This window comes from Physcomitrium patens, chromosome 10 (genome assembly GCF_059467195.1).
Source record: "Physcomitrium patens ecotype Gransden chromosome 10, ASM5946719v1, whole genome shotgun sequence".
NCBI classification, from domain to species: Eukaryota; Viridiplantae; Streptophyta; class Bryopsida; order Funariales; family Funariaceae; genus Physcomitrium; species Physcomitrium patens.
In genome coordinates this window covers 17,754,820-17,826,908 of record NC_143419.1, presented here as the reverse complement: position 1 = coordinate 17,826,908, position 72,089 = coordinate 17,754,820, and the positions used below count along the sequence as shown (strand labels likewise).

At 31.8% G+C, this 72,089-nt stretch overlaps 4 protein-coding genes and 2 long non-coding RNA genes across 15 annotated transcripts in view; 3 read left to right on the top strand and 3 right to left on the bottom strand.

Moving 5' to 3' along the window:
- LOC112287461 (triphosphate tunnel metalloenzyme 3) overlaps window positions 1–100 on the bottom strand; it is a 1,554-nt gene extending 1,454 nt beyond the window's left edge. The window contains exon 1 of one of the 3 annotated variants that reach the window (XM_024530465.3): window positions 1–100. This exon is cut by the window's left edge and continues 43 nt beyond it. The gene's annotated coding sequence lies outside the window, so the exon portion shown is untranslated. The other 2 variants (XM_024530467.3, XM_024530466.3) reach the window with 2 other exon arrangements.
- Window positions 101–10,304: 10,204 nt separating this feature from the next.
- Window positions 10,305–11,991, top strand: LOC112287450 (uncharacterized). Its single transcript, XR_002971273.3, has 2 exons — window positions 10,305–10,682; window positions 10,817–11,991. It is a non-coding gene; the product is annotated as an uncharacterized LOC112287450 (long non-coding RNA).
- Window positions 11,992–29,892: 17,901 nt separating this feature from the next.
- Window positions 29,893–34,205, top strand: LOC112287925 (ABC transporter G family member 11). Of its 7 annotated transcripts, none has more exons than XM_024531569.3 (11): window positions 29,893–30,428; window positions 30,741–30,821; window positions 30,968–31,050; window positions 31,151–31,440; window positions 31,556–31,727; window positions 31,882–32,001; window positions 32,129–32,269; window positions 32,412–32,615; window positions 32,745–33,107; window positions 33,324–33,431; window positions 33,567–34,205. In XM_024531569.3, exons 1-11 carry the CDS (start codon window positions 30,272–30,274, stop codon window positions 33,876–33,878), a joined length of 2,031 nt encoding a protein of 676 aa, XP_024387337.1. In that variant the 5' UTR covers window positions 29,893–30,271; the 3' UTR covers window positions 33,879–34,205. The 7 variants fall into 7 exon arrangements, with proteins under 7 accessions (XP_024387337.1, XP_024387338.1, XP_024387336.1 ...); XM_024531570.2 differs by having other exon boundaries at window positions 29,898–30,428; window positions 32,415–32,615; XM_024531568.2 differs by having other exon boundaries at window positions 29,898–30,428; window positions 31,133–31,440; window positions 32,415–32,615.
- A 1,666-nt stretch (window positions 34,206–35,871) lies between these two features.
- On the bottom strand, window positions 35,872–36,249 carry LOC149988319 (uncharacterized). Its single transcript, XR_016505273.1, has 2 exons — window positions 36,137–36,249; window positions 35,872–35,948 (listed from the first exon to the last, which is right to left on the bottom strand). It is a non-coding gene; the product is annotated as an uncharacterized LOC149988319 (long non-coding RNA).
- Window positions 36,250–36,495: 246 nt separating this feature from the next.
- LOC112287927 (xylan glycosyltransferase MUCI21) lies at window positions 36,496–38,830 on the top strand. Its single transcript, XM_024531576.2, has 2 exons — window positions 36,496–36,899; window positions 37,372–38,830. The coding sequence occupies exons 1-2, from the start codon at window positions 36,737–36,739 to the stop codon at window positions 38,634–38,636; spliced, it is 1,428 nt and encodes a 475-aa protein (XP_024387344.1). The 5' UTR covers window positions 36,496–36,736; the 3' UTR covers window positions 38,637–38,830.
- Window positions 38,831–40,086: 1,256 nt separating this feature from the next.
- On the bottom strand, window positions 40,087–45,277 carry LOC112287926 (uncharacterized). 2 transcript variants are annotated; one of them, XM_090253940.1, is made up of 12 exons: window positions 44,664–45,277; window positions 43,947–44,005; window positions 42,511–43,581; window positions 42,267–42,336; window positions 42,067–42,140; window positions 41,843–41,928; window positions 41,455–41,538; window positions 41,217–41,301; window positions 40,992–41,071; window positions 40,687–40,788; window positions 40,341–40,399; window positions 40,087–40,220 (listed from the first exon to the last, which is right to left on the bottom strand). In XM_090253940.1, the coding sequence occupies exons 3-12, from the start codon at window positions 43,577–43,579 to the stop codon at window positions 40,109–40,111; spliced, it is 1,821 nt and encodes a 606-aa protein (XP_090110066.1). In that variant the 5' UTR covers window positions 43,580–43,581; window positions 43,947–44,005; window positions 44,664–45,277; the 3' UTR covers window positions 40,087–40,108. The 2 variants fall into 2 exon arrangements, with proteins under 2 accessions (XP_090110066.1, XP_024387340.1); XM_024531572.3 differs by lacking the exon at window positions 44,664–45,277 and adding an exon at window positions 44,194–44,474.
- Between the last annotated feature and the right edge of the window lie 26,812 nt (window positions 45,278–72,089).

Genomic DNA, 72,089 nt, shown 5'->3' with positions numbered 1-72,089 from the left:
GAGCATCATCGCATGACCTCGAGAGAGAGAGGTTGAGAGACAGAAATCGCCTCGATGCATTGGCACCACCAAGGGCGTGGCAGTTCAGGGAAGGAGAAGGGAAGTGAGGGGGAGGGAATGGAAGGAAAAACAATGACTATAGATATTTTTTAAAAATTAAAATTAAAAAAATAATTCTAATATATTCTGTAATGATATTTTAGAATCTTAGCCCTAATACCTGTATTATATGGCCATTTAAATTATGTATGTTTTTTTTTCATTAAATTCTTTAAAATATTTCTTTATATTTCAGTTAATTTTTCAAAAATAATTTTAAAATAATTCAGCAGCACAAAATTTTGCAAGTTTGAGAAGGATGTAATAGTCTTTTAAAGTACAATATATATATATATATATATATATTTAGATTTTAAAACATTAATGATATATATGTAGATATGTTTTAATATAAATGTTGCTAATGCCACCATAGTTTTTGCTATTACCACTACATCTTGCTATCCACTTGACATATTTCTTCAATCATTTTTATTTAAATCAAATAATTAAAAAAGTATTGATAAAATAAAACTTGATTTTTTGGTTGAAGGAAAATTTGAGGTGGCATAAGCCAATATATATAAGTTTTATATTTTTTTAACTATCAAGATTTTTGGACTAATATAAAATTGGAAAAATCTTATTTTTATTGCTCTATAATTTCTATACTATGCCAAATACAAAAATTAGGTATACTTGCTAATACATAAGTTTATAAAATAAATTCTTTCAAACTTTTTATGTATTCATATTAGTATTTGTTTTAAATAATAATAATATTATTACTATCATTATTTATAAAAATAATAATAAATTACATAACAAAAATTGGATTCAACATTGTATAATTTTGTTTTGTTAAAGAACTCTTAGAAAACTTATAAAAATACTATTCGAATTTTTTATTTTTATACAAGTAAATAATTTACAATTTAATGTAAAAATTCTATTAGAATTAAAATTATTAAAAATCCTAAATCCTAAATCCTGAAACCTAAAACTTAAGTTTAATAAAATAATCAAATATTAAACTTTAAAACATTTTAAGAAAATGATTCAAAAGTAGAAGGAAGATGAAATATATATGATAAAATTTGAAATAAAAATTTTAAAAAATACTACATAGATTATTATAGAAATAGAATTATAAATCTACAACAAAGAATATACTTGTTTGAGTATAAAAAAATATCATTTTAATTAAAAAATATTATATATATAATTTATGGTTTTAAATATAATATTAATTGTTAATTTTTGGTAATAAAAAATGATATTTTTATTTAATTTATTCTTTAAATTATTTAATATAATAAATTATTATCTCAAAACATACATATTCATATATATATATATATATATATATATATACTTATGGAGTTGTTAAAGCTATATTCTAATTTTATTAAAGCCACACTCCTCTTGTAAGTTCATGATTAGTTTTGTCTATTTTCTTTTTCCATCCCTATTTCTATTCCTTTGTTCTCAACTTTCTCCTTTTTCAATGTTCCTATGTTTCTTGTTAGTACCTTAGAAGTTTCTTTTGTAAAGAGCAATGCCTTTGGCAACATTGATGATGGGATTGCCATTCACAAAGTTGATCTCTTATTCAATGGCATATATAGCATTGAAGATGACTTCCACTTAGAGGCCTAATTAGGACGGAGATGTTTGCATAACATATTTGTCCTACTTAGGCTTGCAAAGGAGATTAGTCTTATTGAATTTGGTAGTAGCATTCATGAACTCTTATAACTTTGAATTTTTACTAATTGTTATAGATGACAAATTTTTCACTATTCTTGATATTGACCTAGATCTATGTATACTTAACATGTAGATGGAAGATATTGTAATATCACCTATAAATATTTTTTTGTGGCTTGTAGTAAAGAAAATATTTCTTTAAAGAGCTTAGAGATCTCTTTTGACCTTAAGATTACATCATATCATTTGAAACCTCCCACTGGAAAGTCTCAATTTGTTGCAATAAATTTTTCATTAATTATTATTCTAATAGAACTTCAAATGAAAAAATGCCAAATCCATGTTCTTCTAGATTCTTTAGTGATACCAAATGATTTAGTACCAAATCATCTCTTTGATGCAACTCTAAATACAAAAGAATTCATATATAATATCTACTTTATGATGGCTGCAACTTCCATTTATTTGAGATGGTGCTTGAGCTTAAGAGTGAAGGGATTAATAAATTTCAGCTTGTCCTACATCACCATACAAAAGAGCGCAGATATAACTTCTATAAGGAGCACCATGATATTGGTATTATAGCATACAATAGAAGCATTGGCAGAACCAACTACAATTTTATTTATGAAGGCAAGCCCTTCTTTCAAATTAGTTTAAATGGCTTTTAACACATGCAATGCATAAAGCCTCTCATGTGGAGACTTTCTAATAATCTTTGGTGACCACTCTAGAATTTGAGCAATAGATATGCTATACAGACATCTTTCTATTGATTGGGCCTTTAAGTGGAGATCATCCACATTGCCATTCATGCCATTGAGCAAGAGATAAATTTTGTGAATAGAAACTCCATCATCAATGTTGTTAGGGGCATCACTCTCGATAAAAGAAATCTCTAAGCCATTAACAAGGAATATATAATTGTATTATCAATGGAAATATTTGTTTAGCTATGCAAATCCAAAATGACCAAATTGCATAATATTATTGGATTAGTCATGTTGACTATGCCAATAGAGGTTGATATCTAATTAAATATGTAATAATGATTTAATTATTTTAAAGAAGTAATACTTAGATATTGGAAAAAAAAAAAAAAAAAAAAAAAAAAAAAAATGTGCCAAGTATAATTAATAATTAAAAAAATGAGACTTAAAAATTTTTATTCAAATTATAGTAGTGCATTAATTAGATATTGTCTAAAGAGCAAATTAATATTGTATTCGAGGTAGAAAAAAAACCATACATGTGTACTTATATACTTATTTTAAAAAAATTAAAGATAAATAGATCTTATTTTATTTAGATTAATAAAACATAAATTTAAATTATTTTAGTTACAAATGCATTACACTGAGTCAACTTAGAATTTTTTTTGTATAAAGATTGTGCTAATGCAATTTAATATTGAAAAAAATTACTTCTACATTATATGCATGTAATTTATCATATAATCGTATTAAAATATTAAATTAAAATTTTAAGAGTAAACTAGACAAATAAAATTAAAGCAATTAAATATCTTGGTTTATTTTGTACTAATGGAATAATTAATAATTAAGAAGTACTTTTATGAAGTAAATAACATCAAACTATGTCAATTAAGAACAAAAGATTTTTTCTTTTGAAAATTATTTAATAGTTTAATATTTACATTAAAAATAATATTAAAATTTGAAGAATATAATTAAAATTCCTAAAAAATAAAAATTAACTTGGCAATAAATTATGGGTAAAAATTAATTTTTTCATTTTAATAATTTTAATAATTAATAATATAATCCTGATTAACATTGGCAACAATGTTTTTAATTACATTACTAAATTTTAATAAGTAGTATCAATTATTATAATAATAAATAAAGGAGTGATGTTGTGATATAATAAAAATATTTATTGAAAGAAAAAAAAATATTACACTTTAGAAAATCTTATTTTAAAATATAGTAACAAATTATCTTCAAAATATAGATAAAATTTATGAAGTAATAAGTGGTAATATTACCTTTTTGTAACAATATATTTTATTTAATTTTTAGATTATAAATAAGAAAAAATAAGTTATAATAGAAAAAATATTATCATAGGTATTTTTAAATAGAATTAAATAATAACTCTTAGCATAAATTATCTAAAAAATTACATATTAATACCAAGAAAAGATTGCTTGTTAATCAAGATAAAAACCAGATTCTAAGGCACAAAACCATGCACTTGCATCAATTCCAAAGATTCTTTTGTTAATTGGAGAAAAAGGTTCTAAAGTAAACTTGATAAAGGTTGTTTAATGATTAGTTTTAAGTAATTTGGATTAATATTTACTTTGCAAGAGGTTTTCAATATCAAAGTTTTAAATATTTTGTATTTTAAAAATTAAAAAGAAATTTACATTTGTAAGATTTTTGAGACTATTATAGCATATCAATATATAGAGTTGTAAATCTATTTATTGTAAATTCATTTTGTAAATTTGAATTTGATTGAGTAGTTAGATCAAAAAATATTGAAATTCAATTAAATTATAATCTTAAAATTTGAATTTCAAAGGTCAATGTAGATTTCTTTTATCTTTAAAATTGTGCATGTTAGATTAAAAAAATTACTTTTGGAAAAGTACTGAATTTAGTTTTTAATTATTTAAAAAAATAATAATAAAGAGCTATTGCTACTTATAGATTGGCATTAATCTTGAAAAAAGAAGATGGCCAATACATTTTTTTTATTTCAATATATAAGTTTAACTTTTAAAAAAGTTATATATTTATTATTGACTTATAGTTTGGAATATGTACAAATTTGTAAGCAAGATCTAAGGTTTAGCTAATAATTATTTAAGTTTTAAGCCTATAATAGAAATTAATTAGGATTTATCTAAGATTTTGTTAGAATAACTTTAAGACTTGATTATGATTTTTAGATTTTATATAATATTTTATTATGATTCTTAAGATTGTTTTAGAATTTTATTATATTTTATTAGAATTTATGTAATTTTTTATTAGAATTTGTTTAAAATTTGTTTAGAATTTATTTAGAATTTATTTAAGGTTTCTTTAAAAAAAATATTTTGAATTTTAATTAGATTTTAAAAGAATTATTGTGGTTCAAATGTGCTTTATTTAAGATTTTGTTAAGGTTGTTAGGGTACTTAATTGTTACAAAATACAAGTTTACCTTTCATTGCCAAATGTCCAATGTATTTTTAAGTAAGACAATAAGTAATACTATATAAGCAATAAATAATACATTATATATTTTGCTCAATTTCAAGTATTTTGATTTCAATATTTTGTTGATATGGGTATAGCTGTGCCATTTTCTCTCAATCTAAATAAGATTACAATCAAGATCTAAATAAGAGTAGAAGTTCAAAAAGATCACTACTAAGGTTAATAATTACTATTTGTTTTATTTTATTTTTAAAGATTTGTAGTACTTGATAGAAGACTCAAATAAACATAATGACTTTATAAAGTGTTTCAAGTAGGATAAAAAAAATGCAATAAAGCTACAAGCAAGATATCAAAATTGTTATTGGCAAAAACTTATAAATTAATTTGAATAAAAAAAACATAAAGTTTTTGTCTTGTACAACTTATACAATCAATAAAGATATCTAAATTAAACTGAAGATAATCTAAATGAGTCCCTTCTATTAAGATTTATAAGAAGTTATTTTGATTTGTCACTTTATGTGGAATGAAGACCAATGGTTATACATTAAAAAAATGTGTGGCAAGTAATAAAAGAATTATGCTATGACACTATAATTGCATGATTTTTTGCTAAAAAGCCAAATAATAATATAATATCTTTTCAAAAATAAAGTATAAAAGATTTAGCAAATTGATCTATAATTTATTAAAAAAATGATGGCTATAACTTTTTAGTATTTCAAAACATATATTGTTGAAGTTATGGAATTTTTTGATTTAAGTACCATAGAAACCTTCCATCAACCTTTATACTTTTTTAAATTAGGACTAAAATTTTGATCGAAAAGAAATTTAAATTTCAAATGAAAAGAAGTTTTTGAATTATTTTTAAGTATTGACTTAGATTGCATTTAACAACCTCTTATACAAACTTTGTTATGGTCATATTATAGATTGCTACTATACTTGGTGAAGTTCTTGATTTTGGATTTAAAAACAAAAAAACTTTGAAGTGATACAATTTGATTTCATTGTTGTTACTTAGAAGCTCATTTTGGAGCATACATCAAAATCTTTTATAAATATCACATGATGTGGTATTGGATGCCATATCTCATTAAATGTATATAATAAGCTATTTAAAAAAATTATAAATATAGATTTAAAAATTATATGGATTAAAAGTAATTGATAGGTTGAAAATTTAACCAATAAATTGGCCATGTGTTATACATGTAGGGAACTTATCATGCAATTATGACACATGTCTAAAAAAATAGATATGTATTAAGAGTTTTATAGAACTTTGTCACATAGCTCGTGACTAGATAATATATATGGAGGCAAAAATTAATTCTTTTTCATTCATATCAATATTTTTTTTGTTTTTTTTTTATTTTTAAGTTTTTTTTTTGACAATAGCCATTTTAATTTTAACATTATACCATCTTTAGTGATTATTTATTCTTTTCTAATGACATAAGAGTGTATTAATTCTTTTAATTCTTTTGCACAAAATTACTATATCTTGTTGCCAACATAAAATTCAGGTTGCTTCTTGTAATAAGCATCAAAGTTGGTCTTTTGTTGTTCTTAGGCTTTTTTTAATTGTGCCTTCATTATTGTATGTAGCTCAGATAAATAATTTTCTAAATTTTCTACTATAGGATTATTAATATTTGAAAAGTCAAAAGCATCAAGTTGTCGATGATAATCATAATTAATAAAAAAAAAGTGTTTATTGCATAGAAAAATATATCATATTCAAAAGAAGACCAAACTATCTCAAAAATCAAAGATCCTTCTAATCTACAACAATATAATGTCTCATCACAAAATTGGACAAAATAGATTAGAATAAAACTAAACGGAACTAAACAAAATAGGACATGAAAGAAAAAACCGAGCAAATGGAAACAGAACAAGACAAAATTAAACAAAAAGATGCAAAACTAAATTTTATTAAGAAAAAGGGTCCAAAGCCATACCTAACCAGATGCCTCAAAAAGCCTTGGTTAGTCCTATTCATATCTTGTTCTATTACTGTGGACTTTCTAGGATATTCCTAAGTGGTGGATTCCACCTATATAACTACCTTAAAGTCCTTTTCTAGAAGGTTTTATGGTAGGCTCTACCTAAATAATCGCCCTAACTTTTGTTTAGAATATTCTTTAGTGGATCCTACCTAGTCCACTAATGTAATTTCAAATCTAGAAACTTCCATGATTTTAACTATTTATATAACTATTTTATCCATATTCTATTATAATATTATTATAAGTAAAATCTACCAATGAAACAAGAGTTGTCTAATTATCTTGGTAGTTGATAATATGCTTCAAATATTCCTCCAAAATTCAATTTATGTACTTCATCTGTCCATCTATTTGAGGATAAAAGGCTTAGCTATCTTGCTTCTCTAAAATCTTGATACAAATTAAGTCTCCTATCTGATATAATATCTTTTAAGCAATCCATGATATCAATAAATTTTTTCAAAGAAAAGCTTAGTTATTTTTTTACTTATGATAGATTTTATACATGATATAAAATGTGCCATTTTAATAAATAAATCTACTATTACAAATATAGAATCATACAAACTTGAAACTAGAAGATCCATGATAAAATCCCAAAAAAATAGAAAATTATAGTTATTTTGGAATAAATAATGGTTGAAGAAGTCTATAAGGTTAATAATGAGAAGTTTTTGATATTAAACAAATGTCATGTTGTGGTTTGGCTATCATGTAAAAATAATGGGTTTATATATTTAATATATAATTTACTTAGCAATATGGTAAGAGCCATGTAAGTCGATTTTTGTTGGTTATAGGATGTGGATAGATTATTACCTCAAAAAGAGGCTGTTTAAAAGGGTTTATATTAGAATTTATATAACTTTATTTTCTTTTGATAGTGACTTTTGAAGTTGATCTTATTAGTAGTAACTTTTAAATATTTAGAATCACCTTTGTTAGATATTGGTGACCCTTGAAGTCTTATTTTGTTTCTTTTATATGGTATTTAGAACATATATTGTGTAAATCTTATAAAAAAGAATTGAAAAGGGATTTTTGGTAGCAAAAAAGGTAGTTAGGACACCCATATGAATGAATGGAGATGGATGATATAAATCTCTATTCCTATTGGTCAAAAATCATGATCAATGGACTTCAAGGAAGCTATCTAAGGCTATATAAGGAATTAGGGTTACACTTTCGGGCGATTCAAATATCAAAGGCTAGGATCAACAGGTTCAAGTTTTTAATTATGGTTTTGGTAAAAAATTTGAGTCATTTGGAGTTTTTATGAAGGAGATTTAGGTGCTCAAAGTCAAGGTGTTGAGTTTGTACATGCTGTCACTCTTTTGGATATAACACACACATATAGAAAGGAATAGAGGATCGACAACTGGGGTTGGAGAGAACACTTTCTTGACTACACTTTACATATACTGTTTGATGAATTCTAAGCTGGAACAAAGGAAATATTGGAAGTTGAAGTCAGCACTTGGAATCTAGGGAGTAGTAAGTGACTCAAATTGCTAGTGGTTGTGTTTTGAGCTATATCTTGTGCAATTTGACAAGATTTTGGCTAAAAATTTCTATGAATGTGAGTTTTCATGTTATTAAACTTTGTATGCAAGTTTTGTGGCATTTGAGTTTTGGATTAGTGAGGTATGGTGAAATCAGTATACAAATGTTTATAAAGATGATATGTACCAAACCTTCTACTGAACAGACAATATCTGGAGTTCCATAATGAATTTACAGTTAATTTTTTGTGTAGTAGAAGCTAAGAGTATTATCTTACTCCTTAGAAATTTTGAACTCAATCCAATGGTTGGATTGAAAAAAATTAAGTGTTGAAGTTCTATAATTTTAAAGGGGTTAGTATTACTGGTTATTAACAATTGTTACTACTATCCGTTATTGTTACTATTATTGGTTATTGTTACCAAAGCCAATTACTATTATTATTTTTGATTATTGCTTCTATTTTTGATTACTATATTTATTGTATATATGGGATTTTGATAATTTTTGACTGTTGTAAATAAAATTCAAGTTAGGTGATTTTAACTATAGTTACCAACTAAAAGATAGTTTGGAAAACTCAAGAAGTTGAAGGTGTAGTTAAAAATATAAAGACTTTTCTTGGATTATATAGGCAAAATTTATATACAAAAGCTTATGATATATAAAAGCTTTTTTTGGTTAATTTATGTAAATTTCTTTTCTTAGTTGTTTGTTTTGATCCTCTATTGAAGATAAATTGGTTGTTGATTAAGAAGCCATTAAATCAAAAATAAGCTCTCTACAGCCAGATATCCAGTGTACTCCTGGATAGAAAAATACATACTACAACATGATTATTATACAAGGCCTTTAACTATCTTCTACATTTGAGGCCACAAAAATCTCTGGAGATTAGTTTCAAAGTTTTGTTGTCTCCAAAATGTTTGGTTGCTAGAAAGTTGTCACAAGCTTGAAGAACATATAATCGAGCTCCACCTTCTGGAATATATAATCACTCCTTGAAATTGAGTAGATTATTTTTGAACTTTGTGAGTTACATAATTGACATACTTTTGTATTTAGTACAAAAAAATATACTTAAGGTGTTTACACTCACCAATCTAGTGAGTTAGTGTAAGAGTTTTGAGATAAATAGTAAAATAATAAAATATTAGTTGTAAGAAGAGGCTCTAGGATAATTTTTGAGAAGAATTTTCAAAACAAATATTTTTTCCTTAAACTAGCTAATACAAATTATGATATTTATATAGTAGTTTTATAATTATGAATTATTTAATTAGACTAGAAACTAAGAAGGATCATTGACCCAAGTCAATCCATAAGAATAAAGAAAAAAAAGGGAGGAGAGAAAGTAAATTATAGACAAAAGAAAACGGAAAAAATAAAAATAAAAATAATGAAGAGAAAGAAAAATGGAAATACCTTGCCGAAATTCCCCGAATAAGGGTGAGATCCCTGATCTTCGGGAAGAGGCTGCCGGGATCCAACGAAGTGTATCCCGGCCTCATTGTTCCCTTTTTTCTCTGATTTTTCGCTGGCGGCAAATGCTCTGAAATCTGGGTGTCTGCTGCGGCTAGGATGTGTGGTGCTTGGCTTCTTGTTGCGGTGGTGTCGCAAGCACTTTTGAAGCACTACTTCGGCAAAGGACCGTTCAGGGACACCTTGGTTTGCAGTCTTGACAAATCGTGTTGCGGTTCCTAACGGTAGTACCGTGTACGACGGTTGGTGCTGTGTGGTGGTTTTTCTTCCTCTTCTAGCATTGCGATTGGACGTTTGCGGAGCCGGCGCTGTCCTCTTCGGCTCGAGTTGTTGTCCACCAGTGGTTACTCGGTGACCTCTCTCTTCAATTGTAAGCGTCTTGCGAGTTCTTTCTTTCTTTTGTTCCTGCACAGTAGCGATGCTGCGTCGCTGGAATCAACGACTAGCTTGTTCTTTTTCATGTTCTGGTGTGATCAATCGACGGCTCGGTAGGCTGAGGGCGTGGTTGTAGTGCCGAGAAGTGCATTTTTTCTAGGTCGTGGATTTGTGCTGGTGTAGGAGCAACATTGCGGCGTTATAGTACAGAGGGTTACAGCATAAGGTGTTCTTCAATTGATTCTAGTGCAATCAGTTACTACAAAGGTTCTAATTGCTGCAGCGCTGTCCTTGTAGTAGATGGGGTGATCTCAAGTCGCCTTATTGGGTCGACGCTACTGCATAAGCACCTTCTTCCTTGATATTGGCTCTGGGGAAGGTATTGAACCTTGGACGTAGTTTTTCACTGCGACTAGTACTGCTTTGTGGTGCAGGGTTGGGTGTCGGATTTTGTGGTATACCAAGCCATTGTACAATATTAATTTGGTTGTTTGACTTCTACACAATTGGCAGGAGCAAAGAATCAGTTGCACTAGCTGGACTAGTGTTCTTCAAAGAAATCGTCGTTGTGCAAGCAAGCCTAAGTGGCAGTTGGAAGTCAATCACGACGATCATGAGTTGGAGAGTTGTAAGTGCAACAAAGGATCACGACGGGATTGAAGCATTAGCGATTCTCGACCATCACAGCAACATAGATCACATGCAAGATTGCACCAAAGAGGATACATAGAGGGGGCTTGCGTAGATTTTGCAAGTAGATTGGAGCGTATTTTGCATGCCTAGTTGATCATTTAGTTAAGGAGTTGCAGTTAGATCATAGGAAGCAGATTGCGTTATGGAATTCGTAGGAACTCATCAAAGTCACTAAGAAGGTCAAATTGTCTAGAGGCACATGGTCGAAGCTGCTCAAGGAGGGTGGCATTTTGGTAAAGATATCTCGCGGTGGAACAGAATCGGTGAGAATTTAGGAAGGTTGAGGAAGGCGGTGCAGTGTTAAGTACGAACCAACTCAGCCCTAGGCATAGCTTATGGTGCCGGGCCGACCGTTCACGAGGACTTCACCACACTGTGGAGAGCCTTTTATTGCGGTTGTGTAAGGCGCAAAATTCAAGTTGAAGGTTGTGGCGAAGGAGCACCCAGAACTAAAGGGGGAAAAAAAAGAAAAGAAAAGAAAAGAAAAACCCCTTCTACATTGTCTTGTTCAGTGGAAGAGCACAAGCGGCGGTTCTGGTAGCGGATTCAAATTGACACGGCAGTAGAAATTTGTGTCGAGCTAGCGTGGCTAGTTCCGATCCAATCGACACTTCAATTGGATAGAGGCCTTGTTGTGGAAGGAGAAGAGGCGGAGGACTCCCGCAAGCGATAGGAGGTATTTTGGTGTTGGATTGATCTTCGCTAGCGGCCATTGTTCTTCTTCAGGGGCTTCGAATTCTACAATCAATCGGTAATCAGTATTATTTTGGAAGGACAGTAAGTGAACAGCCAGCGGACCCTCCAACCCCTTTGTGCAACTTCGGCATCCTGATCTGAAGCTAATCATTAGAGCTGCTGTAGACTATCTTCAGATTACTAGCAACTTAGTGGTTGAGATCCAACATTCAATCCGGTTTTGGAAAGTAGGCAAGACATTGAATTTACATCATTGAGTTTGGGTTAAAAATAAATAACTTTATGTGAGTTTAAATCAATTGGATTAAATTAGGGTTTGAATGGATGAATTAGGGTTCTAAATAGATGAACTTTTATGGATATAAGTTGATTATGTTTGGATGATGTTTAATGCTAGATAAAAATTAAAATTATATATATATATATATATATAAATATATATATAAATATAAATATATATATAAATATAAATATATATATATATAAATATATATATATATATAAATTAAAAACTCATAGACTTAAATTAAATCATATAAAAAATTATCTTCAAAATGTGAATTTTTATTGAGTTATTTGAATGCCTTGTATTGGTTTTTTTTTTGGTGGTGTGTGAAAGTGGCTTTATACTAGTTAAGAAAATTAAGAATTTAAGGCAAAGTAGAAGACACCTTCAGTAATTAAATTGGAAGTTAATTAATAAGTTGTAAATTAAAATAGACTTTCAACTAATGGGGATTAGTTTTAGTTCACAAATTTGAATTTAAAAGAAACATTAGAGTTAGAAGAATTATTCTTAATATCTTGACCAAGAAGATTATAGAATATACTTGATTAGAAAACATGTTTTCTATATCTAAAAGAACAATTTTATGTGTAATATCTCTAGAAGAGAACAAACAACCATCTATAACTTCTACACGTACATGTTTGGTTTTTTGAAACTAAAGATATTTCTTATTTTTTGACAAAGTCTTTATTTATAAAATGTGTTAAGGTTCCAAAATCTAATAAGGCTAAGACTTAGTGGCTTTTTGACCCTAAACAAACTTCTATTGTGAAACAAGGTGACGGATGTAAGGAGAGAATAAGACCTTTATTAGATATTATGTAAGATTTTCAGCTGCATGGTTCTTATTGTAGTTAAAAAAACTTGTTTTTTGACACATTGTCCTCTTTAACAACCATGCTCTTTATTTTATAATTGAGTTACTTCTTTAGACAATATTAAGCAATATGCTTGGATTCTCTACAATATAGACAGAAATCTTTTTCAAAATGATAAGTTTTTTCTTACTCAATAAAAAACTTAAAAGATACTGTGTTAATTTGCATATGCTTGGCCTCAACGAGTAAGCTTCCAAAAACATAAAAGATATTTCCATAGCTCAACTTGTACCTCTCTAATGAAATCTTTATTCTTAGCATCTTTTAAAGAATCAATTATCACATGTAATGGCTTCAGCAATAAATTCTTCTAATGAATGTACTCTCAGCATTATCAACAATAAATCTTTCATATTATCTTTCAATCCATATCAAAATTGATTGATAAGAGCTTTGTCATTTCAATCGACATTACAAGTAAGATTTTAGAATTGAAGAACATATGTAGTGGTTAAATGTGATTCTTATTATAGAAATACAAGCTTGGTCTCTACTATCTTTTCTTTGATTTTTTAAAAAAATATAATTATAAACACTTTTAAGAATGAATTCAAATCATAGAATAGTTATGAATCTTTTTCTATCAAAGGTGCAAACCAAGAAACAACACTTCTAGAGAAAATTGCTTTAATAAATTTAACTTGAGTAAATCCATTTGATTATTGAAAAGGCAGCAATTTTACATTGAGCTTTAATTTCTTGTAAAAACCTCAAAACCTTGATCTTGTTCCATCAAACTTCTTTGGCATACATATTCTTGTCTCCCTTATATTTGTAGTAACAAGACCCTTACATTCAATTGTGAATTTAATCTATTTGCATTTCTTAATTGCACAATTTTTTAATGTAGATTTTGAACTTCATTATTGACTTCTTTCATAAGCATAGGAATAGTATTTCTATGATTCACATTAGAAATACATGAGATTTCTACCATAAAAATATTGATAGGGTCGTGAAGATTTGTAATAGTTGCAAATCTATTTTCACTTCTATCGAGAATAGCATCCATAATTTTTTCTTATGTAGACAAATCAAACAAATTTATAAAATTAAATTAGATGAAGATTATCTACAACCTTTGATATCAAATGAAAATTTCAACAAAGAGAAATAATCCATACTTTTTAAGGAAAAAAATCAAAGTTTAAAAATTACAAGTTAGTTTAAAAGTAAGTAGTCAACAACCTTCAAAAATACAATAATAGAAGTGAAGTAATCTACTTACTACTAGAACAAAATAAAAACAATGAGTTAGGATTTTTGTCAAACTGTCAAGGACATGAATCTCAAAAAAAAGGATTCTCAATACAATCTTGTGTTATTCAAAGATTGTAATATATTGAACTAGAATGGCTATTGTTATAGACAAGAAGATTAAAAAGTCTTGAAACAAGACTAAGGACTAAAAAGGTGTTACCATAAGTGAAGAAGGCTTTATTCTTGCTTCTATATATACTCTCTAACTAGGATTTTCATTGTCGAATTACATATATTCTTGCTTAAGAGTGTATTAGATACCTAATTGTAAAAGGTAAGTAGAAATACAAAAATAATCCTACTAAGTCTAACAAAATCTTAAAAAAACTTAAAATAATCCTTAATAACTATAATCAAACTTTAATCAATTTAAAAGAAGTTACAAAAAAATACAAAGAGGACATAAATTAATCTAAAAAAATAATGATAAAAAAAATTAAATAAATATAAAAATAAATCTTCAAAAAAATATATAAATAGAAATAATTAAATAAATAATAAAGATTTTTTTAAATATTAAAAATAGAAATCTTGAGTAAATCATAAATAAATCTTAATCAAATCCTAATTTAATCTTAATAAAAATTCTAATAAATTTTAACCAAATTCTAAATCAATCCTAATTAAAACCTTAATTAAATCTTAATAAATTTAAATTAAGTCCTAGAAAAAATCCTAATTAAAATCCTAATGAATCTTAACCAAATTCTAGATCAAATATTAATAAAATTCTAATAAAATCCTAAATTCTAAATTAATTCTAATCAAATCTTAATCAAATCTTTAAAAAATCTTGATCAAATCTTAATCATATTCTAATCAAATTTTAGTTAAATTTTAATAAATCCTAATTAAATTCTAATCAAATTTCAATAAAATCCTAAATCTTAATCAAATCTTAGACAAAATTTAAATCCTAATTAAATTTTAGGTCCTAAACCAATTCTAATCAATTTTTAATCAAATCCTAAATTTTAAATAATCTCATAAGAAATCCTATACCTGATTAAAAATTCAATAACTAATGATGGAACCATTGATATTGACTCAAAATTTGCATACCCTGCAAAAACTAAGCTAACAACAAGCACAACAAATTTGAAGAAGATTGCACATATCAAAGAGACAATAATCCCAAAACTCTGCTCAGGGGTTGACTGACGTCCTTTTCTAACCTTGATGTTGATATTCATAAGCTACAATCTCTTAATTTTACCCTTTATTTTATTCTATTTTTTTGTAATTATTATAAATCAAGTTAGCTACCTTTGAACAAAATTATATTTTAATCTAATTGATAGATTGACAGATATCTTAGAAATCCTCATCAGTGCTTTAAATCCTAATTTCCAACACTACAATCGACAAAAATCCACATATGCTTTAATTTAATTGTACAATTGACCTTTTGATTTCTCACACAAATTTACAATAAATATAACAATAATCTTTCTAGTTTTTACCTATAAATGTGCTAAAAAATCCAAAAAATTCTAAAATTTATAAACTTTTTATTTTTCAAAATTCAAATCTACAAAGTACATTATTAACTTTGAAAATTCCTTAAAATCTCAAAATTAATCCAAATGACATGAAAAAAAACTTTTAAAAATCTCTCTTAAAGTTTTATTTTGAGATTTTATTCTAAGATTGTCAAAATAACCTTGGAATCACTATAAATGTATAGTTTTGTACCTTGGGATTTAATTTAAATTTAAGTTAACAAATAGTCCTCTCCAAATATCAATTTTTGATAATTTGTGGTATTTTTTGCTTAAAAAATTTTTGACTCTCTTTTAATATTGTCTATTTTATTTATCCTTGTTTTTTTATATCTTTCTATGAGATTCTTCTTTAATAGCATTTATATTTTTATTTTTTACCATATAGTTGTCTTACAACATGATTACATGGCAATGTTTTACAGGACCTCCAACACGTGTTGACTTTACAAGACACATGTCTTAACTTGCAAGGTAAGTTCTTTATATGTGCAACACATTGTTAGTTTGTTTTACAAGTTATCAACCTAAATAATACATAGCTAATTTGTTGATCAAGTTTCTAACCTATCAATCAACTATAAATATGTATAAAGTCAATGTTGCTTTGATAAAGCTTTTGAAAAGCTCCCTAGAAGATATAATAAAATTAATCTATTTTTACCTATTCATATGTATAATTATTAGAATAAATATTGATATATATATATATATATATATATATATATATATGGTATTTGAAATCATTCTTGAAAGTATTTATGACCATATTTTAAAAAGGTATAGAAAAAAAGTAATAGAAATAAAATTTATATCTTTTCAATAAAAGTCATAGTCATTTAACATATATATTTTTAATTTAAAACTTGGCTTATGACATGGATTAGAATGATAAAGGTTTTATCAATAAATTTTGATAGGGATTAAAAGATAATGTTAAAATTTATTATTTAAAATACCAAAAGTAAATTTATTAGAACAATTTATTGTTTAAGTCATTGTATGCAATAATTGTTTTTTTGTAACAATGAAATTTTAAGATAAATAAAACAACGATTTGATTAGAAAGGAACAAATCAAGTTATGATAAGAATTCTTAAATTTCATAAATTTATTCATTAAAGTCAAAATCTATGAAAATTGATAGGATATTTTTTAAATTTTTTATTGATTAGAAAAAGACTTATTATTGTAAAAAAGGATTGTGATTATATAATAGAAAATCTAAATATACTATTCAATATTGAAACCACAAAATAAAGAGCATGATTATCAACAAAGATAATGTGTTGGAAAATAAGTTTTTTAGCTACAATAGGAATTTTTGTTACAATATAAAATTTTTGGCTTGAAATACATTAAGCACCTAGCTATAGAAGATAAATAAGAAATTGCAACAATAAGGTCATAGTAAGTCTAATAGAATTCTAAATAAACTTCAATTAAATCTTAAAATCTTTAATCAAACTTTAATAAACTCAAAAAGAAATTTTAAAGATATTAAAAATTAAATATAAAAAAATCAAAAATTAATATTATAAAGATTTTTATTTTAAAATATATATATATATATATATATATATATATATTTTAAAATAAAAATCTTTTAATTTTCTAAAACAATAAATCACAAGTAAATCCTAAATAATCCTAACTAAATCTTAATGTAGTCCTAAAAACTCCTAAAAATAATTTTAGGATAAATAAAACTTTCTAATCAAATCTTTGTTTTATTTATCTTAAAACCTGGCTATTTTTAGATTCGAATAGTTATTAATTGAACCATTGATTTCAATTAAATTTTAATTAGTATTTTAATCTTTAAGTAAATAACAAGTGCACAAAGTTTGAAAAAATATTAAATGTACCAATTGAAAAAATAAGCTACTAAAACTCTTTGATGCCAACTATCTTCCTTTTTCAACATGGATGTTGATCTTTTAGCAATAATTTCTTATCATTAAATTGTATAATTTCTCTTTAATTCTATAAATGTATAGATACTAAAGCCTAATATTTTATTATAATTTTTTTTTTGATCAAATTAAAAAAATTCTCAAGATTGTAGACAACCACACTGTCCTTAAAATTCAAATATTTGAGACTTTTATGTAATAAAATTCTTATACTTATTAATATAACTTTTTAATAGATCTCAATTTTTTATAATATATTCAAAACAAGTCTAATAAAAAATATATAAAATTTCATCTATAAATTTTCTATAATATTCATAAATTCTTCAAATATATAAGTCTTTTTATTTTTTTTTCAAAATCAAAAATCATTGAATATATCTCTTTGTTTGAATAATTCTCAAAAATTCAATTTGCATCCAAATTACATAAAACAAATGCTAAAACAGCCCTCCTTTACTCTTTTTTAAAGATACATATATTTTTTTATAATATACTTTTTTATTTTTTATTTATAAAAATATAAAGTTAGTAGAAGCCATTTTTTTATTGAAAGGAAGCACTTTCATTAAACATTTTTACTACCTCACTACTTTTTATCTATGTTTTGCTACTATAACTTTTTACTTGTCTCTTCAATTATAAAACTCTTATTTTTATTTTTTATCATATAAATATATTATATCAAAGTATTATATAATTAAAATCTTATGTAACATTAATAAAGATTCTATTATATTTTAAGATTTCTTACCTTACTTTATAATAGACATTTGTTCAAGATAAAAAAGTTATAAATTTTTATTCTAAGATCTAAAAGCTTCAATTTAATCTATAGAAGAAGATTTTGTTAAAAAATAGGATATAATTTTAATTAAAAAAATTAAGCCTATGCATGTAAAAGTCATAGATGGCTATTCCTTGTCTTTTAAATATGTTACCTATGAAATTGTTTCTACAGATATAGAAATAAATAGTCATTAAATATTTCTATATTTATTTATTTATTTCTATAGACACATTAAAAAAAAATAAAGATAATTTTTCATAAAATTATTCTTATAATTCCTCAATTAATCTTTAAAAAAGAGCTCAACCACCATTTGAGCGAATATATAGTTTATTACAAAATAAGTTGGATACATTCAAAGAATACATTGACAAAACTTATCTATATACTTCATGTCATTTGAAATCTCTAATATGAGCTTCTATCTTATTTATGAAGAAAAAAGATAAATTACTACAAATTTTTGGTTTATCAAAGACTCAGTAAGATCACTATAAAAAATTAGTATTTATTATCTATGATATCAAGACTTTTTGATTATTTGAATAGAGGAAAGATCTATATAAAATAAATCTTCAATGATTGTACAATTTGGTATATATCAAAGGAGGAGATAAATGAAAGATTACATATTAAGCCAAGTATATGTGTTTAGAATACAATGTGATGCCTTTTATATTTACAAATACACTAGCTATTTTACAGCATGTCGTGAATGATGTTTTTTAAGAATTTTTAGATGATTTTTTTATTTATAATTTTAAAAATATTTTATTGTAAATAATATACATTTAGATTTAAAAAATAATAGACATGAATAATAAAAAATGTCTTCAATTTTTTAAAAAAATTTAATTAATATTTGATCTCTATCAAGAATGTTTTTTAAGTTGCAATTCTACTTACATGTTATCATATAATGTATTATCTAGCTTAATAATGCAAAAAGTACTTGATTGTGAAAAAATAATTAGAAATTATAATAAATAGAGGCTCTAATAATTCTAATATAATCTTAAATAATTCCAATAAAATCTCAAAAATCATAATCAAATCTTAAAGAATTCATAAAAAATCTTCAAAAAATATTATATGAAAATATTACATTCAAAAAATCTTAAAATCATAAAGAAATCATAAAGAAGTTTTTTAAAATTTTAAATAAATAATAAAAAATAAATCCTAAAGAAAAAATAAATGAATTTTAAAAAATATAAAAAACTTTAAAAATATATTAAATAAGTTATTTTAAATAATTTTAATAGAAACCTTAGTTAAATTTTAATAAAATCCTATCTTAATTTTTACTAAATCTAAACCAAATCTTATCCAAATTCTAACCATATTTTAATGAAACTTCAAACTAATTCTATTAAAATCCTAAATAAATATTCATAAAATTCCAAATAAATCCTAATAAAATCCTAAGTAAAACCTTAATTAAATCTTAATTAAGTCTCTATATTATTCTTAAAAATTCAATAACTATTAATCAAATATTTAATCTTAACAAAAACTTTGCAACATTTCAATCTTTAAGCAAAAAAACACAAAAAGTTTAAAAAAAAAATTAAACTTATTAATTGAAAAAAGATCTCTTAGTTGTCTTGAGTTCCAACCGTCCTCCTTCTTCAACCTTGATATTGATCTTCTAGCAGCAATAATTCCTTATTAATCTATTAAAAATTCTTAAAAATTAAATTTACTATTCTTTTATAAAATTCTGCTTCATTAAACAAATTGGTTGTTTGTGACCATAATAATTCTCACAAACTCTAAAAATTAAATATTTAAGATCCTAATCAATCAAATTCCAATTTATTTCATCTTATTATTTGATTGATTTTAAATTTTCAAAAGACATATAAGATTGGAAATTTTATAAACCTAATTTATTTTTTTGTCTATCTCTTAAAATATTTATAAATTTTTTAATTTTTTTGACTTATTTTTATTTTCTAAAATCTAAAATTATTGAAAATATCTCTAACTTTGAAAAGCATTACATACTTCAAATTGATTAAAATCACTAGAAACATTTTTAACTTTAAAAAGCCCCAAATACTCCAAATTAGTTCAAATTACTTGAAATCAATGCTAAAAAAATTTCCAAAAGTCTCTTCTTTAGCTTTGCTTTTTAATTAAAATAATAATCCTTAGATTATTTTAATTGCATGGTTTTGTGCCTTGAGATTTTATTTTAATTCTAATTGACAATCAAACTTTTTTAGATACTAATTCTTATTTTTTAAGATAATTTTAGTTTTAAATAATTCTTGATATTTTTTTTAAAATATCTGTATTAATAATTTTTCTAAACTACTTTTTTTCTATCTATAGTTATATAAAGTAAATAGAAGATTTTTTTTATAAAAGACTTTATTATCACTTTAATTTTTTATTACCTTATATCTCTTATTTATTTTTTTCTATTATTTTTTTCTATTATTTTTTTTAATTATGCTTTTCTGCAATAGATTTTTTTTATTTTTTATCATATAATTGTGTTACACTATAAGACTACTTTTGACTAGTAAAGACAAACATGAGTAGAATAAGGTAGTAGAAGCATCATTTGAAGCTTTAAAGACAAATATTACTTGTAAATTAATCTTGTATTGCATCAAATTCTAGAAGGTGTTTTTTTATGCAAGCAAATGCATCAAACTTTGTTTTGAGTGTAATGTTGTCACTTATGAAAGTAGATAATAATTTCATTCTGTAGCTTTTTATTCAAATAATATTTTAGTAAAAAAGATCACCTACAATATCCACAACAAAGAAATTCTTGCAATTATAGATTAATTTCAAGAATAACACTATTATAAAAAAGGCGTTTTAAGTCTAGTAATTTATCATATAGATCATAAGAATTTCAAGTAAATCATGTCAACACATATTTTTAATTGTTGTTAAGCCTATTGGAGCTTATTTTTATTAAGGTTTATATTTAATATCACTTATTGGCTAGAAAGATAACAATATTTGGAAAATATTTTTATATTGTGCCAAAAGAAAGATTATAGTTTTTAATTGATATAAAACAATTCTTTTGAAATCCAAGAAGTTTTATCTTTAAGTAATTAAATCAATATTAATTATTAATTCAATATTTTTTGAGGAAGTTCAATCAAGTATGTTCTTAGGTTAATTTTTTTATGATAGTAAAAATAATTTAATTAAATTTTATTATACTTCTAAGTTTGGATTCAAAAAGAATCTTTTTTATATTCATAGATGCTTATATATTTTAGAAGATAAAATACAACTATGTATTCTTTAAGTTTGATACAATTTTCTAATTGCAAGACAGTTTGGATACAACAAGACCTTGGAATTAATATTAAGAGATTTCTAGTGGTCTCAAATGTAAAACATGATAGAAGATTTTGTATAATCATGTGATATTTGTTCAAGATTAAAATCTCCTGATCATTGATTTTACAAACTCCTTCAATTATTACTTATACTAAAACATCTATGATATTTTATTTCTAAATATTTTATGAAGAATCTTATAATTTTAAATTTTTATCATTCTATATTATTAAAAATTTATCATTTCATCTAGATGGCACATTTTATACTATGTACAAAAACTATCAAAAATGAAGAAAGATCTAAATTTTTTCTTTAAAATATTTATTGCAATCATAGATTATTAAAAAATATTATATTTAATAAAGAAATTTAATTTATATCAAGGTTTTAGAGAACCTTTTTTAAAATATTAAAAGTAGACATCAGATTATAAATCTTCAAAGACATAGACAAATAAAATTAATGAATCAAGTTTTGGATCAATATTTGAGATGTACTATCAATTACAATCAAGATGATTGAACTCTTTTGCGATTTGCAGAGTTTGTTAATGATAACATAATACATTTATCTTTTCAATAAACACTTATTTATATTAATCATAATAATCATCTATAACTTGATATTATTGACTTTTCAAAAATTTATAATTTTATTGAATGAGATTTGATAAATCATTTATTAAAGCTACATGCAATAATTAAGGTACAATTAAAGAAAATTAAAAAATAATTCAAGATCAATGTAGATGCCTATTATAAGCAACAACCTCAATTGCACATTGGCAAAAAAGTATGACTACTTTATTGTGATATCAAAACTATTTGCCTTTATTGGATTATTATAAATTAGATTATTATAAATTATGACGATTTTTATCTATAAATAAATCAATTTAATTAATTAATTCATTCATTCATTCATTACATAAATTAATTATATCTATAAAAGTTTATAAAGATTCATCAATTATTATATGTGTCTCTTTTTGAACCATAGATGATAGTAAATATATCAAAAAGTAATAAAATTATATTTCTTTTTATAGATATGGATAACAATCAAGAATTTGAGATGAAAGAGGTCTTAGATTCAAGATGGCACCAAAATAAGTTGGAATATCTTATACATTAAGATGGATATGATATTAATGAATGTACATGGGAGACATCTATGAATCTTGTATATGTAGCAATAAAGATCAATACTTTTTATTAAATACATCCATTAAGATGAAGAATTAAATAATTCTTTATTACAAAGAAAATAAAGTTGAACAAAGATTTTATTTTACTCTTTTATCTTTGTTTGTAATTTTTGTATATTTATCATTTTAAGAAGATAAAAAATCAACAACCAATAGATTTAACTTTCAAACTATCATTTTTTGAATTATCAAATAATTTAATGAAATTTTCACATCTTTTAAGATAAAAAAATAGAAATGAAGACTTTCAAAATGCATTTTGTATCACAATATTAAAAGAGGTTTCAAAATTTTAATACTATTATTGGCAATAGGAACCATCTTTGATGGTGTTTCAAATATATTATTATAAAAAGGATTTAAAGGCCTTAATAATAATCAAATAATAGGATAGTCTTTTGGCCACATTATAAAATATTAATAATAGCTAAAAAGACCTATCAATTACCTTCAAAAGAAATAAAGATCAAAATATATAATAAATATAATTTATTATATCTTGAATTTTTTTAATATGTGATGTTTCTTCCTTCTAGAATTTATTTTGAGAAGGTAATATCATGGATTTAATCAATACTATCAATTATCTAAATAAATAAAAAATTAATAGAAGTAAGTAAATCTGGTAGTTTCTTATTGAAAAGCTTCTTAGAAGCTTATTAGATGCGGATTTGACTTCTTATGTATTAATAGGTGATTGATAGGTTGAAAATTTGGCTAGTAAGTTGTCTATATATATATATATATATATATATATATATGTTGGCCACTTGTATATATTGGTCATATATTGCACATATAAAAAACTTGTTTAGCAAGTTATAAACATGTATTGCAAAGTTGGACATGTAATAGTCCTATAGAACATTCGCACATAGCTCCTAATTACATATTATATATGGCAGCAAGAGTGAGGACTTCTCCACCCTTATCAATGTCTTTTTTATTCTTAATTTTATTTTTAAAATCTCTAATTTTCTTACATTTAATAATAGTCATTATAGTTTTAATAATTTATTATATTTGAGTAATTTTCTAATCTTTTTTAGTAATTCTAAATTCAATGTATTCTTAATTTTATCATTTCAAAATTATTCAATGTCTTGGATTGTCTTGAAAAATCCAAATAAATTTTCCAAAAATTTTGAATTCGTTTCTATCTTATTTTGTCAAAAAAATAATTTTCTCAAAACTATTAATTAATGGTTTTTTGTTTCTAGTAGGCTAGTAATTTAATTCAATGAAATCTTTATATATAAATAAAATAAATGCTTAAAATTTTGACTACAAATTAGCAAGACTTGGCCAAAAGTCATCAACTATTTCAAATCTATTATTATAAATTATTTTCTGGAATTTAAAATAAATTTTTGTAATAAAATGAACATTTTTTAATAACTGATTTTTATTATCAAGAATAGCAAAAAAAATTATAAATGGAAAATAAAAGTGATATATATATATATATATATAGAATAAATGTTCTAATTATTTTGAATTACTTAGTGATAATAATAAAATATCTGACCTTAAAATATATAATAAAAGATCTTAGATATAATTTTCTAATACATATCCAAAAACTTAAGGAAATATACTTAAGGCTTGATTATAATTTTTTAATACAAAAATTGGATTGATTTAGAAATTTTAAATAAAATATTCTTGCAAAATTATATCTTTTATATAGAAGACTAAAATTTTAATATAACTTAAAAAGTAATTTAATATACCAAAGCTAAATTATTTTTTAAAAAATAATTTTAAAAAATAAAGACTTTATCATTTTAAGCATACACTCTCTAAGCTACATAATTCTACTTCTCTTAATATATAGGTATTTGGTCTTGAAGAAATAAAAGGTTTTGTGGAAGTGGTTAGAGTGGTCATCAAAGCAAAATTCATAGATGAAACGATGAAGATACCAGACTATTCTTTGATACAATCAAAGAAAAAATATATGACTTTTAAACATATTATTGGAAATTATGTATTAACATCATGGGAAATACTATTAAGTTTGGTAGATTATTCATTCAAAAACAACAAGGACATGAGAACTTAGTTACTTCCAAATAATAAGATATTTTCAATAACCAATAAAAATTCAAATGGAAGAATACTTGGTTTAAACCAAAAGCTTACAAAAAAGTAATAATTGTTTAGTTTTAATTATTATAAAATATTAGCAATGAATGCATGGAGAGCTTGCACATGTAAGGATACTTCTTTTCTATATCAATCCTAAACTCTAAATTTTAACTCTATGATTCAAAAATTCTTAAATTAATTATATATAGATTTAAAGATTATTCTTACATCCACTTTCAGTTTAATTGGTTTATTTCCACGTGGTCATTATTATGTAACATTTATCTATTTATGATATGGCACTAGTATAATGACTTATTATTCAATAGAGAACTTTGGAAAACAAAAAAGGTTTGACTAAAATTTTAGACACATTTCCTAGTCAATGGTCAAATATTCTAAAAACTTATCTAGATAAATTAGACAAATTAATGTTTAGCAATGCTGATCTAGTTTTAGAAATGGAATAAGAAATGGATGGCTAAAAATATATTAGATGCTAGATATGACAAATCCATAAGGTGGAATTTGATTCCTTTTCATAGTGACATGATTGTATACGCTAATGTGGCAGTTAATCTATTGATTGTGATACTGCTTCACACATTGTCCAATTTCTAATTCTAAGGTCCTTAAATACCATGTACTTATCTCTATAATCAATGCATCAAGAATACCATGGTTGCATCAAAATAAAATATTTAAAAAATACAAAAATACTATAATAATAAATACATAAACTTTGAGAGATTAATATGTATTGTATCACACTTAAATGAAAAAAAGAAGACTAAAATATCATATTATTTTTTTGATTTTTTTATGATGAGCATATGAATAAATAAATAAATAAATAAATAAATAACTTTATATTTATATAAAATCAGAATATTAGTAAGTTTATTTATCATGAAATATAATATTTTTTTGTGTGTGAGATGTCTCATTTGTACTCTTTAAAAATTAATGATTGCTATAAATTCTAGTCATTTAAAAAATATTATAAGGAGAGGTTGCTTAAGAATTTAATGTCAAGTACTGGGGTTCGAACGAGTATGGTTAATAGTAATGCTGAGAATAATAACAATGACAACATTGAAAAATAGATAAACATGTGGAACATAGCCAAGGAAACCCTAGTCTAGTGTGAAAACAACAAAACACATAGAGAAAGAATTATAAGGTGGAATAAAAGGAAGGACCCTCTGCTCCTCATTGCCTGCTCATCATTGATGATGTTGCCATCAGCACACTGAGGGGAGGCAGTTATGGATGAAGGGAGCAAGGATGTAAAGGTGTGGCTTCCCTCATGGGCGGCAGTATGGCTGGCTGGGTATCCTTGATGTATTGTTGTCATCAGCATGAGAGCAGAATTTATAATCCATGTGGTTGGTTTTGAGAATGTGGAGCCATGGAGGCCATTGCAAGCAACCATTTGTTTGTTTGTTTGTTTGTTTGTTTGTTTTTCTTTTTCTTTTTTTGGAACAAAAAAAGAAAACCTTCATTGCCTTAAAGAACCTAGCCACATGGGGCATAGTCAGAAACATTATTACAATTGAAACAACATTAACAACTCCATGACGTTGTCATGTTGTGATTTGACTACTATATGAAAATAATGTAATTATGTACTTAATATATAATTTATTAAGTAACATGGTGAAAACCATATTAGTAGATTTTAGTTGGTTGTAGAATATAATTTGATTATTACCTTGAGAAGAGGTTGTTTAAAAAGATTACTATAGAATTTGTATAATTTTAATTTTCTTTTGATAGTGGCTTTTAAGATTGGTTTTGATTGATAGTAACTTCTAAATATTTAGAATCATCTTTGTTAGACATTGGTGACCTTTGAAAACTTCTTTTGGTTGTTTTATTTGGTATTTAGAGCATAAATTATATAAATCTTATAAGAAAAAAGATTGAAGAAGGATTTTGGTAGCAAAGGGAGTAATTAGGGCACCAATATAGATGAATAGAGATGAATTATGAAAATCTCCATTCCTATTGATCAAAAATCATGACCAATGGGCTTTGAGGAGGCTGCCCGAGGCCATATTAGGGATTAGGGTTAGTTTCTCGAGGCCATTTGAGTTTTGAAGGCTAAGGTCAGAAGTTTTAGGTTTTTGGCTATGGTTTTAGTGCAAGTTTTGTATGGTTTGGAGTTTATATGAAAGAGATACAAGTGCTCAAAGTTAAGGTATTGTTTTGGGAGCTATTGTCACTCTTTTTGGCATAACGCACGCAAACAGATGGCAATTGAGGATCGGCAACCGCAACTAGAGAGAACATTTTTGCGGCTACACTTTTCACATAATTCTTACTAGATTCTAAGTTGAAGTAAAGGAGTTATTGGATTTTGAAGTCAGTGCATGCAATCTAAGGATAGTAAGTAACCCGATTTGCTAGTGGTTGTCTCTTGAGCTATATCTTGAGCAATTTGACAAGGTTTTGGCTCAAAATATCAGGGAATGTGTAATTTTATGTTAATAAACTTTTTGCATAAGTTTGATGATATTTTAGTATTGGATTCTTGAGATATTAAGAAAATAGTATTTAAGTACTTCTAAATTAGGATTTAGAGTATTTGCTAGGGTTTCTTAGATGCCAAAATATTGGGAGTGAATTTGTAGTTGGTTTTTTTTATGATAAAATTTAAGGGTGGATTCTACCTATCTTGTAAATTTGAAACAAACTGAACAGTTAGATCAAGAGTTATGATTTTCTAAAGTTCAAGACAAGAAAATCCTTCGTAGGAAAAATATGTTTTGAAGGGGTTTTGTTATATTTTGAGTTTTATGCAAAATAAAGGAATTTAGGGAGGCTAACACAATATTCATATAAAGATTTAAGATACACTCTCTATAGTTAGATACCCAGTGTATTTCCAGATACTAAATCATGCCATACGACAACATCTAACCTACTATGGCAGCTACAACCTTCAGGTCTATCACCAAATCATTTGGATCTACTTGAAAATTGATGTTGGGCTCAATTCCTATGGTGGTTGGAACATGAACCCTACAATGGAGCCAGAAAGGACCCATTGAAGGTTCCCACTCACCATGGAGGAGAGAACTTGATAATTTGAAAGTATTTTCAAGTCTTTCAAAAAGCATCTTTGATTAGATTTGATTTATTGGTGGAGGTTCAAGGTCTAAGGCATGCTTCATATATTTTGGAAAATGCCAAAATTAGCTTAATTTCAACATTGATCTCTGATAAATTATGGATTTTCTAATAAGAGCTAGAAAATAGTGGTTTATAAGAAAAATTGGCATCATTTTGATAAGACGAATCACTGTTTTCAATGAATTGCACCTATCTTACTTGATATTGCAAAGAATTTCATTTTTAAAGATTGCAAAATGACTAGTATAACATTGTAGATTTCCAAAATAGGATGTACCATGGCACATATTATCTACCATAACAATGTTACTGCAGATATGAGATTCTTCTTTGCAACCCACTATAGTAGTTGGCAATGATGGCAAAGCTTCCATGTCAACATTAAGACAAAATGAGTCCATCAATTGGTATCCTTCAAGCACTTCAAATCCATTTTTAAGACAAGATTCTACTATATTATTGACTTGTCGAAATATTCTATCATATTGACTTGTCAAAACATTTTTACCATCTGAGTTGAAGGCAATTAGTTTGCTATACTATGTTAGTTTGCAAATGACAAACCAGTTAAGTATGTTATCTAACATTTTGTAGATTAGGAAGGTAATGGTTCAGGTAGTAGAATGGTGGAAAAATGGAATGGCAACCAAATGCAAGTTATAAAGTAGACCATCAACCCTAACTTAGATTTGAATATCAAAGAATAATATTCCTCGGTGACAAGAATTGCCTCTGGCCAAGGCAAAGGACTATGCAAAATTATTACTAGGAATGTTGGAGATGATCTATAAGTTTATGCCTACAAGAACATGAACAAATTGGTTGACCATTTGGTCATTGAGACAAGCCAACTTTGGATTTTTGAACTTCTCTTTGTAATGGCTGATGACTGCAGTAGTCCATTGGAAGGAGAGACCCACCAATGTATGCTTCATTTTCATTGAGACAAAGCAAGTTTGAATTAGGAGGGATTCTTAATCTTCGCAAATGACAAACCAGTTTGGTTGTTTAGAGAACAATTTCAATGCATTTCTCATTGTGATGGCTTCATAATCATCTTCCTCGTCTTCTGGATGGAAGAATGCATCCATGATGTTTTCAACAATTGAAGCCAAAATCTTGAAGTGGAACTCATTGTCAGAGCTATCTAGAAATGTATCCATAATTGACTTTTTCTTGTTCACAAAGTATGATTTCTTTGCTTTGTTGGTCAACGAAATGTACGCTTCCCATTCAACAAAATGTTGGCGTTCATTGTGACCGCTATAATTTTCTTTGCTGAATGATCGCTTGTAGAATTGAATATTCACAGTGCACCAGCACTTCACACTGGACCCATCTCTGTCCTCACTACCACTGTGCACACAAAACAAACATTGAACCAAAGAAACAGCCCTGTGAACATTGCCAGAACAAATCTCAACTCTAAATTCAAGAGCATGCTGAGGCTGGAATGGCATATCGCCCTTTGACATGGAAAATACTAGCCGGAGGGTTTAGGGTGCGCAAGTATGCAATTTTGGTCAGAACAAATACATTGCTTAACTTAGGCGCCAAGCCTGTTTTATATTCGGCAAATTCGGCGTCTTATTTTTAGAATGCTGAAATTTATGAGGCCTAGACTGTAGGGTTCCTAGGAAATCATGTTTGCAGAATCTTTCAGCAGATGCATGAATACGATGAATGAGGGATGGATAGATGGATGAACCAAGGGCAGGGTGACCTGGACCCGGCCCTCCTGGAGTCGAGGAAGAGTGACAGGGACGAAACTCCCCTCCTCCTCCTCCTCCTCCTCACCCTCCCTTTGACCCTCATTCCCCCACCACAGTTGTTGCTAGTGCTGCTGCTTCTCCTCTTCTCTCTCCTCCTCTTCTTCTATGCCCTGACCTGTCTCTCATCACCTCTGTCCTGCACTTTCTCCTCCACTTCTTCTTTGCTCTGAGCTGTCTCTCATCACCTCTGTCGTGCACTTTCTCCTCCACTTCTTCTTCTTTGCACTGACCTGTCCCTCATCACCTCTGTCCTGCACTGTTCATTCCTTGCTCTCCACAAACTGCCACTACGCCCTCGCTATCTCGCTCATTTCGCGATTTCGCTGTACCTGTGTGGATGGTCCTCAGTTTACAACCGCTGGACTGCAGTTGAGTTTGCTAGAGATAGTGCCTTGACATTAACATAGTCGCAAGAATGGAAGTCAGTTTAGACGTATCCTCGCCTCCAGATGGGGTTTGTGAACGTGCGCCTCCAAGCAGCCTTAGAGCTCACGTAGTCTGGACTGACCTGTGCGTGAACGTCCAAGGAAAAGGGGGAAAACCAAGCCGATCCATCCTCGTAGGCGCAACAGGTTCTCTTTAGCTCCCACGACGAATTCAATCATGTAATCGAATTGCCTGATGATATGCTCAATGTCGTACCTTAGACTAAGCAAGCTTAGTGCTTGTTTCAAGACTTAAATCTCGTTTAACCTCCACTGTGTCTTGCATTGCTCATGAAATCCAACCTTTCTGGAGCTTGGATTAGGATGGTCATCCCCATGTACGTATCACTTTAGGGTGTGCTTAAAGCTGGAGTAGAACGGGATAATACTCAACATAGGTGATTGTCGCCTTGTGTGAGAATTTCAAGCTGGTTTTACAATTATGTATTATCTCTGCAGGATATGTGGAGCCGGGGTCGATTTTGGCTATTATGGGACCCAGTGGGTCAGGGAAGTCGACCCTGCTTGATGCTTTAGCAGGTATATCACCATGAGCTGCATCTCTAAAGTTCCTTCGCATTTCATTCTGCGTCTTGCGGTGTTGTTTGCACAACTAGTCGGGCAATTCGTCTTTTCTTAAAAGATAATTCATTTTTGTCTTGCATTTCTGAAAATGTTTTTTTCAGGGCGACTGGCTCCAAATACCGTTCAGACGGGCGATATTCTCCTCAATGGACAGAGCAAAACCTCCCTTTCCTACGGCGTTGCAGTATGTCGACCTCACTTAATTCTTCCTCGTTATGTTTTTCCTAGAGGTTGTTAGGCATATACTCTTTCATCCACTGATTAAGGTTCATAATCACTTTCAGGCTTATGTGACCCAAGAGGATGTCCTTATAGGCACTTTGACGGTATTTGAGAGTATCATGTACTCTGCGAGCTTGCGGTTGCCAGGTAACATCACAAAGACAGAGAAGAGAGCGATTGTTGATAGAACCATCCGAGAAATGGGGTTATGGGACAGCCAAAATTCATACGTGGGTAACTTTTTCTTGCGTGGACTCAGTGGGGGAGAGAAACGTCGCCTAAGTATCGCATTGCAGATTCTAACTCGGCCTCCATTGCTCTTGCTGGATGAACCTACTAGCGGCCTTGACAGGTAAGTAGCGTGTCACTTGTTCATGCACCTAAATCTTATAATATCTGACGGATAGCAGTGCTTCTCAAACTTATAAGCGTGATTAATGTGTTTGCATGTGAATGGTTGGTTGCAGTGCTGCAGCTTACTTCGTAGTGTCAACGTTAAAGAACTTGGCCAAAGAGGGGTGCACCGTGGTCTCGTCAATCCATCAACCCAGTAGTGAAGTGTTTGCACTTTTTGACAATCTCACTCTCCTCTCCAATGGCCATACCATTTACTTTGGGGAGACTGCGAATGCCTCTGAGGTGAGTGACCTCACCTACGGTCCATTTTGGTTTGTTACAGTGCCAGAGTTAAAATTCCTTGTTGAGCTCTATTCAAACATGCCTGGTGTTGTGAAGATAGTTCCAGTTCTTGAACCCTTTGGTTTCCGCTGTTGATTATCTTTGGGTGGAGTAGTTTTTTGCAGCTTCAAACCACCCATGCCCTCCTTTGCGAAATCCATCGGACCACTACTTGCAAATTATCAATGCCGACTTTGACCAAGTGAAACACGCCCTAAAGAACCTTCGAGTTGATGTGAGTCTTTTTCGTCACGATCACCAATCTGGATTCGAGCTATTGCTCAGATAAAATGACGCAGAACTGGAGCATAAGGTAGTTTTTTTGCTCTAATAATGTCATTGGCTGCTGCCGACATGTACAGGATGTGGAATCGACGGATCCATTGCTGCTGAAAACTAGGAAGAATACAGAGGAAGTGGTGAAGACACTCTCAGCTGCGTATCAAAAAAGTGATTACTCTATAGCTACACGATCCAAAATAACTCACATCCTCTCTCAATTTGTAAGCCTGCCCTTCTTCGGCCAACACATTAAATCAAATCCCTTCCATCTTTCTCTGTGTCGTAAAATAACTGGAACTTATCTGATAGGTGACAACACACAAGTGATGTATTAACCCAACTGTTATCTGTTTGCTTGATCAGCAGAATGGTAAAGCCGGGCTCATCGGGGGTAGCGGGAGCCATGCAAATTTCATCCAGCAATGCGTCACTCTTACACAGCGCTCATTCGTAAACATGACGCGAGATCCAGGCTACTACTGGCTTCGTGTTGCCATGTATACTATGGTTGGATTGTGTCTGGGTACAATCTTTTGGAAAGTCGGTTTCAAGTACAGCTCTATCTTGGTAATAGAAAACACATTCCTTCACTACCTCAGGATATTGCAGCTAAAATTAAATGGTGCAGATCATTAAAACCTTCTATTAAGAGCATATAATTGATTTCACGTAGCCTTACGATGGTGTCACTTGTAGGGTCGAACCGGGGTTCTGTTTTTCGTGGCTGCATTTTTGACATTCATGTCAATTGGTGGATTTCCATCCTTCGTGGAAGATATGAAGGTATTTTATCACGAGAGACTAAGTGGACACTACGGCGTGGGAGCCTTTGTGGTGGGGAACACACTGGCTTCGCTTCCGTATCTGTTCCTGATTGCATTGACGTCTGGAACCCTAACCTACTTTCTGGTGAGGTTGCATTCTGGGTTCGGCCACTACGCATACTTCATTCTCATGCTGTTCGCCGCCTTGACATGTGTGGAAAGCCTGATGATGGCTGTGTCTAGCGTTGTTGGACGCAACTTCCTCGCGGGCATTGTAATTGGTGCAGGCATTCAGGTTCGTGACTTTCCTCGTCAACACACTTGAGCAATACAACACAAAAGCTTCAATGCCTGTATCTAAATACTGTCAATTTTCATGCTACATTAGTCAACATTTACAGGTGAAGGCATGTATGCATGGTATTGGCTCTTACCTTGACAATTCATCTCATTTTGCCATCAAAGGTTGAAAAGTATTGGAAGCCAACTTTTGTGGTTGAATTGCGAGCAGGCAATATATATGTTAGTGGCGGGATACTTCCGGTTGTTAGCTGACGTGCCCAAGCCGGTGTGGAGGTATCCGATATCATACATTGCCTTCCACACCTACGCCATTCAGGTGCGTCTTAAATTTCACAAATAGTTCATGGCATTGTCAGATTCGGTTGCAGGAGTTGTGGTTGCATCGCATCTGATGCGAACTGTAATTTGAGGGATGAGGATGTAGTTGAATCTTATGCATCGTGAGTTGCAGGGATTATTCAAGAACGATTTTCCAGGTCTTACGTTTCAGAACTTCTTGGGAATGGACGGTAAACCTATCGGCCCAGACCTGTCGGGGGAATATGTGCTGGAGCAGATATACGGCATTAAAAACAATCGAGGAAAGTGGGGTGATTTTGGCATCATAATTGCCATGATAGTCGCCTACCGTATCTTGTTCTTCGTTTTCATCAAGCTTAGTGAAAATCTAGGACCCCGTTTGAAAGCGATGGCCAAGGAGTACTTTGCTAACAAACCAAGTGAACATCCGGCTGATTCTGGAAATTTCAACAAAAACTCTTAACGTAGTACTGCTAGATTTTTGAGACAATGAAGTATGACAGTAGTACTAACCATCATACAGAAGTTAAATTTTACTTTTCCTATTGGGGAGATGGCCATCAGCTAAAAAGCAGTAATATCCTTGAGCTGGAACATCATGCTCGCATTGGCGTAAAGCGCTGGCATTGCGTTCTAGATATTTTGACGGATACTTTTAACCGAGTGGATCCGTCTATCCTTGGGCGGAGTGTCATTCAATTTGTAACATCGTTTTACTCTTTTATTTAGAACAGACTGTCGACACGAATGTACCATCCACAATGATCGAATTAACCGCAGTTTAATTGCACATGGGACATGTCGCAAATGGAAAAACTCTTGATGATAAAGTGAGCGGTCATCTAACAAGTTGTGTTTAGTGACGTAGAGTTCTGGAGCACGAGACATTATCTTTAATTGCTTTTACGAAGTTTCCTTGTACCTCTAACTGGCACCAATGCTGTAATTTATCCCACTATCTGTATACCGGTGTGTTGAATAGTTGCAGACAAGTCCGATCTTCTGTAATCTATCCTCGTACACACAATTCGCAGATGTTCTCTCGCGTCGTTAATAACTAGTTCTTACCGAGAGAAATAGAACTCGCATCACCCTTCCAAAAGTATGCTCAAGGTCTTTCACTTAGGAAGAAATTAGTACAGAAATCAGATTTAAATAGTATAGAGACTTATTCCGCATGATTTTGTGTAGTGGGTTTACATAACTACGATAAAGTTTCAGAATTCGCTACACCTTCAGAACATAATTCGATCAAATTAAACATATTACAAATTTCTAAAAGTTTCGTTACTGAAACTATCAGCAGTTGGGTAACAAGGCAGTTACTTAAGCAAAACCTATTCTCCGTGCCAAATATTATCTTTGCATCTTGTCATCAAAGATCAGCAACCGTGTCATGACAGTAGCTGCCCTGACTAGTTACACCATACTGGGGAAGCAACTTTGAAGCATGATGTTGAGATGAGCACCATGCAGCCTTCGGAAATTTCAGATAAAAAAGTTATCACTCGTCGTAACAGTTACAACGAAGAGGGGTGGCCCTAACAGCCTGGAAAGTACAATGCAGCATTTTCCACATGATAGGAAGGTGTAGGTATCAGCAAGTACTTAAAAGAAGTAGGTGCGTCTCTAACCCTCATGCACCGTGCGCATGGGACATTAGAGTCTGGTGATCGGACCTACTGTTGGGAATCAAGACACGATCCAAGGTCCGAGCTTTCCCCTGGAATCTTTACAACAAATCATCACCTCAGATCTCTACGCAGCTAGAAGCCACACCAGAGGTACTTCTTCTCGTTTCAAATACTTTGCAATTTGCATGATTTGCAAGTCACTAAATTTCGTCGCATCTTCTGCACCATGAGCCTGACCCCACCACGTATAGTTTTTTTTTTACCAGTTTCTGCACAACTGCAGCTTCAAGTCTGATTTTGGTTCTCAATGGCAAGTTGAAAGAAGTTGCGAGGATTCTGTTGAATGGCATTTGACAGCCATCTCAATGACACCCTCACATGATCGATTTGCAATTTGCGTCTCAGTCATTGAAAGCACCAATGCACTTGCTCTCTAGCGAAGACAATATGCTTTCAAAATTACTGTAACTATGACAAATTTCTTGCTGAACCTTCGAGCTTTAACATAATTAAAACCCTCTCGAAGTGAGAAGTCAAACTATTCACTGGTATTAACACGACAGTCGCCGATGGTTTTCATGCATTCGGAAGGATTGAGCACATCCGTACCTCAATATAAACGCTGGACATAAGTTCGCTACAGAAAGACGTCACATGCAATGCAACGGTTCCACTTTTTGTAAGGTAGGGTGTGAATTTAAATGAATCGAGCTCATCATTTGGATCCACACGTGAGCTACAAAAAACAATTGACTTTCACTACATATTTTTCATAACACAACTCGAAACCTGGGGCATCCACCTGATCGATGTACTTAGAGATTTTATCTTCATTTGTCATTTCAAAATTTTCCCCACAAATGAATGATCGTTCAGATCAAAGAATAACACCACCTGACCTGCACTGGGTACAACAACAGCAACCCTAGTCAATGGCAAAACTTTGAATTACCCTATTGCACAAGCATTGGCTACCTGAATCCTGAAGCACCATAGCACAAGTGCATTCTCAACTTCACTCTCCTGCCAAAAGCCTTCCTTAAAACCCAATGTGCTGTCGGATCACTGCAGGATCTGGTGGACATACCTGGACGACTTGCAGGAATATCAATACCGGATTTCTACACATACTGAACCCGAAGGTTGGCATCCTCAAAAGCGTCGTCACAGCGTCCACATATTTTCCCCGTTTGTGCTCCAGGAGACAGGTGCATTGATTAACGCGAAGCAGTCAGTTGAGAGCCAAGAAGGAATATCAGCACAGCCAGAAAGGCAGACAGACGTGTTCGTTGAGCTTTCCCAGTGCTACTCGGGGGCTACAGAAGCAGCTCTGGCGTCGTACGATAGCTTGTTCATGCAACAAACTTTGTGTGACTTCATGACGTCTGTGTGAAGGCCTCTAACAGGGCGTGCATACCTCATAAGCACTTGGTAGACCTTGTAGGCAGCAAACCAGCGCTGATGTTGTCGACACTGGGTATCTTGGAGGAGATTGCTCCTCTCCTCCAAGCCTCATTTACCAGTGTCTGATCAATTTGAGGTGATGAGGAATTAGAGGAGCACAGAGAGGCGATTCTTGGGGAGAGCAACTGTCGTGATCGAGAGTTGTGTGTGATGATATTTGAAAATGATGTGAAGGAGAGGAAGGGAGACGGTGTGTTTGTGAGGAGCAGGGAATAAAACGAGGATGAGAGGCAGGATAGCTGGATGGAGCGGTGGGACAGGAGGCCGTTGGCGGATGATGAGCAAGCGAAGTTCGTTGCTCACAAAACAGCTTGTATTATTGATTGTGCTTGTGCTGTTTCTCATCACCATTGTCGGGCACCACCGCGACGCTTTTATTAACGCACGTACGTCGTAATCTCTAAAATCACCCAGTTGTTCTTGGTCATCTGTAATTCCTCTTGGATGTAGTGATTGGGTGACCTTAAACGATGAGGCACTGTCCACACCCTGGTGCCACTCATAGGTTTCCAAACTTGTCTCCGAAAGAGCTCTCCATGCTTGAAAAGTTGTATTTTTAGCAAACTGCTTCTTGCCGGTAAAGGTACCAGTAGTAAGATTCTTCGCAGGTTGATTGAATAATTTGTACAACCCAGAATCACACTTTAGTTTCAAGCGATCTGGAACTCATGGTTTGCCTGTTGAGCACCATGCGATTGCGATCTTCGTAGATTGACTTGCGTGTACAGGCTCATCATTTTTATGACACATATGTCACACATCAACCGGAGGTTTGCATTACTAAATAATCCTTCACTCAGGCTCACGAAGGAAGTAAGAAAATTTCTGTGATAATAATGTGGTAGATTCGGCATGTAGGTTTGGAGACAAGCCATCAGGCTCAATTTCTGGGGCTGATCGAGGGAGACCATGAGCTTTTCTGGTGCGATCGGTCGCAATTTCGGACGGATATTTGCAACATGAAAGGAGATATTCGAATGCTCACGTTTAACGGCAACAAACCCATCGTTCTGTACGCCAAGGACCCCGCCACATCGTCAGTGACGGAGATCGTTAAACCCTACACACGCAAGTGGGAGAAGAGCTGCATGGACACGGTGCACGAGGTAACGCTCCGAATTGTGCCAGCCAACTCCCAAACCGATAAAACACCTTGCGATGTCCACCACAAGGTCCCCGGCGTCGTGTTCAGCACCAGTGGCTACACAGGAAACTTGTTCCACGAGTTCAACGACGGCCTCATCCCACTCTTCATCACCAGCCAGCACTTGAAGGGCGAAGTCGTGTTCATCATCACTGAATTTCACAATTGGTGGCTCACGAAGTATTTCGAAGTGCTGCAACAATTGTCCCAGTATGAGATCATTAGCTTTGAGAATGACACTCGCGTACATTGCTTCCCCGAACTTGAAGTTGGGCTCCACATCCATGACGATCTCACAGTGGACCCCAACCGCATGCCAAATCACGAATCAATCCGCGACTTCAGGAAATTACTGGATCGTGGGTACGAAAACGCCTTGAGATTTGACTCTCCCATTCCCGATGTTTCAAAGCCTAAGTTGAGCATCATCGTGCGCAATGGCACGCGTAAGTTTCTAAACTTGGGTGACATTGTGACGACGGCTGAGGAGCTTGGCTTCAATGTCTCGCTACTAAGCCCCGATCCCACCATGGAGCTGAAGCGTCTCTTCCAGTTGCTCAACAGCACCGACGTGCTGATGGGCGTGCACGGTGCCGCCATGACGCACTTTTTATTCATGAAACCCGGCAAGGTATTAATCCAAGTGATTCCGCTAGGCATCGACTGGGCTTCGACCACGTACTATGGCAAGCCCACAAAGAAGATGGGATTACACTACCTCCCCTACAAAATTCTCCCCTCGGAGAGCTCCCTGAGTAGGCAGTATAATGCAAGTGATCCCATTTTGGTCAATCCTGACGAGATTTTTAATCAACAAGGCTGGTGGACCATGAAAAAAATATTTCTAGAGGGCCAGGATGTGCGTCCTTCACTGACTCGTATGCGCAAGATTTTCATGAGGGCGCTTAAAAAGCTGAAACGACCAGTGACGCCGCCACAATCTAGTCGCACAGCCACCAAAGGCGGTTTAATAGATTAAGATTGATGTCCGATAAGGAATTCTGGCAGTGCAGCATTGGCAAAAAGTTCAGCATGTAAATCTGTTGGAAGTGCGATTAATCCAATATCAGACAAAAAGATTGAGCTAGTTAAGAAATTAAAGAACTGTGTTTAATCATTTAGTCCACTTCTATTCTGTCAGTGGAAATGATATTACACTCGCTGTTGGACTAACTACATGATCCGCAAGAATTTAAGATTGCTCACACGGCATCCATCGGATATGCCGTGTCCAGGGCATCCCTACAGCTCACTGCAGCAGAATGCTCTGCATCATTGTGCTAGGGTACAGCGTCATCTTCCTGGATTCATTCGCGGTAGTTTTGGGGGTTCGGGGTTTGGTAGCTTGAATAACTGTTTTCCAACTTCCTCCCGAAGCACCTCGAAGGGCAGGGTAGTATCCATCATCAAACGTTGAAGACAGTCGTGTGACGTCTCCTGCCCTTTCCAGCGAGATTCATTTCGGGGTTGTGGGATTGCAAGTTCAGCAACTTATGCTTAACAACAATGTCGTTGAAGACGATTGTGGAACATAAAAGCAGTTAACAATGGGAGCTGCAGGAGGGCAACGCCGGGATTTTCCGAAAATTAGCTATTCTTGAACCTAATGTTAGCACGTATTCAATCATGTGTCACCCTCACGCCACGTACCGTGAGTACTTCGCAACAACTCTACACGGTATTAGAGCGTTCAAAATAAGCACTGATGATATTCTTGAGTATTCGAAATATATCATCACAGACGACAGTAGCAACTCTGTTTCAACGTTCCGAGGAAACCAGCAAAGAATTACCGGGTAAAGGTTCTTCACTGGCTCTCTTCGTTGATAGCGCTGATTCCTTAATTCATTCTACCTACATACCTCTACTACGTCTGATGTTTGTAACAAGCTTTCAAAGTCGGAGTTATGAAGCAGGTTTCCTTACTGGGTACATGATGTGATAAAATCCAGAATCCTGTACAGAATTACGAGTGAAAACCTGTCTAGTTCAATTTGATAATTGTATCTGTTAAAATGCAAGCTTCTGGTTTCCGACTGTGCACTGAAACAGTATTTCTTTTTGTGGTACAACTCTTTCTTTTACAACTTAATTTTGGTTTAATAAGCTGCATGGATTTTTGGATTGTTATAATTAAGTGCAATTAACTTAATTATAACAATGGTCATAAAACAAGATTGAGCTCATGGTTGAATGGCATTGGATTCACAACAATATTTATTGAAATGTAAACTTCACTAAAATCCCAAAACGAACTTTACAAATCCATGTGCCAACAGAAAAGACTCATTCCAGGGCAGGATTGTAACATTAACTCAAAGGTCCACCAATGCACACAGCTCTCAACAAGACCACCTAGTTAATAGCACAATCCATTAAGCACACCACAACAGTGATGATAACCCTCGACACAAAGGGGGAGCTCCATGGGCAATAAACTTTGTAACCAGTTTAGAATTGCTGAGGGGTATGAACATTCATGTACAGACTGTGCATCTTGATATGACTGATCACTGGATCGGGGGTCAAATACCTCACCGATAATCCCCTTGCCAAATTTCGCCTGCGGCAATAGTTGTTGGATGTTAATAATAGACACACTGAGGATAAGCACAAGCAGAAACACTTAGCCCATTCAGTTCAGAACATGACCAATAAACATTAAGTGACAGGCGTGCTGTACCTGATTGCTGTCGCACTTATACTGTTCTTAATGTTCTCATCCACAACCAGAATCTGTCTCTGCAAATCGGTTGGACGGAGTTATTTTACAAGAGAACATCTACTTCATTACTTCAGGCACTGCTACTATGAGAAAAACATGTAGACAAGATGAAGATTCTCTCACACCTAAACAATTAAAATCTACAGCAATTTTGGAACCACATGATAACCCCTGGATGTACGACATAGACTTATGGGTAGGATCATATACGCAAGGCTCCTGAAACAAGCTATGTAAAATTGATATTCACGTCAAAGCTACGAGCTTACAGAAATGTTCCAAAATTAGGAACCAGAACACTCACTCGGTTACTATACAACACGTCGTCTTCAAACACAAGGCGACGTGCATCCTTCCCACTTTGATTTATGCACACAATTCCATAATCTTGTAATAGAGCTCGCACCTGCAGAAAGTAAATTTCACTTTTATTTTTTATTTTTTATTTTTTATACCTCGTCTTCATACTACAAAGGTCTGACTCAAATAAATAAAGGCTCGCCATACCATAGTTCTCTTGACACATATTTCACAGATATCATCCCGCTACAAGTGGATGATGTGGACGGCTTGGGAAAATGCATGCAGACACTTAAAAGAGCAACTAACCTGATCTGGTATCCACACGCCTGGAGTTATAAGGGACTCAAGCAGGTCAGTTCCACAAAGCAGCATGACTCTTGCTTTTTCTGCAAAAACAACCATCTCCGCATCATTCAACACAAAAATGCAAAAATATTCACATAACATAAATACGGCATGCACACGTGGTGACCTAGAAAATCTGCGTAAATACCAACATCCTACATAATAAGAGATAAACAACAAGCTTACCATCAGAGACTAAGTTATTGGAATTAATCGCCGTTTCAATCCGTGCTAGCACAGTGATCGTTCTCTGGGAGGAACTCTGTTTAGCCTACTTCAAGCAACCCACCCAAAATTTCGACTTCAGGCTCCACTACAACTAAATTTGCATAACTAAAAGAACAAGATTTAAAACCCAAAAATAAACTAAGTCAAAAAAGTGTAAGATATTTTAAGCAAGCAGGGAGTGCCATGCAATTCTCACCTCCCAGGGGTCTACCATTATAATAGGTGAATCAGCAACTGCTAACTGGCACATCCTAATACGGTGCTCTGCGGGAGCAAGACCCTTGCCATTTTCACATGCACAAACATCAGCACCTAGAGACAACTGAGTCGCACTAGAAATAGGGCTTCTTAACCCAGACTGACGTTAAACTAAAGTTTCCTGTGCAGTTGGGCACCCATTTGGTTTAAATCATTAAAACAAATTACTGTCAAGCTTGACGTGATGGTTCTTAGAGGAAAATGATAAATTCACCAATTTGCTGACTAATTAGTTCATTAATTAAAATAAAAAATCAAGCTAATAAAACCATTCATAAAAGTCGTTCTAGAAAGGAGCAGAATTATCTACAAAAGAGAATTGGCACCTTCTTGTGGTATTGGTCATTAACAGGAGACATGTACCCTCCCAATACTTGATAACCCTCTGCTCTGAGAGCATCCCTTCCCAACTCTGCATAGAATCAGTGAAAAGAAAAATGCGTAAGTCTCCCTCCACATCGGTGAACACAACAAACATCCCTCAGCGGTAGTACTCAGCATTTGGCACGCAAGTAGCCATGCAAAAGGTGAAAACTGAAGACAAACTAACCGAACATGCGAAGATGCATATATGTTGGTGGATTAAAGCTGCCTGGGGCTAGTAGAACAACGCGCGACTTTTTGCTGCAAAAACATCTCCAAGTGCATGAGGTATCATTTCAAGATAAATTACTGACTACCAAACAATGCTTACATACTTGACAGCAATACAATCGCAGTATTAATTCTACACACAACATCGAGACTTACTGATTTCCACCATCTAAGAGATTGGCATGAACAACGAGCTTCTCCATAGGCAGTGGCATCTCAACTACTCCTGTGCACATTCATAAGATCAAAATTACACAACACTATTCCTCTCAAATCAAACAAAAGTAAATAAAGACAACATGCATCGTTATGTTTGCAAAATGCTCAAATTAAAGAATTAATGGAATGAAGTTAGGATCTTGTATTTGAAGAGCTATTAATATTTTGAAGTCTTAGGCACCTGGAGCAGAGGGTGGGCGAGGAAGCCCAGGTACAGGTACGTGCCCAGGGGTCCCTTGTGCAGGTGATCGGCTACGAGAACCCTGGCGATCACCCATAATCTCAGTCATAGCTTCGAAAAGCTGCACCCTAAATGTAGCCGGCAGCTCCTTTGCTTTGGTCTTCTCTTTTTTCAGAACCTCATCTAATTCCCAGTAACTAGGACGCCCCACCTTTTTATTCCAATCAGCAATCTGCTTAAATGCGGTAGAGAGATTCGACCATTTACGTTCGATTTCTTTAGGTTGTCTATCCACTCCAGCGCCCAGAAGAAGCGTTCTAACCTCCTTCCACTTATCATTGGCTGACTTAAACACCTGTTTTCCTTTCTTTCCAGCTGCTGCGAGCTTAAAATTAACCTCCCGGAAGGCTTTCACGAGAGCGTCCATTTCAGCATCCTGCCACATCTCTGCTCTTTTCTTCCTAGCAAACCCTTCCTTGTCCGACCTTTCCTTTCCGTCACCATCTCCTCCATCCTCATCCTCACCAACTCCTGCTCCTTCGCCACTACTAGCCCCAAGTTCACCTTCAACTAAATTGCCCTCGATCCCAACCAGACTAGAACCCATTCGACTCTGAGTGTCCCTGAAAGGAATTACGGGGCTCCCAAATGCAGGCACTGTAGGAGGAGTCGCATTAGCATTTACACCAGAATGAACATGTTTAAAAGGCTCCGGAGTCCTTTCGACCCCTTCAGACTCCTGCCACCATTCCGGACGCTTTTGTCTCTTGATGGCTGGACCAGACTCGGGAAAAGTGGTGCCCCCGCTGTCCTTGACCACAGTGTCACGAGGAAATTCATGGTGAGGAAAGGCACCCTTCTCTATAAACGACGTGAACGCAATCTGGGAATCCCTCACAAAACCTTGTCGGTTTGAGTAACCAGAATTTGTATAAGATGATTGTCTTTTCCCTCCAGAGAAGCTGTCCCGCCCAAATTGGTTGACAAAACTGTGGTCTGCTTGGTCTAAATTAGTAGCGGTAGAGAGGGCCCCTTCGATTAACGCGGAGGGAGGAGCCCCCTGTTCCATCTCTGCAATTGTCAATTTCAAGGAAAAGTAAACAAAGAGAAAGAAGCAAACTCAAACGAGACAGCCAATTGTTAAGCAGTATAATCAACTGCCAAAGAAACTGAAATTTATTAATCCAAAACTAGAAGCTTCCGACCCCTTCATATAACAAGATTAAATGCTATAAGCTACTTTTGACATGACGTTTTGAAGATAAAGTAAAATCTTCTGAGTCACAACACCTCTGTCCAAATCAAGCGAGATGTTCCAAGTTGTTCACTTAGTATTAAGATTCTTAATGCTTATCGACTCACAGTACTATACAAAAACCGCTAAGGTCAACTACTCCAACTGAAGCTAAGAAATATCGAGGACGGCTGTAGAATACCTGAAGCGATCAAAATGGCAGGAAATGTGTTGCAGCTTCACTCTCTCTGTTTTTCCATCCTGCAAAGTCAAGTCCATCAAAGCCCCTAATGAGTAGAAGATTCGAAACTAGGGCTTTGATATGTACAAAGAGTTGAGAGCTTCTAAAACTTGGAGCATGAATGCCGTCTCCACTACTACACCTGATACGGAGCTCTCAGATTAAAAGAGAGTCAAAATTACGAAAGCTCAACTTTAGGTGCACACACCGGAGACGCCAAGGCGCTCTTGTAGTCAGTAGGTGGCGCCCGGGACAACCACAGGGAAGGAAAAATACACTCGAAGACATTACGAAAAACAAATTCAAGACAGCCTGCCAGCACGGTTGTCACCAATCTATGGCGAACCCTCACGCCCAACGCAGAGGTATAAGACCTCCTGACTGGTGTCAGAGTTGTGGGATCAGAACCAATCCAACCGAGAAGTACTGCACGTTACCGCGCTTGCGCATTTGCCAACGTCACTATGGGGCTGACTCTACATCACAGCACTACAAAACTAGTCGCAAAACTTTAAACCAGGGGTCATATATTCCGAAATTGTCACAAATTCATGGCGTAAACTTCTCCCAGCTCCAAAATGAAAGGGATCCTTCATAAGTTGTGAACGAGCAACAACAACGAAATCCTGTCGTGAGAGATGAGCTTGAGCGCAAAGGCAACCGATGGACCAAACTCACCAGGAGGACAGGGCGCACAAGGTCTTTCAAGAGTAGTTGCTTGCTCGATCAATCACCAAAACCCCTGTTTGATGGCGACGAAATCGAACTTATCTTCATCAGCATCGTTTACCAAAGTATTCAATACAATATCAATCGTGACAGAGGCAACAAAACCCTAGAGAAACCTCCGAAAATGGAGTCAGAGCAGATGGACGACCACGAGGAGGTTGAAATATTTCTCCCACTATTAAACTACCAGCAGCTGGCACCACGATCAACCAATTTCGGTTTTAGCAATTGTGACACAGTATAAAATTCCCTGCAGTGAAGTTAAGTAAACCTGGCAGTGGTGTGTGACAGTAGTGGTGTCAGCTGCCAACAGCACCGACGAGTGTGAAATGTGGAATGAGAAACAGAGGAGGAAGCAATAAGAGGAAGAAGAGATCAAGCAAAACAGGGGGAAATGAAGGGGTGACAGCCACATCTCTCAATCAGCCCCTCTCCGAAGAAGCACACAAGAGAAGGAGAAGAAATAGACGAAGAAGAAGAGGCAGAAACAGAAGACTCGAGGATGCTGCGGCATCGACTGCCAACCCCAATACCCTCCCCTAACCCACCTCATGGACTTACATGCTTACCTTCATTCGTTCATCTTACCTCTGCTAACATGCATACATACTAACCTACCTACCTGCCAACCTGCCAGCACCTTCTTCCTCTTCATCTTCCTCCTCGTCATGGGAGGGAGGCGTTCGTATCGTCTTTCCTAGATGTCAGAATCCCGTACCAGGGGGGTACATGAAGGGGTTTTGGTGATTTTACACATAACACATTTTATGGCATCTTTCCACTTTATACTATCTTTAAAGGAAAACAATTCTTGAAAGAACTACAATTCACCAAAAATAGATATATCTGAAGGTTTCCAGAAGGGAAGGGCACAGCCAAGTCGTAGATGAAGAGGGGGAAATCACAACAGGGCAGCAGGCAAACACAAGCTTTAAAAGTTATGGCCTCTCATTTGCTCTCCTAGGTCTAAATATTCTTTGAATTAACAATGAATGTTGTCTTTATTAATATAGATGTAAATGAAGATAGTTGAAGCAAAAAGTACAAAACTAATACAATATTGTATGCAACTAAGCTTTGACATAAACAAGAATTTATGCATGGACTTATTTATAATATTCTAAAATTATAATTTAGTTATAAAGATTTATTGTTATAGAATTATAGAAGTTAAGTATTATTAGTATTTTAAATATGTATGTATATATATATATATATATATATATATATACACAATTTTGATTCTAAAGGTATTCCAATAATTTTGTTGATTTTATCTTGACTTAAAATATAAATTAAAAGTATGGTTTCTAACAATTGAGCTATTATTCTATGTGTATATAAATCTCTTCTTGTTAATGTTATTTTTTAGTGATATTTTCAAAATGACAGTTTTTTGAAATAAACTAAAAAAATTCATACTCAAGCTTACTCAAGTAGCAAACAAAGATGGTGAATATATTAACAGGGCACATAGAAATGCATTTAAATTCTTTAAATGGAACAATGTTTCTTTAAGAACATCCATGCTGATAACAACTTCTAATACAAAAATTTTTGGAATGGCATGGGATATCTTAATGTCCAATACATGGGTATTAGATGAGGCATAGAGTATTTTGAGACTTCCTCAATATAAGCTTTTTAGTAAGTTTTCTAAGTACTTTTTAATTGTCCACATATTTTTAAATCATAAATAAGTTGGATATTGTATCAAAATTTAGAATAGAACCATTAGAAAAAAAAAGGTTTAAAATTAGACATATAAAGGTTATTACTAAAATATTTATATTCAGTATTATTATTTCTTATTTGACCCACATATTAAATCCTATTTTTTTTACATTAATTAAAATTTAATTTTGCAAAAAAAAAAAAATCATAGGTTTAATTATTAAGAAAAAATAGGTAATAAATGAAATTTAAAATTATGTATGAAGTCCATGATCATAGTTTTGAAATAATAAAATCACAATGTCATTTTATCAATTTCTAATAGAAAAAAATATTTTTAATAAGAAGGTTGAATGAGTAGTTTAAGCAAGTAATTAGATGTATCATTCCAATTTCTTTATTTTATTTCATTTTTATTTTTTCCATCAAGATCTTTTTTATCAAAAATCTGATCATATCTAATGTGTAATATACTAAAATTATGTAATTAAATAATATAACAAAAAAAATTACATTGGAGTTGTTTTATGACTATCTTTAAGTAAAAATATTATATAAATTTTAATAAAATTTTACATTAAAAAATAAAAAGAATGAAAAAAATGATTATTAAGTGCTCAAAAAAAAAACTAGTCTTTTTTCAAAAATAAAAATAATAAGGAAAGATGTTGAAACTTTAAAATTGATATACTATTTTATTTTTATTTTATAATTATTTGTGTAGTTTATAATGTTGCAAAAACTTGTATAGTGAAATCTATATTTGTTACTTGTAATGCTCTTTAAATACAAGTTTTTACCTCAAAAAAACTTAAATTAGAGTTTATATAAAATACAGAATTTAAATATAAGTCTTCTAAAAAATTATGATACTACTATTAATTAAATTATTTAATTTTTAAAATAATATCTATTTGAGACTATAAATTAGTGTAAATAAAATATAAAAAATATTTAAATTCTCTTGCAAGTTTGATCAATATTTATGCTCGGCTTATTTTGAAAAAACCGCAGTATTATTAAAAATTTAATATCAATAGCACAAAACAATATATCCAATAATTTTATTTAACCATTATTTTTAAGACAAGAAAAATAAAATAAAAATAAAATTTGATTCTCTTCCAATGAAACTCTAACTTATGACAACACATAATTAATATAATGAAATTTTGTTTTTATTTTTTTTAGTTTCAAAAAATAAAATATTAAATTTTTATATTAATTTTGGGTAAATTAAATAAAAAATAATAAATATTTTTTTTGTCGATTTTAAATTTTTATAATAATTCATGTTATTTTTATTTTTTTAAATTAACATTATTTGGCTAATTTTCTTTTGTAATAAGAATATGTTGCATTTAAAAAATCGACATTATCAAGAAAAACACATGCTAGATTAAAATTTATAAGACCAATTATATCTTCCAGATATTACTTCTTTGAATTTGAATGTTATATCAATTTAAATACAATGGTTTTGGTTTTTTTATTAACTTGAATATAAGTTATGGTTCTAGAAAGAAAAGAAAGAACTATATATATATATATATATATATATATATATATTTATATATATATATAACCAATAATAAAATAATTTTTTTGAAATTATTCTTTTTTATCTTGATCTTTATTAACATGGTTGAATAAAAATTAAGAATCTTATTCTAAAATCCATATTAAAATAAAAGGTTCTAATTGAAGACTACATATTCTATCAATAAAATCTGATTTATTGAAGTAATTAAAAAAATTATGAGTTATAAACCTAGCCTTAATTTCATACATCAATTTAAATATCTATAAATAGTTATTATATATATTTTAAAATTTATTTATAAAAAAATCATGATTCTTTGTCAAGGATAAGAACTCAAAGAATATAAATAAATAAATGAGATTTTTTTCAAAGAAAGATGATAAAATGTATCTATATATATATATATATATATATATATATATATGAAGAAATTGAATGGCTATTGTGAAAGACTAAGAAACTAAAGACTCTTGAAATTAGACTTGAAGCAAGAAAGGAAATGACAAGAATGATAAAGAATTCATTCTAGCTTTTATATATAGATATATATAAAATTAGAAGCTACATAGTGATATTCTATAGGACCTCTAATATGTGTCTAACTTGCAAGATATTTGTTTAATTCATGAAGTAGTAAGAGCTAAAAATCCTCTCTATCTACTTTAAGAGGAGAAGTAACTATACAATAAGTTTAAAAGGTAGTAGATATTAATTGTGTGATTATTTTAATAATTAGTTAGTTAGTCAAGTGGTTGTAGTTCCAACTTTCTAGATAATGCTTTCTATGCAATGATTACTATTTGATAAAACTTAAAACAAGTAATAAAAAAGAAAAAAGAATGAGATAGAAATAATAAAATGAAATTAGTTGTATAAGAAAAAAAAAGAGAAAATAAGTAGTTGAATGAAATAGAAAAATTGAATGAAAATAGGCATAATTGGATGAAAATAATATAGTTGGATGAAATAGTATAATAAAATAAAAACAACACTATTGGATGGAGATAGCGTTGTTAGATGAAACAACACAATTGGATGAAAATAAAACTACTAGACAAAATAATATTTTTGGATGAAAACATCATAGAGCATTAGCAAAAACTTCTATGGTAGAGCAACAACAACAATAACAAACCTCTAAGGTAGAGCAGCAGCACCAAAAAACCTCCCAATTTCAAATTCTTATAACTTTTCCAATTCAATTAGAAATTTGATGATTCTTTTATCCAACCTTATTAATTTTTTTCCTCCTAATACAATAAACATGTCTAATAAAAAAAATCAATTAATTCAATTATAGGTGGTTGTAATTTAATTTCACTTATTGCCTTTGAAGCAAAGGTTACCAATATTAATTAATATTTATTATTATTATTATTAATTTTATATTTAATTTTAATTACTTTATATTTAAAAAATTATTTAATTTTAATTTATTAATTTATTAATTTTAATATATATATATATGTAAATATAAATTATAATAATAATAATTTATTAGTTTACTTTAGCATATAAAAGTTACTCTTGCTACAAAAATCTTCCTAGCAATCTAATATTTAACCCATGAGAAATATCCCTTCAAAGTTGAGTAATTGAGACTGCAATTGTAGCCTACTCTCTTCACTTGGAAATTCACCAAAAATTCAAATCGCCATTAATTTCTATGAAATAAGTTTTCTTAAAAGCTCAGCTTATAGACCTTTTTTTTTCTCAAAGTTTCAAAATAATCCAATCATAAGGCACTAAGGATTTCCTTTTCAAAATTGAGTAAAATCAAATTACTAAGGCAAGGAACTTTTTTGTACTCAATAATTTACCAAAAAATTGTTCCAATTCTAGATTAAGTGAGCCTTAGTTCATTGGAAAGTTAAAAACAAGACGATTTTTTTTAAAAAATTCACTTTCAAAATCATGAGAATAGAAGACTAATTGAAGAAAATCTGAGGCCCTTCAAATTCCTATGACTATTGAAGTGTTTGGGAACCACTAATTCCAATGGAATGCCTTTTAAACCACAGTAAGTACCACCCACATACAAAATCAATGCCTCCACATATTCACAAGGTGCACAATGAGATTTAGAATCCAAATGAAATTAGAGTCAGGATTTGAGACCAAAATTTGGCATGGCTTTACCTTTCATAAAAAGAAAAAAGAGAAAACAAGAGCTTGGGCAATCAAATCCTCTTATTGAAGTGACTGGAGGCTCATAGGAGGCAACTACATCTCTATCCTTGATTTCTAAGATCCCTAATCTAGATCTAAAGTCTTCATTCATCCAAGAGCTAATTTTGTTACGAAGGCTGATGGCTACTATAAGTGATAAAAAAAATATATTTTTGATAAATCTAACTTCACCAATGTGTTTAAAACACCTTTTATGCTAAAATTGACTATTCACATATCCTTATCTATGGTAATATGTAATTTTTATAAAGATAATTACCTCCAAAGATTTTAGCAATTATTGAAAATTCCTTCAAAAATGATATCTTATGGCTCCATTTGTATTTTGGTAGAGAAGATGCTGATCTTATTTTCTTCATTCTATGGAATGAATCCATTATTACTATTGTATTTGAAAAATACAAATGCCTATTATAAAGAACAACCAAAATTCAACATAGGTAATAGGATATGGTTACTTTGTTGTCATATGAAGACTACTTACTCTTGTGACAAGTTGGACTATTGTAAGCTTAGACTTTTTTCTATTTGTAAAAAAATCAATCTTATTGCTCATCAATTATACCTACCAGTGTCAATGAAGATCTATCCCATATTCCACATATCTCTTCTTAAATCATATAAGAGAATAAACATACCAAGAAAAAAATAGGTGCCACCTCTTCTATAGAAGTAGATAGTGAAAAATTTGAAGTGAAAAAAATCTTAGACTCAAATCAACACCAAAATAGGTTGAAATATCTTGTTTATTGGTACTGATATTATATTAGTAAATGTACATAGGAGCGAATAAAGAATCTTGCAAATAAAGCAAAGAAGGCGGAGGCTTTTTATCAATGACATCTATCAAAATTTGAATGAAGAATAATAAATCTTTGCTTTAAAAGAAATAAGATAAAAAAAAGATGATATTCTAAATTCTATCCTTGTTTGTAGCTTCTATATATATTGTGACACTAAAGAAATAGAGAATCAATAACCAATGGATTCAACTTAAGAACTATCATTTCTTAACTTGCTAGATGAGTCATTGTGATTGTCTCAACCTTTAAGATAACGTAGTTGAGATGAAGATCCTTGAGAACAACATATTTTTTGTCAAATAGATGGTGAGATACAACATATTTGATATGACAATCTTAGAAGAGATTCTCAATGTTTGGTGATTTTATTAAAGGTAAGAATAACTCTTGATGGTATTTCAAATATTTTATTTGAGAGAAGTTATGAAGGCCTCAACAAAAATCAAATAATAGAATGATCTTTCTGCCTAAGTATGGGACATTATTGATGATTGAGAGGACCTATCAGCCATCTTTAAAGAGAATAAAGATCAAAATATGTAAAAAAATATAATTTATTATTTGTTAGATTTCTTCAACATATGATGACTGCACCTTGTGGAATTTGTTCCTAAAAGAAGGTGTAATATTACAAATATACTATTATACATATATATATATATATACTTATTTTAATAATTACCTCTATAATTAAATAAAATTAAATAAAAGTAGATAAAAAAAGATTAATTACATAATATCTTTTAGAAAAAACTCCTAAAAGCTTCATAGATACAATTTTGACTTTACTTATATTTATAATTGACTTTTAGAGTTAGAAACTTGATCAATAAATTAGCTATATGTCTCAAGTATAGGTAGCTTGTAGAATAAGCTAACTATATGGCAGACACATAGAAAACTTGCCGTATAAGTTAATACATGTGGCTTGTAAAGTCAACACATATAAGAGGTCCTTGTTAGGGACATAGTCCTTAGACCTTTCTAGAGACAAGTTTCTAGAACCTTCTAGAAAGAAGTCTCTAGAAACTTTCAGAAGATTTCTTGAATATTATCTTAGAATATTCTTTAAAGATTCCCTAAAGATTCTTTGAAGATTCTCTAAAGATTCCCTTAGAAGGCTCTAGAAGATTCTTAGAATATTCTAGTAGATTCTAGGAAGTTACTTGAGAAGCTTCCTAGCTCTTGGGTAGTTGCTCGAGAAGCTTCATAGTTCTTGGGAAGCTTCTTGATGCGCTTCCTTAGAACCATAGGCCAGTAGTATATATAGGAGTCGAGGCTGAAGAGTTCTTCAGTCTCGACAACACATCTCTTGGAGTTGTAGCTCACCTTTCTGGTGTTGTTCTTGTACTCATCTGTTTAATCTAGTTCTGCCACTTCTTCTTGAACTTCTTGTTAGATTTCAAGTCTGTATTTTGTGTCCGTGACAGTTTGTCGAGACTACCTTTATCTTAATATCAGAGCTGAATCCTTCTTGTTTGAGAGCGGATTACCCCTCTTCTTGAAGGTATTCTAGCGCTTTAGGGGTTGCGGATTACCTTCCTCTAAACTGATATTTTCTCAATCACAATATCAGAGCTTAGTTCTTTAAGGTAGAGAGTGGACTACCCCTTTCCTTGGAGATACTTGAGCGTTCTAAGGATTGCGGATTACCCTCTCTTGGACTGATATTAATTCCTTCTTTTTGTTTAGCATAGCTAGTAGAAAAGATTGTTAACATCGATTTCAGAGCTTTGCCTTTTTGATAGAGTGCGGATTACCTCTCTTCTCGAAAGCATTGAGGCATTTTTAGAGGTTGCGGATTACCCTCCTCTAAAACTGAAATCGTTTAGTGTTTTTTTTTTCCTTTTCTCCGAGTAGGTTTTAGTGACAGGTAGTGCTACAATTTTCTCCAAAAGACTTAGCAATTTCTTCTTCTCTCAAAATTTTAATCCATCTATTCTCTAAATATGGAAGTATACCAGGTCATAGACATTGCATCTCCACAAGTAGACAATAGAGTGGCAACTCTTGCAGATCTTCAAGCTCTTATGAATAGTATACGAAAGGAGATTGCATTTCTTCGCAATCTAAGTAAAGAACCTCAAATTGATCTAGTGACCGAAGAAGCTAGACGCGAAATTCATAGCCTACAACAAGAGATTATTCGACTGAGAGAAGCAAGACATGTGTCACATACGACCCCTATAGATACTTCAAGGATTAGTACGAAAGAACCAAAAGCGAGTATGTCAGACAAGTTTGACGGAACAAGAGCCAACTTTCGAGGTTTTGTGCAACAAGTACGGCTTTACCTATGCCTATACCCTTCTCGTTATCCGAATGGATTTACCCAAGTTGCTTTCATAGGTACTCTTCTATCAGGAAATGCTCGCTCTTGGTTTGCTCCACTATTGGAGAAGGATTCTCCAATATTGTACGACCTAGAGGCTTTCATAGAGAGACTTACTGCTGCGTTTGGAGATAGCGATCGAGAAAGAGTGGCTGAAAGAAAGATACAAAATCTGCGATAAGGATCACGTTCTGCTGCAATCTATGCTGCAGAATTTCAACAGCTTACATGTGACCTTGATTGGAATGATAAGGCGTTCATGACACGATTTCGATATGGACTGAGAGATGATGTCAAGAACTTATTGATCACCATGCCTAAGGCGGATACTTTAGAAGAACTTATATCTCAAGCAATTATTTGTGACAACCGCCTCTTTGAATTACGACAAGAAAGACGATCAGGTTGGAGAAATGATGGAGCATTTGCTACATTTTCAGAAGGTCCAGAGAATCACTCCACAGATCTTGAATCCATGCAAATTGATGCGGTACGTTTCAAACCCCTCACAGCTGAGAAAAGGAAGCGACAGTTTGAACAAAACTTGTGTTTATATTGCGGAGAAGCGGGCCATAAAGCTGTAGATTATCGAAAGAAACAGAAGCCTCAAACAACAAGACTCAGGAGTACAAGCATGCAGGAAAACAAGGACGCCCAGCCACAATAGGGACCGTGCAGCTGGACATCTCAACATCCAAAATTAATCAAGGTCCCTTTCTCTCAGCTCAACCTCCAGATTGTTTTATGGTACCTTTACATCTGGGTATTGAAGAACTACAAGTCGATGCTTTATTAGACTCGGGTGCATCCGCTTGCTTTATAGATGAAGAGTTTGCCAAGCTTCACAATATTTTTCTTGTAAAGAAACTTAAGCTTGTCCATGTAGAAGTCATAGATGGACGACCATTGTCTTCGGGCAATGTTATCCATGAAACTAAACCATTGAAGGTACGTCTTGAAAACCATGAGAGCAATATTGTATTTAATGTTATCAAGACCCCTTCATGTCCTATGATTTTGGGACTATCTTGGCTTGATAGATATAATCCATTGATAGATTGGAAGTTGCGGAAAGTGACATTACCAACAAACTCCTTGAAGGTGGAATCTGCCAAGACAATGTCTAGAAACAAATCTTTGTTTATAGGTGCAAGGGCTTTCATGAAAGAAGCCAAGCAAAATACACCTCTTGTCATCTTTGCAACTCCGACTCGAGAAGATGCAACTCCGACTTTGGTTATTCCAAAGCAGTATGAAGAATTCAAAGATGTCTTTGAAAAGAAGAATGCTGATATGCTGCCAAAGCATCGACCCTATGACTGTGCCATTTAATTGTAAGAAGGAGCACAACCACCTTTTGGACCAATCTACAATTTGTTGCAGACGGAGTTGACTGAGTTGCGGAAGTACATTGACGAGAATCTAGCCAAGAACTTCATCCGTCATTCGAAGTCGCTAGCTGGGGCACCAATCTTATTTGTGAAGAAGAAAGATGGCTCACTACGGATGTGCGTGGACTATCGAGGTCTCAACAAGCGGACAAAAAAGAATCGCTACCCACTGCCTTTGATCTCTGGTCTTCTAGAACAACTTGGGCGTGCAAGGATCTTTACAAAGATTGACCTAAGGGGAGCTTACAACCTTGTGCGAATTAAGGAAGGAGATGAATGGAAGACAGCTTTTCGAACAAGGTATGGTCATTTTGAATACAATGTCATGCCATTTGGTCTTACTAATGCTCCAGCGGTCTTTCAACACATGATGAATGACATCTTTCGAGAGCATCTAGACGATTTTGTTGTCATCTATCTAGATGATATTTTGATATTTTCTAAGAACGAGGAAGAACATGAGAAGCACGTTCGTCTGGTACTCAAAAAACTACGGGAGCGAGGACTCTATGCCAAATTGGAGAAGTGCTTATTTCACCAAACTGAGATGGAGTTTTTGGGATTCATCGCGACTACGGAAGGATTGAAGATGGATCCAAAGAAGGTGGAAGCAATCATGTCTTGGGAAGTTCCGAAGACGGTTAGGGACGTACAATGTTTTCTTGGATTTACTAACTACTATCGGATCTTCATTAAGAATTATTCTCAAGTTGCTGCCCCCCTCACTCGGTTAACGTGCAAGGACAAGCTCGAATGGGGACCTATCGCAGAAAAAACATTCCAAGATTTGAAGATGGTATTTACTATAGCTCCAATCTTGGTACATCCGGACTTTACAAAGGCCTTTTATTTGGAGACAGATGCTTCGGATTTTGCTTTGAGAGGTGTACTTTCACAGATGGGCGTAGATAAGAAGCTCCATCCAGTTGCGTTCTATTCTCGAAAATTCTCTGCTGTTGAGATCAACTATGAGATCCACGATAAGGAACTCCTTGCTATAGTAGATTCTTTCCAAGAGTGGCGCCACTTTCTCGAAGGAACTGCACATCCAGTGACTGTATATACGGATCACAAGAATTTGGAGTATTTTATGTCGGCTCGGGTTTTGAATCGGCGTCAAGTTCGATGGAGTATGTCGCTATCCAAGTTCGACTTTGTTATTACTTATCGGCCTGGGAAGCAACAAGGGTTGTCCGATGCATTATCAAAGAGATCATATCTCGTGCCAAAGACTGAAGATGCAGTATTTGATCAACAGTGCACGACATTGTTGAAGCCAGAGAAATTTCGACTCAACGCAGCTATTGTACCAATTGATGCTGACTTCCTCGACCAGGTACGGGCTGCAACCATTGAAGATTCTCTAGCCCTTGATATCAAGCAACATGCTAGTGATGATAAATTCAAGATGGAAGGAGATCTAGTATATTTCGAAGAGCGGTTGTATATCCCAAAAGGGCCAACACGACTCCGAGTTCTTCAATCTCGTCATGACTTTTCAGCCGTGGGACATTTTGGATTCAATAAGACCTTGGAACTTATTTCCCGCAATTTCTGGTGGCCTCAAATGTGGAAGGATGTGAAAGATTTTGTTGTATCTTGTGACATTTGTTCAAGATCCAAAAACCCTCGACATCGGCCTTATGGACTTCTACAGCCATTGCCTATTCCGCGCCGACCATGGTCTTCGGTTTCCATGGACTTTATTACGGATCTACCACCATCGAATTCATTTGACAACATTTTTTTTGTTGTAGATCGGCTTACAAAGATGGCACATTTTGTCCCTTGCAAGAAGACATCGTCAAGCGAAGACACAGCAAGACTCTTTCTTGATAATGTGTATCGATATCATGGTCTACCAGATGATATCGTATCGGATCGAAGAACCCAGTTTGTGTCAAAGTTTTGGAAATCTCTTTTTGAGATATTGAAGGTGGATATCAAGCTTTCTTCAGCATTTCATCCTCAAACGGATGGCCAAACAGAACGAGTGAATCAAGTTTTAGAGTAATATTTACGTTGCACCATCAACTATCAACAAGATGATTGGGCCGCATATCTACCGCTAGCCGAGTTCGCATATAACAACACCCTTCATGCGTCAACTCAACAAACGCCATTCTTTTCCAATTATGGATACCATCCGAAGCTTGACTTATGGAGTTCGTCAACGATTAACAATCTGGCAGCTGAAGGATTGGTGAAGGAGCTTTCGCAACTTCAAACTATATTGAAGCTTCAATTGCAAACTGCCCAAGAATCTTACAAGACGTCCGCAGACAAATTTCGGAATCAGGCACCTAAATCCATGATTGGAGACAAAGTTTGGCTGCTTCGACGAAATATTAAGACCAAGCGGCCATGTGACAAATTGGACTATCGGAGATTGGGACCATTTGTTATCCAGAAGCAGATCAATCCTGTAGCGTATCGTTTGGAGTTACCAGCTACTATGAAGGTACATCCTGTCTTTCATGTTTCTTTGTTGGAGCCTTATCAAGAATCGTCTTTTCCTGGAAGAGTATAATGTCGACCACCTAGCATAGAGATAGAGAACCACGAAGAATACGAGGTGGAAAAGGTCCTGGATTCACGGCAAAGACGGGGTAAATTAGAATACTTTGTGCATTGGAGCGGTTACGATATTAATGAACAAACATGGGAGCCGGCCGAAAATCTTGCGAATGCGCCGCAAAAGGTACAGGAGTTTCATCGACGATATCCTGAGAAACCCAAGCCGGTTTGACGATAGCTTCTTACTGAAGCTTGCTCATCCAAAAAACAGAAAAGAGGAGAGAGCACCACCAAAATCCATAGTTGATGTAGTCATTCTCTCCAAGATAGCGTAGAACTTTGTTAGTAGCCCAAGTTTGTTCTTATTGTTTTAGCCTTTGAATATGGATAGCCAAGATACTACACTTGTCATGTCATCTCAAGCAACTAGCTCACGAAGACGACCGCGAGATGAAGAACCGCCTGCACCACGACGATGTCGAAGGTTTCCGAGCAACAGATCGCTGGTGATTGTATTTGAGGTCGAGCCTGCCTACAATGGTCAGCCAGAAGGAGTGTTTGCAGGACAATTTCACAATGAAGACATGGAGGTTCATGCTTGGTCAGAAGTTGAAGGCGTGGGCCACTACTGTTGGCTTCAAGGATCATTGAATCACTTGCCTCGTGAACAACAATTGGAGTTCATAGCAGAGGTTATGCGACAGATCTTCATTTTCTTGCGTTGGTATTGACTGACGATAACATTGCTTCTCGGAGATCTCAAAGCTAAAGGAGGAGGTGATGTTAGGGACATAGTCCTTAGACCTTTCTAGAGACAAGTTTCTAGAACCTTTTAGAAAGAAGTCTCTAGAAACTTCCAAAAGATTCCTTGAATATTATCTTAGAATATTCTTCAAAGATTCTCTAAAGATTCTTTGAAGATTCTCTAAAGATTCCCTTAGAAGGTTCTAGAAGATTCTTAGAATATTCTAATAGATTCTAGGAAGTTACTTGAGAAGCTTCCTTGCTCTTGGGTAGTTGCTCGAGAAGCTTCATAGTTCTTGGGAAGCTTCTTGATGCGCTTCCTTAGAACCATGGGCCAGTAGTATATATAGGAGTCGAGGCTGAAGAGTTCTTCAGTCTCGACAACACATCTCTTGGAGTTCTAGCTCACCTTTTTGGTGTTGTTCTTGTACTCATCTGTTTAATCTAGTTCTGCCACTTCTTCTTGAACTTCTTGTTAGATTTCAAGTCTGTATTTTGTGTCCGTGACAGTCCTATAGAATGTTGCCACGTAATTCTTAGATAGATAGTATATATAGAGGCAAGAGTGAAGCCTTCTTCACTCTTGTCAACTTCTTTCTTATAGTAGTCTAAATTCAAGAATCTTTAGTTTTCTTGTCTTTTGGCAATAGCCATTTCAGTTTCTTTTTAATATAGAAGTTTTCTTACTTCTATTTTATCATACTTCTTTGAAAAAAGTCTCATTTGGTTATTTGCTTTCATTAGGTTCTTTTCATTGAGACATCTAGACCTTCTAATCATTTTAGTCTATTAACTAAAGATTATTTAATTGACAATCTCTTTTTTAAGATAATTCAAAAAAAAGAAATTTTAAATTTAATTAATAAAATGGATTTTATGCTATAAATCAAAGAAAATGGCATTACTTAGTTTGTTAATTCAAATATTATTTTATAAGCCAATAAGACTATTTAAAGCTTAGTATTCCAATTTTTTAAGATGTGATATTTTTTCTAAAGATATTGATTAAGATTTGATTTATTCTTTTCATATACCAATTTATTTGATGGTTGATGGTGAAAAGGACTATTTTTCTTATGGTCAATTTTGAATTGATAGGTCAAGCCTTCTATCACGTCATTTAAAAAATACTTGTCTTTATTACTAATTAGGTTTTTTGGGCATCTAAATCTAGTGATAATTTATATGTAGAGAAACTTAGTTGCTTACTTAATATCATTGGCTTTTATTGCCTTTGTTCAATTCACTCAGTTAAATACTCAATGACTATCATTATAATTTATATCATTAATAAAATTAGGATGAACCTCTGGAATATAATCAATTCTCTATTTTTCAAAGAGAACTAAAGATAAAGATCCATAGAGAAAGAGACATATCTTTAAATCATTCCTAATATATTATTGACATGCATCATATATTTTGGTATATTTATAGATATTTTGAAATAATGTGGATCGATAGTAGCCAGATCTAAGGATTTTTTGGCTAGTCAAGGCTCTTGAAAAGTGACCCCTACATGTACTATTGTGACATGCCGATAGAAAGGCAGGAATTTCTTCACCTATCACACACCTCTTTAATAACCTATTGATTCCACGTCTTTATAATTTACCTCCAATTATGGCAATGTATCTACTATTGATTCTAACCTTTTTATATATTATTTTTTAAAGATGGAAAGAAAGAGCTTGGATTATCAAAAAGTTGGTAATTAATTCATATCAAATAGAAGTAGTTGAAACAACAAACAAGCTTTCATCTATTAAAGTGTCATCAATTGGAGCTTCATTAATCTGCTTTGACGACCTAGACAAATGATTTTCTTACTTATGCATCTTTTTAGGCTTATATTCTATCATATAATCAAATTCTTCTAGCACAAGCATCCATCTTACAAGTCTTTCATAGAAATCTACTTTAATAATAAGGTATTTGATTGCCATGTGCTCTACAAAAAATACTATTGAATTTAGGAGAAGATAGTGTCTAAACTTTTTGGTAAAAAAAACCATGGCAATGCATTTCTATTTCGTAGTAGTATAATATTTTTTTATAGGAGTAAATTATCTACTAGTAAAGGCTATAGAATAGTCCTAGCTCTTTTCTCCACTTGCTTAACACAAGGTGCTTAACATAGTACATAGAAAGATGATGATCAATTAGATGGTGTTAAGATAAGGAAGGCACTTAATTTTCCTTTAAGGATATCAAAGGATATCAAATACCTTTTGTTATTTTTTTCCCACTTAAACTTCACTTCTTTTTGTATTAGTCAAGTCATAGGCATAAAAAGTGTAGCATAGTCTTGTATAACTTCTTGATATCATTTAATGTATCTTAAGATTTTTTGTACCTCTTTTATTATTAAAAAAAGATTTAATTCCACAATTACCTTGACCTTCTTTGAATCAAGTTTCCTATCCATTTTTTGATACTAAATATTTTAATAAGACTCTTTTTTTAATTGCTAGGAATATTTTATCAAGATTTAAAGCTATTTTAGTTTTTCTACACCTTTAAAAACTAGCTCTTATATAATCAAGATATATTGTTTTAGAAGACTAGATGCTAAAATCATCAATAAATACTATCATTGATTTATATACTAGATTTGAAAAGACATACAACATTGCTCTTTGAAATGCTGTATAAGTATTACAAAGTCCAATAAGCATGATCACACAAATGAAGGTGCTTCAAGGTGTAGTAAAGGTTGTTTTATGGTGACCCTCTCGGGCTATAGAAATTTGATTTTAACTTAAATATCCATCCATAAATATATATAATTTATGCCTAGCTATCTTATTTAAGATGGTATTTATAAATGAGAAGAAAAATAACCTTTTTGAATATACTTGTTAAACTTCATGTAGTCTATACATACTCAAAGTTTTTTATTCTTCTTTTTAACTAATACTATTGATGAAATCTAATCCGTAATTTCCATACGTTGAATAAATCTAACTTAAAAGATTTTTTAAAAAATTTTCCTTGCCAATTAATTGAAGATTAGAATTCATTCTTCTTTCATTTTATCTCATAGCAATCAAATTGAAGAAGAGAGAGATTCTAAATTGGACTACATTTAGAGGTATATTCTTAAGATCTTTGTAAGACCATGCAAATATTTCTATACTCAATAATTAATGACTTGTAACTTATTAATTCATCTTCTATCAATTAAATCCTTATTTTGATAAGTTTTGAAACTTTACTTTTGAAAGATATATCTATGAATTTGTAATTGAAGTTGTGCACTTGAGATTTCTTTGCAGATTTTTTATAATAATTATTTATTATTTATGGATAAATAGCCACATTATTTCCAATTGTAAGACCACTAGAAGTTTGTTTAAATTTTAGAAGGAGATTAAGGTCAAATTCTTCAATCATGTCTTTTAATTCTTGATTTTAAATGCCATCAAAGTTCACCTCAAAGATGTCTTTAATTTTAATGTCATTAATTAAGGTAGCTATATTAGATTGAATCAATCCATTTCTTCTTAAATTAATAAATTTCACCTTCTTTTTTAATTCTTATTTAGATTGAAAAATATATGTTTCATCTTCAATTAAATTGGTAGAGATTTCTCATATTGCTAATTTTTGGAATCAAATAAAGATCTTTATTGAAGTTTTTAGAGGGCCATAAATGATATGGATTTTTTTACCACCTCAATAAATTTTTGCCTTAGCAATCTTTAATTAAGATCTACCTAATAGTAAGACATAAGAATTCTTACTTGGATACATATGAATAATATGGAAAATAAGGAAATATTCTTCGCCACTTATTATCAACTTATATCTAGTAATTTGGCCTAAGAAGGTATCTTGGCTTTGATTAGCTATGTGAATTACATAGAAAGAAGAGCCAATAATACTTAGGCCCAATTTTTCTATAGTTTATATGGATATTATATTTAATCTATTACCTCCATCTACAATTGTGTAAAAAATGATCTAGTCAACTATTGATACTTCTAATTCTATGGCCTTCATTTCTTCAATCCCTTAAATTATTCTTACATGAGCTTGGATTTTTGCCTTATATTTATATATTTATATATATATATATATATATATATATTTTTAATAGGCAAGCTTGTGCTAAAAATCCTTCTCATTATTTGAAAAACCTCTTATAATTGAGGAATGATTATATTGACCTTAGTTTGATTCAATTTTTTCCATAAATCATAAGATTCTCTTTGATCCTCAATTTTTAAAGGAAATGAGATACTATGTTTTGGTTCAAGAATCCTAAGATATTTTCATTCTTTTGTAGGAAGAAATTCCTCTGCATAAATTTTTTACTTTAATATTTTGGATTTCTCAGGGAAGTTCGATTCAAAATTTTAAAAAAATATTTTTAACTTCTTTACATTGTTTATTACCTCTTGTATTGCTTTGTTTAGTTTAAATAAGTGAGAAGAATTTTTTAAGCTATTTTCACTAACTATTGAGATAAGACAAAGAAAACTAGTATATCTAGACCTTATCATAATTACTAAGGCCCTCATATTAGAAAGTTCTTTTTCATGGAATATGTAATTTATTTGAAAAGATGGTGGCTGGTCGTTAATGGATTGAGAATCTTATTTATTAGATGGTATTTCTAAATACCTTACATCTTGTAAATTTTTTCTTTCATTTTATTGGCTATATTAAGATTGGCCACTATTTAATGGAATAAATCTTCTTTGCACATTTAAACCTAAGAGAGGATGTTGAGTTTGATAATAATTATTATAACCATAAAATAAGTTAAGAAGTCTTAAGCTATTATTTGAATTTGATATTCTTGCTTCCTTCAAATATTCTTGTATTTGTTGTTGATAATTTTCTTGTAGAAATTTAAAAAAAAATACCTTATTAGGTTATTTATACATGTCTATAGGATGATTTTTCTCACAATTTCCACATACTATATTTTTTATTTAACAATTATCCAACAGATAATTTAAAAAAAAGTGGTACAATTCTTGTTATTGTTGTTATTGTTGTTGTTATTAGATAGAATTTTTTTGAGGTTGGAATTGAGAATTGAAACTTACTATATTCTGGTTCTTATAAGATGGAATATATTATTGTAGACTTCTCTAGTTCAATTGGTAATTTTGTTGGTTTAAACAAAATTGACTTATATGCCCTGATTAGCCACATTGAGTGCACCAAAGTCCTAAAGTGTATCTATTAGATTCTATAGGAGGTAGAACTTGGTTTGAATTTTAATTCTTAATTAAAAAAATAATTTTTTTTTACATAGCCTTCACTTATTGGGCAAGAAAATCCCATTAGCTTTGAAAGACTTTATTCTTAAAGTCTTTTTTCAATCTATTCCTATCTTTTAGATATGTCAATTTTAAAAAGGCAAGAAGGTAGTCTAACTTCTAAAGATATTAGATAGTGGTTGATGGATTCAAATTAATTTTTTATAATTTTATAAAAAAATTCTTAGAAATTTCTTATGTTTTGGCCATAGATAGGAATAAAATTGGATATTTTATGATAATTCTTGCTGCTTGTTAATATCTTCAATTATTTAAGCCATCTTTTTAGCTTCTACTAAATTATATAGCCTTTCCTTAAAAATCTCTTAGATTATTTTTTCTTTATTAAATCCTTAAATAAAGAAGTGGATGAGAGTATTTCTTGTGAAAATAATTCTCACAAATTGAATTACTACAAGCTCAATTTTTTGAATGTATTTGATAATTTTTTCTCTTTTTCTTTGTCTTAAAGAAGAAAGAATTATGAGTGCATTACTTTGCCTCACTTTTAGCCTAAAATTTTCTTAAAATATCTTCATGAACATGTCTTAGTTTTTAAAGATTTAAGAAAGGTGGTTTCTATATCATTGATAAGCTCTATCTTTTAAGATACTTGAAAATCACACAAGATAATAACCAAAGTTGGTTATAAAATATGTCATGAAAAGTTTGATGAATCTCTTTATATATGCTGATGGATCATTGTCCCTAATCTCTTTGAATATAGGAAAGTTGTGGAACTTAGGAGCTACTTATAAATCTTTAGAAAATATAATTAGCAATCCTATTAGTTGAACCAAGGAATTGATGGATATAGGACTAGGTGTAGATTCTCTCTTATTTCATTGGAAAAAAAAAGAATTATTGATCCTTCTCTCTCTTGATTTATTTCTGCAACCAAATTAGGAGAGTAAAAATCTAATCCTTTTTCTTCTATTCCTTTGGCTAGATTTAATTCAAATGAGTTTAAAATAAAAACATCTTTTAATGTTGGAGTTGGACGTTGCTTGTCTAGTTCTTGAATCTCTATTTATTTGAGCTTTGATTTGTTATTTTTGCTAATAGGATTAAGATTTTTTATGGGTGAAGATAGATTTGATTACTTAGATCTAGTAGAATGATGCATCTACATAATTATAAACATACTCTTTAAATTAGTGTAATTTTTAATCTACTCAATTTATTGACACATTAAATTTTTGTCTCTTCCACTTGCAACCTATTTAAATACCTTCTAACATAAAAAAGAAAAAAATAAAAATAATAAAAAAGAAAATATTCATTTAAGTATCTCCTCAAGTAAGACTATTCCTAATTTTAATTGTTATATAGAACTATCATATGTAGGAGTGATCCATGCAATCTTAATTGTAAAAAAAAATTATACTGGGATGGTAGGAAGTCAAAGATCTTTCTTTATTTTGCCTTTTCACATCAAGACTGTTAGAAAATTAACTACTATAAAAGTTAACAATATTTTTTTATTTCACAAAAATTATTTTTTATAAGACAATTATATCACATTGAAAAAAGATTCACCTAGTTGCATCTCCAACCAACTTAGTATATGTTAAAGAAATTCCAAAATTATTGTATAACGTTGTCCTTCACTACTTATGTTTTATTATATGTCATCGTAGTTGAAAATACACAAAGCATTTGATTGTAAAAGGTGAGATTGTGTTTTATAAATATCCAAAAATCTTAATATGTTTCACCCTTGTAAGAAGAATTTAATTTGAATTTGAATTCAAAAGTGCTTAAATTTAATACAAAGTACTCAAAAACATTCTTCTTAATAGTCTCAACCATATATAAATTCCAATTTCTTTATTACTTCAATAATTATGTAATTTCAAATTTTCTTTGTAAACTTTAATCCTAATCAATAAGCTTTAGCAAATTGTAGCTTGTGATCTAATCGTTCACTTAGAGCAAAATTTTGCATACAAATGCTACTATAAGTCTTCTATGTGCTTAATAAGAATTCACTCCAATCCAATTTACAGATTGTAAGAAAATGTCCAAAAACCACATTGATGTTACTTGATTGCCAACTTGAAAGTTGATACAAATTTTCTAGCAGTGATTTCTTGTTATTCAACTATTAACTTCAATTCAAAATTTTTTTATAGCTTGATCTTTAAGACCTCTAATACTATGCCAAATTTTACTTTGATACAACTAGTTTATCTTTAGATATCATAGAAATCGTGCCGAACTCCAAACTACCAACTTCTGGTATGTTTTTGTACCAAAACTCAGATATCTCTCAATTGTATTGTTAGATTATCACAAAATCTCACATACAATTAGTACACTTAATTAAACAAATACTGTTAAAATTTGAACTGTGGATATAATACCAATTTTACAAACTAGTTGAGAATGCTAGCTCTAATTTTATTGCATAAATTTCAAGTTGCCAATACAAATCCTGACTTTCAACAACAATTTCAAAGTCTTAACAAATACTACCAAAACAAGCCTTATGTCTTTCACATAAGCTCTAGCCTAGCTCTCAATTTCTAATCTCTAATCTTCAAATGAATCCTTATTTTGTCCTAGGCAATTATTTTTGTGGCCAAAGAAATGACTTTGATCATATTTTACAAGCGATTGACCTCCAAGTATTAATATAACCTATCATAAGGATTTTTGAACCCAATCCTATCCTTAATTTAATTCTAGTATCAACCATATTAATTATTTATCTCTTTTAACTTGATTTTATTAATTTATGATCTTTCTAAGGTAGTAAAAGAGTCTCTACATCCTAGAAGGTAAAAATATTAACAAAACTTCATCCTACTAACTATTAAGATAAGAAAATAACTTAAGAGGCTTTTATAAAAGCCATGTTTAGATACCTTGAATTATTATTGAATCAAGATAATTAGATATTAATTAGAAATTAAATTAAGATTATAATTTTATTATATAGTTGTATTACATCACTACAACGTGAAATCTTGCTTGAGAATACACTCAATACTTGAGTGAGAAGGTGTCAAGGACAAGAACTCGATAAAAAGAAATTGAGATAAGTGAGCCTTCACTCAAAGAAAGGTAACAAAATATAAATAAACAAGTATGTATATTGAAAGAGAAACTAGAATGGCTATTACAAAAAGACAAGAAAACTAGAGACCCTTGAAACTAGACTAGAAGCAAGAAAGGAATTGACAAGAGTGAAGAGGGCTTCACTCTTGTGTCTATATATACTATCTAACTAGCAGCTACGTGGCGATTTTCTACAAGACCTCCAATATGTGTTGACTTTGTAGGACACATGCCTTGACTTACAAGGCAAGTTTTTCTACATGTAGGCCACATAATTAGCTTGATCTTCAAGCTAACAACATGTGTGGCACATGGCCAACTTGTTGACCACGTTTCTAATCTAAAAAGTCAATTAAAGACACCTATGAAGTCAAAGTAGTATCTATGAAGCTTCTAGAAAGCTTCCATATTAAATACTATAGAATTAACTTATTTTTACCTACTTTTACTTACTTCCACCTATTTGTATATGTAATTACTAGCTTACATGAGTATGTCCGTGACATTACCCTCCCTTCTAGGGATGAGTTCCACGAGGAGCGGTCATCATATATTGAAAAAGTCTATGATGTTATGAATTATAATCGCCACATACTCTGATCTTTGTTCTCTTCAAAGATGATTGATAGGGCCTCTCAACCATCGGTAATGTCCCATACCACGGCGGGAAGACCACCTAGTTATTTGATCATTGTTGAGGCCTTCATAACATCTTTCGAATAGAACATTTGGAACACCATCAAGAGTTGTTTCTACCTCTAGTAAAATCACCAAACATCGAGAGTCTCTTCCCAAATCGTGATACCAAACGTGTTGTATCTTGCCATCTATTCGAAAAAGAACATGTTCTTGAAGATCTTCATTTCGATTGTGTCGTCTTGAAGGTTGTGACAATTGTAATGTCTCGTTTGGTAGGTCAGCAAATGAAGGCTCTTGAGTCGAATCCACTGGTTGTTGGTTCTCTATCTCCTGAGCGTCACAACTACAAAGAAGCTATGAACAAGGATTGAAAGTAGAATGTTATCTTATCTAGATGTTGTTTCTTTTATAAAGAAGGTTTTCATCTTGATTTTGATGGATGTTGTCGATGAAAATCCTCCACTGGCTTTGCTATATTTACAAGATTCTTTATTGGCTCTCATGTGCGTTCACTAATATCATATCCGTGCCAATGGACAAGATATTCTAATTTATTTCGGCACCGCCTTGAATCTAAAACTTCTTCTACTTCAAACTCTTCATAATTGTCCACTTCTGTAGGAAGAGGTGGAGCTTGTCTTCTTCTTGGTATGTCCAGTGTCTTATATGGTTCAAGAGACACGTGAAATACTGGATGGATTTTCATTGACTTTGATAGATATAAAAGATATGCAACTGGATTGATTTGTGCAGAAATAGAAAATGGTCCAAGTCTTCAATAGTCCAACTTATCACCAAGATTAGTGGTCTTGATATTGTGACGAAGTAGCCATACCTTATCATCTAAGAGGAATGGTAGTTGTTCCTTTCGATAGACATCCGCATTGACCTTTTGTTGTTCTTGAGTCTCTTTTAACTGCGCCTTCATCGTTGCATGTAGCTCTGATCAATGAATTGCCAAATCTTTCGCAGCAAGATTATCAACTTTTGAAAAGTCAAAAGTATCAAGTCATGGATGATAACCATAATTAGCAAAGAAAGGTGTTTGTTTTGTAGAAGAATGTACCGTGTTATTATAAGCAAACTCTACCAATGGCAAAAGAGTTGTCCAATCATCTTGTTGGTAATTAATGGTACATCTTAAATATTGCTCCAAAACTTAATTAACACGCTCCGTTTGTCCATCAATTTGAGGATGGAATGCCGAAGATAGTTTTATATCCACTTTAAAAATCTTGAAAAGAGTCCGCCAAAATCTTGATACAAATTGAGTTTCCCTATTTGATATAATATCCTTGGATAATCCATGATAGCGATAGATATTGTCAAGAAAGAACTTAGCTGTTTCTTCACCTCTGATAGATTTTGTACATGGTACAAAATGTGCCATCTTCGTAAAATGATCTACTATCACGAATATAGAGTCATCAGAACCTGAGATTAGAAGATCCGTGATGAAGTCCATAGAAACAGAAGACCATGGTTGTTCTGGAATGGATAATGGCTGAAGAAGTCCAAAAGATCGATGACAAGGAGTTTTTGATCTTCAGCAAACATCACATGATTGTACAAAATCTTTAACTGCCTTCCACATTTGAAGCCACCAAAAATCCCTAGATATCAGCTCCTAAGTTTTATTATATCCAAAATGTCCTGCTGCTGGAAAGTCGTGATGAGCTTGAAGAATTCGTAAATGTGCTTCTCCTTCTGGAACATATAGGCGTCCTTCGAAATAGAGTAGGTTGTTCTTGAATTCAAATTTAGAATGATCATGAGATTTAGAAGAATTATTCTTGATATCATGAACAAAAGGGTCTGAAGACATACTTAACTAGACTTGCTTAAGAAAAGTTAAATCAATAGTCAATGTTGATTTTATTCCTTGAAGATGAAATTACTCCGGCTTCAAGAGAACTGTTCTTTGTTGCTCAAAAACTGCATCTCTTTCTTTTGGTGCAAAATAAAAACATCTAGACAAGGCATCGGACAAACCTTATTGTTTTCCTAGCCGATAAGTGATGATGAACTCGAATCTTGATAAAGACATGCTCCAACAAGCTTGACGATAATTTAATATATGTGTTCACATAAAATACTTGAGGTTCTTGTCATCTATATACACGATGACTGGATTGAAAGCGCCTTCTAGATAATGATGCCATTCTTAAAAAGAATCTACAATTGTAAGAAGTTCTTTGTCATGGATCTCATAATTCATTTCTGCTGTTGAGAATTTTCTTGAATGAAAGGATATTGGATGAAGTTTGTCATTTGTTCCCATTTGTGATAAAATCTCACCCAGAGCAAAGTCTGATGCATCTGTTTTCATATAGAATGCTTTGAAAAAATCAACACGATACAAGATTGATGCAGAAACAAACGCTGTCTTCAAAGATTCAAAAGTAACTTCCGTTTCTTGATTCCATTGGAGTTTGTCTTTACAAGTCAAACGTGTAAGTCGAGCTGCAACTCGAGAGAAGTCCTTGATGAAGATTCAATAGTAGTTGGCAAATCCCAAAAAATATTAGACATCTCTTACCATTTTTGGGATTTTCCAATCTATAATAGTTTGAACTTTCTTAGGATCTATTATAAGTCCATCATTTGAAATGATGTAACCTAAGAAATCGACTTGAATAGTATGAAATACACACTTTTCTATCTTGGCATAGAGTCCTATATCTTTTAATTTTTGTAACACATGATAAACATGAAGTTCATATTCTTCTGGATTCTTAGAATAGATCAAAATGTCGTCTAGATAACAGACCACAAAATCGTCCAAAAACTCTCAAAAAACATCATTCATTAGATGTTGAAAAGCTGCTGGTGCATTTGTAAGTCCAAAAGGAATGACGTTGTATTCAAAATATCCATACCTAGTTCGAAACGTAGTCTTCCATTCATCTCGTTCTTTGATGCGTACTAGATTGTATGCTCCCCAGATATCTATTTTTGTATAGATCTTAGCTTCATTTAGCTGATCAAGAAGTCTAGATATTAAAGGTAGTAGATACCTGTTCTTGATAGTAATCTTGTTGAATCCTCGATAATCAACACACATCCACAATGATCCATCTTTTTTCTTCATAAATGAAATTGGAGCTCCTGTCGGAGATTTAGAATGGTGTATAAAATTCTTAGCTAGATTTTCTTCAATATACTCCTTGAGTTCAGTCAACTCATTTTGTGATAAACTGTAGATTGGTCCGAATGGCACTTGTGCTCTTTCTTGAAGGTCAATTGAGCAATTATAGGGATGATATTCTAGGAGTGTATCTACATTTTTTTTTTCGAATACATCTTGAAATTCTTGATATTGGCTTGGAATGCCACTTGAGGTCTTTCCACCAGTAGAAACAGGTGTGGCATAAATAATATATGGTGATTCTTTCATAGCAATATGCAAGAAAGCTTTTGCATCTATAAATACGGGTTTAATTGAACTAGACTTATGACTCTCTACTCGATTAACTATACTGTTAGTTATACTTTTAGAGAAAGTAAGAGTTCGGGAAATCCAATCTATTTGAGGATTGTATTTTTCTAACCACGATAAACCTAAAATGATTGGATTAGAGAGAGATCTAATGATATTAAATACTACAAAGCTATTATGACCATTGATTATTACTTCTATAGGAAGGATTTTGTGAGTAATATCCCCAGAAGACAATAGACAACCATCTATGACTTCTACATGAAGAGGTTTAGTTTTCTTTACTAAAGATATGCTATGTCTTTTAGTAAATTCTTCATCTAAGAAATACGTTGAGGCTCCTGAATCTAACAAGGCAGAGTCTTTGTAATATTTAGGTCCTAAAATAATATTTAATGTAAAACAAATAGAGAGCTCTTAGGAGAGAATAGGACCTTTATTAGATGTTGTGCAAGGTTCCAATCGCATGATCCCTATTCTAGTTGGACAAACTTGTTTTCTAGACATATTATCTTCTTTCACAGCCATACTCCTCATTTTGTGATTACGTCGTTTCTTTGGACAATGTTGAGCAGTGTGCTTTGATTCTTCACAATATAAACATAATCCTTCTTGACGATGACAAGTCTTTTCTTACTCAGTAAGAGGTTTGAAATGTACTGCATCAATTTACATATCCTCTATTTCCGAATATATATATTGAAGAGGTATTGGTGTTGCCATTGAATTATAGTAACGTTGAGGTCTACTTGTACGATTCTCAGATCGAAATTTAAAAAGGCGATTGTCGCACTTCACAGCAAAGGCAATTGCTTGACTCAATGTTTGAGGATCAAGTAAGTTGAGCATTAATTTTTTTACCTCATATTGTAATCCGTAGAGAAATTGGCTAATAAGTGCAACATCATCTCATATGATATCAGTTGCAAGTTATCGAAATTATGAAGTGTACAACGTAACTGATCGATTGCCTTATCGTAAAATTCGGATCTTATTGGTTGCAACACGAATTGCATCATGCTCTCCATACATGGATCGAAACTCTGCCAGAAAAGCTTCTAAATTATCCAATATTAGATCTTGTCATTCAAAAAAAGATGAAAATCACAATAGTGCTGAACCTGAAAGAAGCATATCAATGAATCTAACTTGCGATCTTGGAGTTGGATAACTTTGGGGTTGAAGTTCAATCACAAGTTGCACTTGATTGATAAATCCTTGAAACTTGGATCTGATGCCATCAAACTTCTTGGGTAGGACAATTCTTGGTTCACTAACACTAGAAGGGCGTTCCATTATAGGAGAAAGGACATGATTTAGTGTAGATGTTGAAGCAACTCCAACCATTTCTATATCTTCACTTCCTGCCAAACTTGTTGCTCCTTGTGGTGGTAAATTGAGTTGATGCATGGCAAGCATTAACTTTCTCAATTATTCTTGCATTTGTGCCATTGCACTCTTCATTTCAACAAGTTTTGCTATGATAACACTTAGAAAAGAGATTATGTCTAATATCGCTCAAGACAAATAGAAGAGAGGACTTGAGAACAAAGAAAATACTAAAGACAATATCAGTTTAGAAGAAGGTAATCCGTAACTTCTAATATGCTTATATCTTATCAAGAAAAAGGTGTAACCTACTCTTAATCAAGATTAGACAAAGCTCTGATATTGTAGGTGTACTCTTGTCAATCTGTCAAGGACAAGAACTGGATAAAAAGAAATTCAGGGAAGTGAGCCTTCACTTGAAAAAAGGTAACAAAA

Bases quoted from the DNA above. Each gene is read 5' to 3' on its own strand.
- LOC112287925 (XM_024531567.2), top strand. From the start codon at position 30,272: ATGGAAGTCAGTTTAGACGTATCCTCGCCTCCAGATGGGGTTTGTGAA. The intron at 31,051-31,132 runs GTATGTCGACCT...CCACTGATTAAG, and splicing joins CCCTTTCCTACGGCGTTGCA to GTTCATAATCACTTTCAGGC. The intron at 33,432-33,566 runs GTGCGTCTTAAA...CGTGAGTTGCAG, and splicing joins TCCACACCTACGCCATTCAG to GGATTATTCAAGAACGATTT.
- LOC112287927 (XM_024531576.2), top strand. From the start codon at position 36,737: ATGAGAGGCAGGATAGCTGGATGGAGCGGTGGGACAGGAGGCCGTTGG. The intron at 36,900-37,371 runs GTACGTCGTAAT...TTCGGCATGTAG, and splicing joins CGACGCTTTTATTAACGCAC to GTTTGGAGACAAGCCATCAG.
- LOC112287926 (XM_090253940.1), bottom strand. From the start codon at position 43,579: ATGGAACAGGGGGCTCCTCCCTCCGCGTTAATCGAAGGGGCCCTCTCT. The intron at 41,929-42,066 runs GTTAGTTTGTCT...GATTCTATGCAG, and splicing joins TATGCATCTTCGCATGTTCG to AGTTGGGAAGGGATGCTCTC. The intron at 41,072-41,216 runs GTAAGCTTGTTG...TTGTTTTTGCAG, and splicing joins CAATAACTTAGTCTCTGATG to AAAAAGCAAGAGTCATGCTG.